Source organism: Phyllostomus discolor, chromosome 3, assembly GCF_004126475.2.
Source record: "Phyllostomus discolor isolate MPI-MPIP mPhyDis1 chromosome 3, mPhyDis1.pri.v3, whole genome shotgun sequence".
NCBI lineage: Eukaryota > Metazoa > Chordata > Mammalia > Chiroptera > Phyllostomidae > Phyllostomus > Phyllostomus discolor.
In genome coordinates this window covers 117,500,841-117,571,026 of record NC_040905.2, presented here as the reverse complement: position 1 = coordinate 117,571,026, position 70,186 = coordinate 117,500,841, and the positions used below count along the sequence as shown (strand labels likewise).

Genomic DNA, 70,186 nt, shown 5'->3' with positions numbered 1-70,186 from the left:
CACCCTGACTAGGAATTGAACCTGCCACTTTTTTGGTGAATGCTCCACCCAACTGAGCCTCCCAGCCTGGGCCTTGTTCTTTTTTATGGCCAAGTAATATTCCAGTAATAATACATTGTATAAATGTATCACAACATTTTTATTGGCTTGTCTGTTGATGAGGACTTGGGTTGCTTCCATAGCTTGACTGTTGTAAATAACACTACAGTGAACGTACATACATAGAGGTGTATGTATTCTTTTGAAGTAATTTTTTGGGTTTCTTCAGATATATCTCCAGAAGTAGAATCACTGGGACATAAGGCAAATTCATTTCTAATTTTTTGAGGTAATGCCATACTGCTTTCCACAGTGGGTGCGCCCATCTTCTGCATTCCCAAAAACTGTGCATGAAGGTTCCCTTTTCTCCATGTCCTCTCCAACACTTTGTTGACTTACTGATGATAGCCATTGTGACATGTGTGAGGTGATATCTCATTGTGGTTTAATTTGTATCTCTCTGATGATTAGTGTAACATTTGAGCATATTTATGTCCTCTTTGGAGAAGTGTCTCTTCAGGTCCTTTGCCCAATTTTTTTATTGGATTGTGTGGGAGTTTTTTGTTTTGTTTTCTGATTTTTTGTCATTTTGGTGTTGAGTTGTATGAGTTCTTTATAAATTTTGGATATTAATCCCTTATTAGATGTATCACTGGCAAATATGTTCCCAGTGGGTTATCTCTTCCCATTCAATGGGTTATCTTTTCATTTTGTTGATGGCTTCCTTTGCTATGAAAAAACTTTAGTCTGGTGTAGTCCCGTTTATTTTTTTTTTCTTTTGTTTCCCTTGACCAAGGAGATATATCAGAAAAAATACTACTAAGAGAAACATGCAAGATTTTATTGCCTATGTTTTCTCCTAGGAGTTTTATGGTTTTGAGTCATACATTTAAGTTTTTAATCCATTTCAAATTTACTTTTGGGTTTGTTTTTTGTTTGTTTGTTTTTGTTTTGTTTTGTTTTCAAATTATAAGAGTTTATTTAGGAAATCACTAAGGTAGAAGTGAAGAGCTGTAGAAGAAATGGGCTCAGCAAACAAGTTACAGAAGCAAATGAGGTGGGGGCAGCGGCTTGGAGCCTAGGAGAGGCAAAGCAAATGCACCTGGGGGAAGAGGTGGGAAAGGTGTGGGCATGCTCCACAGAGAGCCACCTTAAAAATAAGAAAGTAGTCTAGTTTCATTTTTTTGCATGTATCTGTCCCAATTTTCTCAACACCATTTATTCAATGGACTCTTTAGCTCCACTGTATGTTCTTGTCTCCTTTGTCAAATATTAGTTGGCTATAAAGGCATGGGTTTATTTCTGGGCTCTCTATTCTGTTCCATTGATTATATGTCTGGTTTTATGCTAGTGCCATGTTATTACGATTACTGTGGCCTTGTGGTATATTTTGATATCAGATAATGTGATTCCTCCAAATTTGTTTCCATTATATGAATGTATCACAAGTTCTTTTTACTTTATTTTATTTTTTAGATTTTATTTATTTAGTTTTGGGGGGGAGAGAGGGAGAAAAACATCAATGTGCGGTTGCCTCTCACACACCCCCTAACCCAGGCAGTGCCCTGACTAGGAATTGAACTGGTGACCAGGCCGACACTCAGTCCACTGAGCCACACCAGCCAGGTCTTATCACAAGTTCTTGATACATTTTCTCTTGATAGATAGTTGGTCTATTTCCAGTTTGGGGCCATTATAAATGAAGCTACTATGAACATTTATGTAAGTCTTTGTGTAGATATATGTTTTTTCTTGGGTGAATACTTACAAAGTGGAATTGCTGCATCATAGTGTAGGTGTATGTTTAGTTTTATAAGAAACTCAAGTCGTAATACCGTTTTATGCTCCTACCATTAATGAGTGTTCCCTGTTGATGCTGGTGTTGTAGGTCTTTTTAGTTTTAGCCATATTGGTGATTGTGTAATGGAATCTCATGGTGTTAGGTTGTATTTCCCTGATAACCATTGAAATTGATTGCTCTTCTGTTGACATTCCCTTTATATATCTTTCATGAAATGTCAACTTTTGCCCATTGTTTTTTAAAGATTGGATTGTTCATCTTTTTATTATTGAGTTCTAGGAATTCTTTATCCTGGATGCCAGTCCTTTGTCAGATAAAGGTTTTCTAAATAGTTTCTTCTATACTCTGCTTTGCGAATTCATTTTCTATACCATTTATTTTGGTGTGATGTGATTTATCAGTTTTTTTCCACTTACAGTTATTTTCTGGATGCTAGCTAAAGAAACCTATGCCTACTTGCAATTCATAATACATTCTTTTTCTATTTCTTGATAGTCATTATGGTTTTAGCTATGATTTTTGCATATGGTGTGAAGTCAGGATCAGAGACGTCCTGTTCTCATTGTATTCCTTTGGTACATGTGTGGAAAACTACATCACCCTAAAAGTGTGTGTGTATTTCTGGGATCTGTTTTATTCCATTCATTCATGTTTTTGTCTATTTTTATGCCAGTCTAACACTGTCTTAATTGCTGTGCCTTTAGAGAAAGTCTCTAGTTCAGAGATTATGAGTACACCACATGTTTTTTGTAGGAGTGCTTTGGATATTCTGTGATTTTTGCATTTTTACATAAATTTTAAAGTCAGTTTGTCAGTTTCTACAAAAACACCTGGGGTTTTTATCAAATCTGTAAATCAACTTTGGGGAGAACTTCTTACATGTTACCTCTTTTTATTTGTTTTTAAGATTTATTTATTTTTTAGAGAAGGGATGGAAGAGAGAAAGAGAGGAAAAGAAACATCAGTGTGTGGTTGCATCTCAAGCACTCCCTACTGGGGACCTGGCCCACAGTGTAAGCATGTGCCCTGATTGGGAATCAAACTGGCAACCCTTTGGTTCACAGTCCGGCTCTCAATCCACTGAGCCACACCAGCCAGGGCTTACATGTTATCTCTTAATTTAATTTCTTCAGTTTCTTTCTGCAATGTTAGAGGTATTATACATCTTTTAAAAAATTATTCCTGAGTACTTCTGGCCAGGATGGGGAAGTAGGTAGAGATACTTTGCCTCTTCGCACAACCAAAAGAAGGACAACAATTTTAAAAACAAAAAATAACCAGAATTGCCAGAAAAATTGGAACTGTATGGAAGTCTGACAGTCAAGGAGTTAAAGAAGTATTCATCCAGACTGGTAGGAGGGATGGAGGTGGGCAGCCAGGGCAGAGAGAACTCACAGCAAGGCAGCAACAGGAGGACCAGAGTGGGTGAGGTGGAGGCTGATAGACTAGGAGGAACAACTGGGGAACAAGACAGACCATGCATCCCAGAGTTCCAGTGCAGGGCAGTAAAACCTCAAAACCTCTGGCTGAAAAACCTCTGGGGGTTACAGCAGAGGGAGAAACTTTCTCAGCCTCACAGGAGAGTTCATCGGAGAGACCCACAGGGTCCTAGAGCATACATATACCCACCAACCCAGAAATTAGCACCAGAAGGGCCCAATTTGTTTCAGGGTAGCAAGGGAAATGACTGGAAGACAGAGCTGAACACGTGGCATTGTTGCCTCTCAGACTCCTCCCCCACATACAGCGCCACAATGCAGTAATGTGGGTTGCCCTGACCTGGTGACTCCCTAAGGCAAAATATTACCCTTATTACATAACAGGCATGCGGAGACCAAAAAAAAAAAATATGGCCCAAATGAAAGAACAGATCAAAGCTCCAAAAATAGAACTAAGCAATGAAAAGATAACCAACCTATCAGACACAGAGTTCAAAACACTGGTAATCAGGATGCTCACAGAAATGGTTGAATATGGCCACAAATTAGATGAAAAAATGAAGACTATACTAAGTGAAATAAAGGAAAATGTACAGGGAACCAACAGTGACAGGAAGGAAACCAGGTCTCAAATCAACGGTTTGGAACAGAAAGATGAAAAAACACTCGACCAGAACAGAATAAAGAAATAAGAATTCAAAAAAATGAGGAGAGGCATAGGGACCTCCAGGACAACTTTAAATATTCCAACATCTGAATCTTGGGGGTGCCAGAAGGAGAAGAGGAAGAAATGGAAAATTTATCTGAAAACAATAAAGAAGAACTTCCCCAATTGGCAAAGGAAATAGACTTCCAGGAAGTCCAGGAAGCTCAAAGTGTTCCAAAGAAGTTGGACCCAAGGAGGAACACACCAAGGTACATCATAATTACATTACCCAAGATTAAAGATAAGGAGAGAATCTTAAAAGCAGCAAGGGAAAAGGAGACAGGTCCTACAAGGGAGTTCCCATAAGATATGAGCTGATTTCTCGAAAGAAACCTTACAAGCAAGAAGGGGCTGGAAAGATGTATTCCAAGTCATGAAAGGCAAGGACCTACATCCAAGATTACTGTATCTCGCAAAACTATCATTTAGAATGGGAGGGCAGATAAAGTGCTTTCCAGATAAGGTCAAGTTACAGGAGTTCATTATCACCAAACCCTTGTTATATGAAATGTTAAAGGGATTTATGAAGGAAAAGGTGACCAGAAAATATAAACAATAAAATGACAACAAACTCAACAGTTATTAACAGCCGAACCTAAGACAAAAACAAACTAAGCAAAGAACTAGAACAAGAACACAATCACGGAAATGGAGATCATATGGAGGGTTATCAGCAGGGAGGGTGGGGGAATAGAGGAAAAGGTACAGGGAATAAGAAGCCTAAAGGCTTCTGGTAGGTACAAAACAGATGGGGTGGTTAAGAATTGTATAGGAGATGGAGAATCCAAAGAACTTATATGCATGACCCATGGACATGAACAAATGTGGGGGAATGCTAGTGGGAGGGGGTGTGCAGGGCGGAGGGAAATAAAGAGGAGAAAAAATGAGACAACTGTAATAGCATAATCAATAAAATATATTTTTAGAAAAATATTCCCGAATATTATGTGATACTTGATGCTATTTTAAGTGCAATTTTTTTAAAGTTCATTTTTGAATTGTTAGCTACCATTACGTAAACATAAAGGTAATTGTTGTATCCTACCATTTTGCTGAATTCCCCAAGCTCTAGTACAGTCATGTGCTGCTTAACGAGGGGAGTACATCTGAGAAATGCATCGTAGGGTGATTTCATGGCTGTGAGAAGATCCTAGAGTGTGCTTACACACCCTTAGATGGTGTAAGCTGCTACACACCGAGGCTCCTTGGCATGTCATCGTTGTCTGTGTGGTCTGTTCTTGACTAAAATATCTACACACAGAGATAGGGGTTTTTTTAATAGTTTTTCTTCGTGTATTTTTCCCATTATCATTTGTCCCCCTTACACTCTCTTCACCTCTACCCACCCTGCAATCACCACACTGTTGTTTCTGTCCATGAATTCTTTTTCATTTTTGCTTGATCCCTCCAGGCCCTCACATAGCTGCCAGCCTGCTCTCTGAGTCCATCTGTTTGCTTGACAGTTCAGTTTGTTCGTGGGATTCCATATATGAGTGGAATCGTATGGTATTTGTCTTTCTCTGACTGGCTGATTTCACTTGGCATAATGTTCTCCAGATCCATCCATGCTGTAGCAAAGGGTAAAATTTTCTTCTTTTTTACAGCCAAGTAGTAGTGTATTATATAAATGTACCATAGAGACAGTTTTATTACTAAGTAAATTCTTTCTTGCTGTATCAAATGACTCAGGTCTCCAGTGCAGTGGAATAGAAATAGTGAGAGCAGACATCTTGGTTTATTCCCATTCTTAGCAGAGAAGCAGCCAACATTTCACTATTAAGTATAATGTTAGCTGTAGTATTTTAGTAGATACCCTTTCTGAGATTGATCCTGGTTGATCAATTGATCCCAGGCTCTTCTGATCCTAGCTGGCTGAGAATTTTTGTCAGGATAGATACTAAATTTTGACAAAAGTTCTTTCTGCATCTCTTGAAATGATACAGTTAATTTCTCCTTTGTTCTGTTCATATGGTGAATAACCATGATTTATATTTTACATCAGCCTTCCATTCCTGAAATATATTCAATTTGATCATAATACGATCTCTTTTTTCATGTTGCTGGTTTCCGTTTGCTAATTTCCTTAATGATCTTTGTGTCTGTGTTTATGACTTGATACTGCTCTCTATTATTTTTGTTACCAATATTGCATTGCCTACCATCTATATTGCTATAATCTTTCCTCTCTTAATTAGTGGCACCACCATCTTTTCAGTTGCCTAGGCCGGAAACCTTGGGGTCTTCCTTACTTCCTGGTTTTCCCCCACATACTGCCTCTCCTTCCCCAGACATTTCCACTTAAAATCTGGATCTGACCACTTAACCACTTTCAGTACTGCCCTCTGGTCTAAGCCGCTATCATCTTGGTCTCTCTCTGCTTCTGCCCTTGTGTCCTTTCAGGTTATTCTTAGTAGCCAGAGTAGCCACATCAAATTAAGCCAGATTGTATCATTTGTTTCCTCAAACCTTCCCGTGGTTTCCATCTTAAAATCCTTAACATGGCTTACACAGCTATGTGCTTGCCCATCCTCCGGTTTATGATCACATCTTCTACCAGCCCAGCTAGTTTATATTCCTTGTTCCTCAGATACACCTGGCACAATTCTTGCACAGGGCCTTTGCATTTGCTCTTGCTTTTCCTGCAGTGCTGTTCTCCCAGCTACCTACATAATTTGCTCCCTTTTTTTTATTAGGTCTTTATTTAAACATTCCCATCAGAATGAGGCCCTTGTTCCAGCCGATAAGCCAAGTGCTCCGCATATCAATGTATCATTTGTTGAGTATTTGTATTTGTGTTGAGCATGAACAACTGCCCTGTGGATGTCACTTCTGAATGCATTTATGCTTTGCTCCCAGATCCTGTACAACCGCACCATGGTGCAGCTGGGCATTTGTGCCTTCCGCCAAGGCCTAACCAAAGATGCTCACAATGCTCTGCTGGACATCCAGTCAAGTGGCCGGGCCAAGGAGCTTCTGGGCCAGGGTCTGCTGCTACGTAGCCTACAGGAGCGCAACCAGGAGCAGGAGAAGGTGGAGCGGCGCCGGCAGGTGCCTTTCCACCTGCACATCAACCTGGAGCTGCTGGAGTGTGTTTATCTGGTGTCTGCCATGCTCCTGGAGATCCCATACATGGCCGCCCATGAGAGCGATGCTCGCCGACGCATGATCAGCAAGCAGTTCCATCACCAGCTGCGGGTGGGCGAGCGGCAGCCCTTGCTGGGTGAGTGTGCGGCTTTGTGGTAGGACAAACTTCACTTGTGTGTTCCTTGATGACTTCTAACCAAAGGATTCAAAGAAGCTAATGGAAATAATTTTCTACAAGATGATTCCTTTTGATTTCATGAAATCTTCGTGGAGACTCTACAAGCATTTTACTTAATGGTTCCTGCAATCTCTTACAAATTAAGCTTCTGCTTCCTGTTATTCTCCATTTCAGTCTGTACCTGTCAGTATTATCTTTCTACAAATTTATGATGTCATAGTCATATACCTCCAACACCTTGTGAGGTTCTTCATTGACTGCAGAACAAAGTTCAGTCTCCTTAGTCACTAAGTTAAACTCTCGTGACCTGATTCCAATGGTGTTAATACAAATTTACATAGTGCTTTTGTTCTGCCTGGTACTGTTTTAAGTGCTATAAATAATTATTTACTCTTTATTGGTAATAACCATGTGATGTAGGTACTATTATTAACCCCTTTTTCTTGTTTAAGAAAACTGAAGTTAAGTGACTTCCCAACTTTTAACACAATTAATGTGTCTCTCTAATATTTGTCCTCTGTTTGTCCTTCATGAACATGATTTTCAGCCAATCAGCTAGCCCCTTGGCATTCAAGAATCTAACATTGGCCCCTTTGATCGCTTCTGAAAGATCTGATTAATTACTCCAGGGATTGAGTGAGATGTGATTTCACTGGGAAAGGAATTCGAATTGTGCCCTCCCTGTGTGGTTGGTGCATAGAAGGGCTTGGCACGTGAGCCAGGCGTACTGTTCACATCCCCTTATAGATTTGTTCTCTACCTGTGTGTGTGGTTGTTTAAGTGGAGGTGCCCCTTAGGCAAATTTTGTTTGGCTTATGTGGTGTGGTACTTTCTTTTAATTGGAAATTTCCAGCATCTCTTAGTTCTCTCTGGTTCACCACAGTTTCTACAGTTCTGTGTTGCTGCCTGCAGTGGAGCCAAAAGCCGGTTTCTGTTTTGGCCTTGCACTACTACTTAAAATCTGAATACATTTATTTTGATATTAAGGGACTTGTACAATCACATCGCTGTTTAGTGGTGGGGTGGGAGAGTTTCCAGGCTGGGTGTTGGCTCTCCTGTCCTGTGTTCCTCCTTGAACAGTGCTCATGGGGGCCAGAACCCTTGTCCCAAGTTTCCCTAGGCCCCGTCTCATTCCCAACCTTTCAGGTCCCCCTGAATCAATGAGGGAACATGTGGTCGCTGCCTCCAAGGCCATGAAGATGGGCGACTGGAAGACCTGCCACAGTTTTATCATCAATGAGAAAATGAATGGCAAAGTGTGGGACCTTTTCCCTGAGGCTGACAAAGTCCGAACCATGCTGGTTAGGTGAGCACAGAGGGAGGCTGTGGTGAGTAGGGATGAAAAGACTGGTTGGTCCCCTGCCCTGAAGATCTCTTCTTCCTTTTCCCCATAGGAAGATCCAGGAAGAGTCACTGCGGACCTACCTCTTCACTTACAGCAGTGTCTATGACTCCATCAGGTAGGATGAACCCTGAGGAAGCAGAGGGGCCCTGGCTTTGTGGTTGGTCAAGGGTCCTAGTTGCTCCCTGCCCTCTTTCTCCCCAGCATGGAGACTCTATCTGACATGTTTGAGCTGGACCTACCCACCGTGCACTCCATCATTAGCAAGATGATCATTAATGAGGAGCTGATGGTAAGGGCCAGAGGTAGTAAATGGGCAGGTGGAGTCATGGAGAGTTGGGACTGGAGGGGTCTGATCTATGTCATATCCCCTCCTCTGGTTCACTCCCATCAGGCCTCCTTGGACCAGCCAACGCAGACAGTGGTGATGCACCGCACAGAGCCCACTGCCCAACAGAACCTGGCTCTGCAGCTGGCAGAAAAGCTGGGCAGCCTGGTGGAAAACAATGAGCGGGTGTTTGACCACAAGCAGGGTACCTATGGTGGCTACTTCCGAGGTAAGTGGTTCCATCCCTTCTGTTCTCCCCCAGTCCTGGCTCCCTTACTGCCTCTCCCCTGGCATTCACTCCTCTTCCCGTGTCTCCTGTAGACCAGAAAGATGGCTACCGCAAAAAATGAAGGCTACCTGCGTCGGGGGTGCCTACCGTCAGCAGCAGTCTCAGACAGCCTACTGACCGCTTCTATCCACGTGATCTGGACCATTCACAACCTTTAAGTCCTAAACCACACCCCAATCATTAAAATTCTGTTTAGAGTGTTACAGGTCCTTTGTGTCTTCGTGTTGCCATAGAGGTGTGTTGACACATTCGTTTGCTGATTTTATCTTTTAGCTTCTACCACATGGCAAGCATAAGACTAAGGATGCAGAGATAACCTGTACATATCTCTAGCTTGAAAGAGCTTGCTCCTCTTTTGCATTTAACAGAAAATTGTAGTATCACGATGAGTTATAACAGAAGTATGAAGAAAAGATGATGGATACATTGGGCAAGATCTGACTATGGGGCATAAATATCAGAGAAAACATAACAGAAGAGGCAGTAGTGATAGTTGCACCTTGTGGGTGGATAGGTGGTGATTCACCAGGCAGGGGAAAGGGAGGGTTTGCTTAAATTGGTATGACGTGTGGTCATTGGACAGTGTCGTTCTGGAGTTAACCTGTTTGTGACAGAACAGGCGCCACAGTTAGGCGTAGGCACCGGGAGACTTTGCCATTGCTGTGAGAGTTAAGCATGTGATTGTTTGCTCAACTTGCATGCATAGCTTTCAAAGTATTGATCTATAGTAGACTGGAAACTTTAAAAATAATCCACCACATTGAGAAGCATCTGTGTAGGCAAAGGAATAACAGCCAAGTACAGAGTATTGGAGGAGTACAGGAGCAGTGTGGGTTGTGTGGAGTGGATGTGGAGCATGTGCAGGGGACAGAGACTTAAGATGGGCTTGTCCCATGAAGATTTTCCACACTTTGGACCTTGGGAAACAAAACACACAAGTGGATCCGGTTTTAAGAATGGTAATGGAGCAGCATTACAGAACATGGAGTTAGAGGCAGAGAGCCAGTTAGAAAGTAAAAAGCATCTAAAGCCAGGATGGTGAGGAAGGGATCGAAAAGGTACGTTTGTAAAAGGCTGGGTTTTCTGTAACCAGTTGAACATGAAGGTAGTAGGAGTTTCTTGACTCAAGAATGACAGTCTCCTGACTGGGGATATATAGGTAATAGGGCTGTTATCAAGTAATTGGAATATTCTTTGTGTTTAGGAACATAAGAACAGCAGGTATGCAGGGAAGGCCAATACGTTGAGTTTGAGGTGTTTGGGGCATGAACAAGGCAGCTGGAGATTGGGATGCATATTAATTAGGCTATAGGCTAAGCTGCTATAACAAAGGGATTTCAAAGTAATGATTCACACAAAATAAAGCTGACCCTTGAATGACATGGTTTTGAACTATGCAGGTCCACTTATACACAGACACCAAGGGACAACTTAAGTTTCAGGGGAGTCAGAAGGTATATACAGATTTTCGACTGCATGGAGAGTTGGCGCCCCTAACTGTCATGTTCAGGTGTCAACTGTCATTTACTTTTTTTTTTTTTTAAGATTTTATTTTAGAGGTAGGAAGAAAGGGAAAGAAACATCGATATGTGAGAGAAACATGCATCCGTTGCCTCTTGCACACCCCCAAGTGAGGACCTGGCCTGCGACCCAGGCGTGTGCCCTGACCAGGAATCAAACCAATGACCTTTTGGTTTGCAAGCCAGCACTCAGTTTGCTGAGCCACACTGGCCAGGACTACTACTTTTTAACAACTCTTAAAATGTAAAAGCCATTCTTGTCTAACTGATCACAGAAAAACAATCCACAGACCAGATGTGGCCCGGTCCCTGTCCTAGATACAAAGCAATAGATGCTCTCTGGAATTGTATGTGGCTTTGACAGAGGCCTAGATTATACAGGACTTGTTTTGCCTCTGCTGTGGCCTTTTGAAGAAATGCAAGAGATGACCTCTCCCAATGCATACCCTTCAGTTTCTGTGAAAGTTCAAATTCACAGGCTTTTCTCAAAATATTCAAAGTGTTCAGAGGCAATAACTGAAACAGCTTTTGTAAACAAAACAAGAAACCTCAGTTTCACAATAACTCTCAAAAAGAAACAAAGTAGAAGTTTGAGTACAGCTTAGATGAAAGTGTTGTAAACAAACCCATATGCACAAATTCTGGGAAGTATCTTCCCAACCAAATTTAAAAATAATTGAGATGAAAACAGACTATTTTGAAAACCTTGAAAGTAACTTCCTAACATGAGTTTGAGCATATCTATCCAAAACACAGTAATTATTGTGCAAATGAGTGCAGATTCAAGAGTTCTCAAAACCAACCCCCAGCAAAACTAGAGGATGAAAACCAATTTTTTGTGAAACTCCAAAGAGTTTCACCTCAAAAATAAATGTTCAAGCAAATCTTAGTGAAATAAGAATGAAGCATTTGTTGTGAAAATTAAGCTCAGATTCATAAATTCTCAAAACTAACTTCTGCCATGAGGTCGGGCAAATGTAGCTGGCACAGCTGTTTTTGTGAAAGCAAGCTCAAATTCCCATTCTCAAATGTAACCCCCCCGAGCATCAGTTTTACCAAATTTAGATAGAAACCAACAGTATTAACTCATGAAAGTACACATTTATGACTTCTCAAAAGTTGCTTTTTAACCTCTAGTGCTGGCCAAAGTTTAAGCACACTACAGCCTATCACCCATGATTACAACTTAAAATTGGAAAAAAAAAGACAATTTCAGTCAAACCTTGGTTTTCAAACATCTCCCATCTTGAATAGTTCTGTTCTTGACCAAGCTGTTTTATGAAAAAAATGTCTTGATTGCCAAACAAAACTTTGGTTCTCAAACCGACAACCCTTTCATGCTGATACCTGTATGATGTTTCACACATCCCTCAGGTGTGGATTCAATTTTCATATAAATCCCTTCTTGAACAGCCTTCTGGAACAAATTAAGTTTGACAATCAAGGTCCTCGTGTACCTGAGGACTCTGGAGAAGAAAAGCAGTCAGATTAGGGAAGTCAAAACTTAATCCATACAGAAGTGTTTCCTGGTATTTTTTTCCTTTTTCGTGGCTTTTACCTCTGAGGTCAGGCTGCCAAAACCCCAAAAGAGTCCATCTTAGTTCTGACCAGACGACCAGGGAAATAATTTTTCTTTCCCCCACCCCAACTTCTGACCTCTGAAGGTAGGCAAGACTGCAACAGTTTGGCTCTGGCACCTAAAACTTTTCTGGGCAGGGGAACCAAGAAAAGGGGACACTTGGAAAAGGTAATCTCTATTTTATTTTATTTTTCTTTCTCTGTTTTGCGCAGGGCTGGCACTGCCATAGAGCTATAGCTATAGTGCTACAGGCAGCCAAAACTTCTGAAGAGCTCTGTCTTTCTGACCAGAGGTTAAATTGCCTGCTGAAACAAAATATTCATGAAGAATCTTGAGTCTCAACACAATATTCAAAATGTTCAGTATATAATCCAGAATTACCATGTGACCAATTCTCAAGGGAGAAGTTCATTGACAGTTGCCAACCCATATCAAAACTATAGAGCAGCTATTGTAACTACTGCATGAAATAATATAAACACTTTAAATGGAAAGAATGCTTAACATCCTCAACAAAATACAAGTAAACTAAATCCAACAGTGTATTAAAAGGACTATACACCATGACCAAATGGACTTATCACAAAAGTGCAAGAGTTGAAAATCAATAAGACTATACCACATTAATAGAACAAAGGAAAAATCCATATAATCACTCAATTGATATAGAAAAGGCACTTGACAAAAATCCAATGCCCTTTCATTATAAGAACTAGAAAACTAAGAAAGAAACTTCCTTAATGTGATAAAGGACACTTAGGAAAAAGCTGACAGCTAACATATCATTGGTGAAAGACAAAGCTTTTTCCCCCACAGTCAGGACAAGACAAGGATTCCCATTTTCACCATGGCTATGCAACACAGTACTAGAAGTTGGAGCCAAAGTTAGTTAAGAAAAAGAAATATAAACTTAGAACAATAACAAAAAATAATTTAAAAATGGGCAAAGGACTTGAAGACATTTCTCCAAGAAATACAAATGGCCAATAAATACATGAAAAGAAGCCCAACATCACTAGTCATTAGAAAAGGATAAGCCACAATAAGATAACTCTTCACACCCACTAGGATGGTAACTATCACGTAGAAAATGGAGTGCTAGTGAAGTGGGGAAATTATGAACTGATGTACATTACTAACAGGAATGTAAAATGGTGAGCTGCTGTGGAACATAGTTTGGTGGTTCCTTTAAAAGAACAACAATTACCATATGGCCCAGCAATTCACTCCTAGGTGAATACCCAAATAATTGAAAACAGAGATTCAAATTGTACTATACGCCAATAGTCATTGCAGCATTCACAATAGCCAAAAGATGGAAACAACCCCAAGTCTCCATCAACAGAAAAAATGGAATAAACAATGTAATGTACACATGAAATGGAATATTAGCCTTACAAAAGGAATAAAGTTCTAATACATGCTACATCATGGATGAACTTAAAAACACTATGCAAAGTGAATAAGCCAACAACAAAGACAAATACTGCCCTGGCTGGCGTAGCTCAGTGGATTGAGCACAGGCTGCGAACCAAAGTGTCACAGGTACCCAGTCAGGGCACATGCCTGGGTTGCAGGCCATGGCTCCCAGTAACCGCACATTGATGTTTCTCTCTCTCCCTTTCTCCCTCCCTTCCTTCTCTAAAAATAAATAAATAAAACTTTAAAAGAGATACATTGATTTGTTTTAAAAAAATAAAATTAAAATAATCCTTTAAAAAAAAGACAAATACTGTATGATTCCACTTATATGAGGTATCTAGAACAGGCAAATTCATGGAGGTAGAAAGAATAAAGGTTACCAGGGAGTTGTTTAGGGGGAAATGAAAAGTTATTGCTAATGGTTACAGATGTTCTGTTTTGGGTGATGAAAACGTTTTGAAACAAATTGTGATGGTTACACAACATTAAAAGTGTACTTAATGCTACTGACTGTGTTTTTTAAAATTGCCACTATAAATCAATTGAAAATGACCCAAAATCCACCCTGGATGGTGTGGCTCAGTGGATTGAGCTCCAGCCTGTGAACCAAAGGGTTGCCGGTGCAATATCCGGTTGGGGCACATGCCTGGGTTGCAGGCCAGGTCCCTGAGTGGGGATGTGTGAGAGGCAGCCAATTGGTGTATCGCTTGCACATCGATGTTTCTTCTCCCTCTCATTCTCCCTTCCCTCACTCCAAAATAAATCTTTTTTAAACCAGATTTATTATTTTATTGGACTTCACAGTCCAATGCTCAATCCACAGCCACACCAGCCAGGGCTAATCTTATAATAAATAAATAAAGTGACCCAAATCCAGAACATTGACAACACCAAATGCTGACAAGATGTGGAGCAACCGGAAATGTTATTCCTTGCTGGTGGGAATGCAAATGGTACACCCACTTTAGAAGACAGTTTGGCAGTTTCTTGGAAAGCTAAGTATACCTTCCAGTAATTGTGCTTCTTGGTATTTTCCCAAAGGTGTTGAAAATTTATGTCTACACAGAAAGCTACACATGGGTGTTTGTAGCACCTTTATTCACAATTACCAAAACTTGGAAACAACCAAGATCCTTTGGTAGGTGAATGGATAAATAAACTGTGGTACAACCAGACAATGGAAAAGTATTCAGCACTAAAAAAAGGAAGTTTACTATCAATACATGACAAGGCACAGGGAAAACATAAATGCATGATTCCTAAATGAAACCCAATCTGAAATGGCTATATATTGTATGATTTCAAGTATTTGAGATTCTGTAAAAGGTAAAACTATGGATAAATAAAAACATTAGTGGTTGTCAGGGCTTTGGAAGGAGGAAGGGATAAATATGTAGGTGAACAGAATTTTACGCCATTGAAACTACTGTGTATGATACTATAGTGGTAGATACATGTCTTTATACATTTGTTCAAACGCATAAACTGTACAACCCCAATGTCAGCTATGGACCTGTGGTGATGGTGTGTCAATGTAGGCTCAGAAATTGTAACAAATGTACCACTCTGGAGCAGCTTTTTGACTCCTTCTTGAATCTGTCTGGTTTGGCCTCCTCACCTCCACCATGTCTGTAAGGATGACTCAGAGGTCCTTCAAGGTGTCCACCTCTGGCCCTGGGGCCTTCAGCAGCCACTTGTTCTTGAGTAGGCCCAGCATCAGCCCCTCAGCCTTTTCCTGGGTGAGCAGCAGCTCCAGGCTTGGCCTGGGCACCAGCATGAATCTGGCTGGGTGTTTTGGTGGAGCTGGGAGTATGGGGTCCATCAAAGCCATCCAAATGAACCAGAGCCTGCTGAACCCTGTGAAGTGAGACTCTTCATCCAGGGCCCCAGCATCCAGGCCATGCACAACCAGGAGAAGGAGCAGATCAAGAACCTCAACAAGTTTCATTCCTTCATCAATAAGGTGCAGAGCCTGGAGCAGCAGAATAAGATTCTGGAGACCAGTGGAGTCTCCTGCAGCAGCAGAAGAGGACTCGCAGTAACATGGACAATACATTCAAGGCCTATATCAACAGCCTGCAGTGGCAGCTGGAAACACTGGATGAGCCCAGGAGAACTGAGACTGGAGGCAGAGTTTGGCCACATGCAGGGGCTGGTGGAGGACTTGAAGAATAAGCACAAGGATGAGATCAACAAGCACACAGAGATGGAGAATGAATTTGTTCTCATCAAGAAGGATGTGGATGAAGCCTACATGAACAAGGTAGAGCTGGAGTCCCACCTGGAAGGGCTGACAGGTGAGATCAACTTCTACAGGCAGCTGTATGACCAGGAGATTCATGAGCTGCAGGCCCAGATCTCCCACATGTCTGTGGTGCTGTCCATGGACAACAGCCACTCCCTAGACCTGGACAGCATCATTGCCAAGGACAAGACCCAGTACAAGGAGGTCGCCAAATGCATCTGGGCTGAGGCTGAGGCCGAGGCCATCTACAAGATCAAGTATGAGGAGCTGCAGGCATTGGCTGGGAAGCATGTGGATGACCTGCATTACACGAAGATGGAGATTTCTGAGACTAACTGGAACATCAGCAGAATCCAGGCTGAGATCGATGGCCTCAAAGGCCAGAGGGCTTCCCTGGAGACCACCATCAAGGATGCCGAGAAGTGTGGTAAACTGGCCATCAAAGATGCTCAGGCCAAGGTGATTGAGCTGGAAGCTGCTCTGAGAGCTGCCCAGCAGAACATGGCCCAGCAGCTGCATGAGTACCAAGAGCCCATGAACGTCAAGCTGGCCCTGGACATGGAGATCACCACCTACTGCAAGTTGTTGGAGGGCGAGAAAGCCAGCTGGAGTCTGGAATGCAGAATATAAGTATCCATACTAAGACCACCAGCTGCTATTCAGGTGGGCTGAGCCTGGCTTATGAGAACCTCAAATACAGCCACCTCAACCACATCCTGGGCTTCCAGGCCAGCTGGGCTCTGGCAGGAGCTCTGGCTCCTTCAGCCACACCAGCACCGCACCAGCACCAGCACCAGCACCTGCTGTGAAGAAGACTGAGACCCACGATGGGAAGCTGGTGTCTGAGTCATCTGATGTCCTTTTCGAGCTGGCAGGAAAGGAGCTATGTAGGAGAGCAGAAGGCACAGGAGACCCACCTGAGCCCCAGGCCTCAGCTCACCCTTGTGGTGGGGATGTTTACAGGCTGGGGCACCACCTCTTACCCATGTCCCTGACTAAAAGCCAAATCAAGTGGCGGGGGGTGGGGGTTCCTCCCAAGATAAAGCCTCGGCTGGCTCTGCCAACACCGCCTCCCCCAAAAGAAATGTACCTCTCTGGTCAGGAAAGCTGTGGATGTGTGGAAGCAAGAAGTGTAATAGGAAATATTTGTACCTTCTGCCCAATTCTTCTGTGAACCTAAAACTGCTCTTAAAAAATAAGTATTTTTAAATGGTAAACTTTATCTTATGTATATTTTACCACAGTAAAATAAGAATGAAGCCCTGACTGGTGTGGCTCTGTAGATTAAGTGCGGGCCTGTGAACTGAAAATAAAAATGGATCAAAGACAGAAATGTGAAACTTTATTAGAAAAATCATTGAAACAAATCTTTGTGACCATGAGTTAAGCAAAGATTTATTAGATATAATGTGAAAAGCATGCTCCATGAAATAAATCAAAAGGTAAATTGGGCCTCATAAAAATTGAGAACTTCTATCTTCAAAAGTCAGTTAAAAAATGAAAAGAAAAGTAGAGACTGGGAGAAATATGCAAACCACATATCTAATGAGAGACTTACCTTGAATATATAAAGAACTCTCAAAACTCAGAAAGAAAACAACCAATATAAAAATGAGTAAAAGGTTTGGTGAAGCAGACCCTTCACCAAAGGTATATTGATGGCCAATAAGCACATTAGAAGGAAACTCTACATCATTGGGTATTAGGAAAATTAAAAAACCATAAGGTACACGCCTATTAAAATGGCATAACCACTCCAGAAAATAGTTTGGCATTTTCTTAAAAAGTTAACCATACAGTTACCATATGAACAGGGAAGTCTCAAGAGGTTTAAAGCATTGGAAACACCCAAATGTAATACTTTGTATGTCTTGTTTGCTTTTACTGGGCTTGTGACAACCCTGTTGATAGGAAGGACAGAGTGGTGTGGGACATGCTGGGCCAGAACTTGGTTTGTTTCCTCTTCCACCACTGCTGTGCATGTGTGATCTGGGAGCAGATTTCTCTCAACCTCTCTGTGCTTCAGTTTCTGCAGGACCGTGGTTACATCACTGACTATAAGATTTAAGAAGAATGTAAGACCACCTTATTACACCATGCACAAGAACAAATTCAAAATGGATTAAAGACTTAAATGTAAGATTCAAAACCATAAAAATCATAGGAAAAAAACATAGGCAGTAAAATCCTGGACATTTGGGGACTTATGGCCAAGATGAAGGTGTAGGTAGATACACTTTGCCTCCTAACACAACCAAAAGAAGGACAACAACAAATTTAAAAACAAAAAATAACCAGAACTGCCAGAAAATCAAACTGTATGGAAGTTACACAACCAAGAGTTAAAGAAGAAACATTCATCCAGACCAACAGGAGGAGTAGAGACAGGCAGCCAGGGTGGAGAGGACTCATGGTAAGGCAACACCTGGAAGACTAGGGTGGGCAAGGTGGTGGCTGGAGGACTGGGGTGGGTGAGGCAGCAGCTGGCAGAGAGGGCGGTCCCACACTGGCATGAGGATAAACCAGGAGAAACAACTGGGAAGCTAGACAGACTGTGCAACCCAGGGTTCCAGCATGGGGCAATTAAACCTCAAAACCTCTGACTATAAACACCTATGGGGGCTGCAGCAGCAGGAGAAACTCCAAGCCTCACAGGAGAGTTTGTTGGAGACACCCACAGGGTCCTAGAACGTAGACATGCCCACCCACCCAGGAATTTGCTTGTGGGTAGCAGAGGAAGTGACTGAAACTCCACTGAGAGCCAGCAAGCAGCATTGTTCCCTCTCAGACCCCTCCCCAACACACAACACCACAGTGCAGCCACATGGGTTGCCCTGCCCTGGCAAGTACCTGAGGCTCTGCCCCTTGCTACATAACAGGCACAACAAGACAAAAAAAAATCTGGCCCAAATAAAAGAACAGATCAAAGCTCCAGAAAAAATACAACTAAGTGATGAAGAGATAGTCAACTTATCAGATGCCCAGTTCAAAGCATTGATAATCAGTATGCTGACAGAATTGGTTGAATATGGTCACAAAATAGAGAAAAAAGAAAAGGCTATGAAAAGTGAAATAAAGGAAAATGTACAGGGAACCAACAGTGACAGGAAGGAAACCAGGTCTCAAATCAACGGTTTGGAACAGAAAGATGAAAAAACACTCCACCAGAACAGAATAAAGAAATAAGAATTCAAAAAAATGAGAATAGGCCCTGGCTGGTGTGGCTCAGTGGACTGAGTGCCAGCCTGCAAACCAAAGGTCACCAGTTCAATTCCTAGTTAAGGCACATGCCTGGGTTGCAGGCCGGGTCCCTGGTAGGGGGCATGTAAGAAGCAACCACACATTGATGTTTCTCTCCCTCTCTTTCTCCCTCCCTTCCTTTCTGTCTAAAAATAAGGAAATAAAATCTTTAAAACAAAACAAACAAAAAGAAATGAGGAGAGGCTTAGGAACCTCTGGGACAACTTTAAACCTTCCAACATCTGAATCAAAGGGGTACCAGAAGGAGGAAAAGAAGAGCAAGAAATTGAAAACATAACAAAGGAGAACTTCCCCACTCTGGCAAAGGAACAGACTTGCGGGAAGCTCAGAGTCCCAAAGAAGTTGGACCCACGGAAGCACACTCCAAGGCACATCATAATTACATTAGCCAAGATTAAAGATAAGGAGAGAATCTTTAAAGCAGCAAGAGAAAAGGAGACATTTACCTACAAAGGAGTGCCCATACAGACTAGCAGCTGATTTCTCAAAAGAAATCTTGCAGGCAAGAAGGAGCTGGAAAAAAGTATTCCAAGTCATGAAAGGCAAGGACCTACAACCAAGATTACTCTATCCAGCTTTATCATTTAGAATGAAAGGGCAGATAAAGTACTTCCCAGATAAGGTCAAGTTAAAGGAATTCATCATCACCAAGCCCTTATTATATGAAATGTTAAAGGGACTTGTCTAAGAAAAAGAAGAAGATCAAAAATACAAACAGTAAAATGACAACAAACTCACAACTATCAACAACCAAACCTAAAAAACAAAAATAAAAACAAAAATAAACCAAGCAAACAACTAGAACAGGAACAGATTCACAGAAATAGAGATCATGTGGAATGTTATCAGTGGGGAGGAGGCGGGGGGAGGGAGAATGGGGGAAAAGGTACAGGGAATAAGAAGCACAAATGGTAGGTGTAAAATAGACAGGGGGAGGTTAAGAATAATATGAGAAATGGAGAAGCCAAAGAACTTACATGTATGACCCATGGACAGCAACTAAGGTGAGGGAAGAATGATGGTGGGAGGGTTGGTACAGGGCAGAGGGGAATAAAGAGGAGGAAAAAATTGGATAACTGTAATAACATAGTCAATAAAATATATTTTTTTAAAAATCTTAGACATTTCTTGTACCAATATTTTTTCTGATATATTGCCGTGGGCAAGGAAAATGAAAAAAAAAAATAAACAAATGGGACTATCAAACCAAAAAATTTTGCACAGCAAATCAACAAAATGAAAAGACAACCCACTGAATGAGAGAACATATTCACCCATGATACATCTGAGAAGATATCAATGTCCAAAATTATTAAGAATGTATACAACTCACACCAAAAAAAAATTGAATTTTAAAATAGACAAAGAACCCTGAATAGACACTTCTCCAAAGAGGGCATACAGATGGCCAATAGATGTGAAAAGATGCTCTATGTCACTGATAATCAGAGAAATGCAAATTAAAATCACAATGAGCCCTGGCTGGTGTGGCTCAGTGGATTGAGCACCAGCCTGCAAACTGAAAGGTCAGCAGTTGGATTCCCAGTCAGGGCACATGCCTGGGTTGCTGGCTAGATGCCCAGGTGGGGGCACATGAGAGGCAACTGATCAATGTACAATATCTCTCACACATCAGTGTTTCTCTCCCTCTCTTTCTCCCTCCCTTCTCCTCTCTCTAAAAATAAATACCTAATATCTTTTTAAAAAGATCACCTCACACCTGTCAGAATGGCTATCATCAAATCAACAAACAATAAGTATTGGCGAGGATGTGGAGAAAAGGGAACCTTTGTGCACTATTGCTGGGAATGCAGACCGATGCAGCCATTGTGGAAAGCAATCTGGAGTTACCTCAAAAATTTAAAATGGAAAAAAATGAAAAATATTGTAATGGGCCCTGGCTGGATGGTTCAGTTGGTTGTAGCATCATCCTATACACCAAAAGGTTGCTGGTTTGATTCCTGATCAGGGTGCAAGCGAGTGTGACCCAGATCTGGATGCTTATGATTCCCAGTCCTAGTGGATCCCAGTCTAGGTGTGTACCAAGGCAACTGATCCATGCTTCTCTCCCATCAATGTTTCTTTCTCTCCCTTCTGCTCTCTGTCTCTCAAAAAGCAAATGATCAGTGCTATGAAAGAGATGAATATATTTCTGTAACAGAGAATAATAGAAGAAACCAACTTAGAAGGTGTTGCCATGAAAATTTCTTTACAGTGATATTCAAGCAAAAACCTAAAGGATGAAAAGAAAGCAAACATCAAACCAGGAGAAGAGTGATTCAACTAGCAGAAGGAAGAATAAGGGCAAAACATCAGAAGGAATGAAATATTTGTAAACCTTACTGGTTTTCACCCTTTTGTCATACTTTTTGTATCTGAAATACCTGTTCTCATATTCATTTATTTTCATTTGCTCATCTATTTGATTTTAAATATTTTCACTTACCATGTGCCAAGCACTGTTCTAGGTGCTCTAATCATGAACAGAAAAGGGTGAACACTATGCTTTCATGCCATAATAAAAGATTTAAATTGTTAAGGGTCATAAAAGAAGGAAGAAGGGTCATAGAAACATGATACAGGTTATGTCTCAGAATATTTTTAAAATTTTTAAATTTGCATTAACTCTTATCATGAATTTCTGTTATTTGTACTATTTGTGTATTTTGACTCTTTTTACATAAAATTCAGGAATATGTTGTATGTTTTTTAAAATTTGTATGCTAGTTAATGAAATGCTTTCTCTATTTGTAATATTCCTAAGAGATTTCCAGGATTTTTCTTAGTTATTTCAATAAAAAGACTTTGTTGGGCACTAGCTGGTGTGGCTCAGTGGATTGAGTACCAGCCTGCAAATCAAAGGGCTGATGGTTCAATTCCCAGTCAGGGCACATGCCTGGGTTGTGGGCTAGGTCCCCAGTGGAGGAAATACAAGAGGCAACCAAACCTTGGTGTTTCTCTCTCTTTCTCCTTCCCTTCCCCTCACTCTAAAATTAAATAAATAAAATATTTTTCTTAAAAAAAGACTTTGCTGGTATTATCTCAAAATAAAAAGCAAATAAAAATGTCCTCAAGTGAGGATTAAAGATAAAAATAAAAAGAATATATGCACCCCTATGTTCATTGCAGCGTTATTTACAATAGCCAAGATTTGGAAGCAGCCCAAGTGTCCATCAGTAGATGAGTGGATAAAAAAATTGTGCTACATTTATGCAATGGTATATACTATTTGACCATTTAAAAGGAAGAAGAAGAAGGAGAAGAAGGAAATCTTACCCTTTGCAACAGCATGGATGGACCTGAAGAGCTTTATACTAAGTGAAATAAGCCACTCAGAGAAAGACAAGTACCATTCGATTCCACTCATATGTGGAATCTAATGAGCAAAATAAACTAACAAACAAAACAGAAACAGACTCATAGAGAACAGACTGATAGCTGCCAGAGGGAAGTAGGGTTGGAAGGCTGGGTGAAAAAGGTGAAGAGACTAAGGAAAAAAAAACCTCATAGAGACAGACAAGTGTAATGATTACCAGAAGGAAAGGGGGATGGGAAGACATTATGGAGGATAAAGGGGGGATAAAATGGTGATGGAAGGAGACTTGACTTGGGGTGGTGAGCACACAATAAAGTCTAGTTTATGTATTATAGAATTGTATACCTGAAACATATATAATTTTATTAACCAATGTTATTCCATAAATTTAACTTTAAAAAAATTTAACAAGACCTGTGATAGTATGGTTTGTGAAGACTGTTTAAGCATTACATATGTTGCTATGAACATCAGAGAGTTTTAATTAGTTGCTTGAGGCCACACAGTTAATAAATATAGAAGAAATGTATGACGCTAGACCTTGAAGAGAGTTTCGGGGTGTGGTAGTCAGCTTCCCACATTTAACAGGTGAAATTAAAATACAACAAGAGAGATAAAAATAATAAGAAAAAGGGAACAAAAGAGAGAAAAACACAACAAAAATAAATACAGCAAGAGAAAGTGATTTCCCCAAGGTCTTATGCCTCCTAATTTGACTCCCACCAATGCTCACCCCATCACTCCTCTAGCAAAGAAACTCAGCCCCAAGATGTTATTTTTCCTGTTACAAATTATGTGCCTCTCCTGGAAGCTCTGCCATAATTCCTGGAATGGGGTGCATCCCCCCGAAAACAAGCAAGACAAACTGTTCTAGCCCAGGTCTTGAAACATCTCAGCCTAAGAAACAAACTCTAGAGCCACATGGTGTGTTGAGGTCAGGCAGAGAGAGAGAGAAACAAACATCCAGCCACCTGGTGGGTTCGGGCCAGGCTGTGGGGCTACAGGAGGCTGTGGTAGAAACGGGTGGGCAGTCCAGAGGTGTGGCAGACCCACCAATAACTCCTACATGCAACCTGAGTGATATTTCAAAGAAAATTTTTCTCACTATAAAAGTAATTCTTATTGTGGGACACTTGGGAAATACTAGAAAGTGTAAAGACAATAAAATAAGCTTTAATTTAAAAATAAGCACATATCCCACTATCCATAGGAAATAACCACTGTTAACATTCTGATGCTCTTTTTCCGATGTATGTATATTAATTTATTACCAGACTGGAACCATCCTAGAAGTTCATCACTTTGTATGTTGCTCTTTTCCTCCCTGAATATAACTTCCCTTTTTATGATTAATATTTCATTATATGTATATACCAGAAATTTGTTTACCCATTCATTCATTGATGGACTGTTTCCACTGTATATTATCTAATTTTATCCATTATCTCTTTTTACTCTCACTAAAACCCATTTTTAACAAGGGGGAGACCAAGGCTCAAAAAGGCCAGGTGGGTTGCCCAGGGTTCCTGGGGGCAATTAGAAAGGGAGCAAGGGGTAGAGCTGGGGGTGACAGCCAGGGCTGGCCAGCCCCCTGCATTATCATGTCACGGTGAGGCCTGAGTTTCTGATAAACCCCGATGGAATCATGGCCCAGGTGATGAGGGACAGCTGACCAGGGAATGTTTCCTGGAATGTGTGGCATCTGAGTCATAGTCCCTCTGAAGGCGAGACAGAACGCCTCGCTCCAGGTCTACTGAGCCAGGATGGCTAGGGACCCAGGCCAGCAGGTGGGGTGGATCAGCAGGAGGGGCTTGGTACACACATGAGTGTGTTTTGTCAACCTCGGGGGAGCAGCCACTGGACCTTTCCAAAATTTCTGACTTGGCTACTGAGATTTTTTGCTCTGAGTCACGTTCATTTTAAAGGTAACCTTGTTTCCTTGAGACCTGGGGTAACAGCCTTTGGAAGTGACATTTCACTTCTCAGTCAGTGTCTTACTGGGGTTCCTTTGCTCCAGTTGAGGGATCACAACCCAGTGCCTGCAGAGGCCAGAAATGAGTAAGTAATACAACAGAGTAAGATCAGTGAGAAAGAGCAACTGATACTCAACTAAGCAGCAATAGGGAATGGTATTGATAGTGTGACAAACTGGAGAGCTTATGCTTTTTCTCAGGAGGCAGCACACCCCCCCGCCCCCCTTAGAATATAGCCATGTGTTGCTGGAGCAGACTTTTTCAAGAGAAACAGAAATCTGGATTTTTTGTGTGTGAAATCTGCTAATCTCAGTATGTGGGGTTTTTATAAAACACTGTGCTGGTCAGTACTTTGAAGGACAAACAAAACATTTTGTAGCTAGGTTGGGTCCCAGTGCTCTCTGTTTGACAGTTCTGCTCTCATTGAAGTTACTAAAGGTCAATTAAACATTCAAGCACAAGTTACTGAGGATTTCGTGCAGGCCTTTGTGGAAGGCACTGGGGAAAGTTTCAGTGAATGTCATTCATCCAACACTCATTTATTATGCACTTGCTCTGTGCTGGTCCCTGATCTGGGCCACATGGACACATATGAACACGGCCTTAACTCTCAAGAAACCAGGGGAAGGAAATGTCATCTTCATACTCTGGAGAACAGATCTTCAGTCAGAAGGGTTGATAAAAAGATTGTGAGGACAATCCAGATGGTTGTCACAAAGCAACACTTTGCTCCCCTGTTCAGGGCACAGGATGTCCTGAGATGCAAACAGCAGGCCCTAAGTCCCCCAAGTTTGAGTGTAGATAGGCATAGGTTGCTGCCTTTTAGTCCTCCCTCTGACATCTTTGACTCAGGCTCTATCTTTATCCTCTGGGCCAGCTTATTTCCCTGGGATGCTATTCTCTCACAGAACACCGCCCAAGGCCCACTTTTCTCTTCTGATAGAAGCAGCAAAAGGCTATCACAGGAGCTTCTGTGTCTTTAACCAACCCCCTCTCCCTCATAGCCTTTCTCAGCCTTCCCCATCAGCAGGTCTTCACATTCTCAACACTCTCTGGAAACAGAATTCCTTGGGAGGCTTCAAAAAATACTAGTGAGCCCAGAAATAAACCCACACCTTTACAGTGGAAGCAAGCACATACAACAGGCTAAAGATGGTCTATTCAATAAATGGTGTTGGGAAAACTGGACAGGTGTAGAAGATGAAACTAGACCACCTTCTTACACCATACAGGAAGAATAAATTCAAAATGGATCGAAGACTTAAATGTTAGACCCAAAACCATAAAAATCCTAGAAGAAAACAGGCAGCAAACTCTTGGACATTGCTCGTAGCAATAGTTTATCAAACACATCTCCCCAGGCAAGGGAAACAAAAGGAAATATAAACAAATAGGACTACATCAAACTAAAAAGGTTTTGCATGGCAAAGGAAATCATTAACAAAATAAAAAGACAACCCACAGAATGGGAGAACATATTAATCGATACACCTGATAAGGGGCTAATATTCAAAATTTATAAAAACTTATAAAATTCAACACCAAAAAAGCAAACAACCCAATTAAAAATGGGCAAAGGACCTGAATAGACACTTCTCCAAAGAGGACATACAGATGGCCAATAGACATATGAAAAGATGGTCAACATCACTAATTACCAGAGAAATGCTAATTAAAACTACGACAAGATACCATCTCACACCTGTCAGAATGGCTATCATCAGTAAATCCACAAACAATAAGTGCTGGCAAGGATGTGGAGAAATGGAACTCTTTGCATTATTGGTGGGAATGCAGACTGGTGCAGCCACTGTGGAAAGCAGTATGAAGATATCTCAAAAAATTAAAAGTGGATCTGCCTTTTGACCTAGCAATCCCACTTCTGGGAATTTATCTGAAGGAACCCAAAACACTAATTCAAAAGAACATATGCACCCCTGTGCTAACTGCAGCGTTATTTACATAGCCAAACTATGGAAGCAGCCCAAGCATCCATTAGTAAGTGAGTGGGTAAAAAACAGTGGTACATTTATACAATGAAATATCACTTGGCCATAAAAAAAAAAGAAGAAAATCTTACCCTTAGCCACAGCATGGATGGACCTGGAGAGCATTATGCTAAGTGAAATAAGCCAGTCAGAGAAGAACAAGTACCATCTGATTCCACTCATATGTGGAATCTAATGAACAAAAAACTAACAAACAAAATAGACACAGACTCATAGACACAGAGAACAGACTGACAGCTGTAAAAGGGTAGGGTTGCAGGGCTGGGTGCAAGGGGTGAAGGGATTAAGCAAAAAACCCAAAAAACCTTGTAGACACAAACAATAATGTAGTGATTACCAGAGGGAAAGGGAGGTTGGGGGAGACTGAAGAGGGTAAAGAGGGGGAAAATGGTGATGGAAAGAGACTTGACTTGGGGTGATGAACACACAGTACAATCTACAGATGATGTATCATAGAATTGTACAGCTGAAACCTATATAATTTTATTAACCAATGTCACCCTGATAAATTAAAAAAATAATAAAATAAAAATACCAATACAAAATAACTACAATTCCATAAATAACATGATTTTAAGTGAAAAAAAAACTATATTTTTTTAAATTTACTGAGAATAGCTTGCTTTACATTTTTGTAAATCCCTTTAATGTATGACCTAGTAAAAGAAAGGTGGCTTCTTATATCTGCCTCTGCATTCACTGTGGCTTGATACATTGTTTTGGTTGAAGTATACAAAGAAAATTCAACCAAACACAGATACGTAGCTCAGAAAAAGGAGAGTATTTTCCAGATAATTGTGAATATACTTCTTGGATACTACACCACAATTTGACAAAGAGTTGTTTTATTAAAAGTTTAGTCACATCCCTGGCTGATGTGGCTCAATGGATTGAGTGCTGGCCTGTGAACCAAAGGGTCACTTGTCAATTCCCTGTCAGGGCACATGCCTGGGCTGCAGGCCAGGTCCCCAGTAGGAGGCACGCAAGAGGCAACCACACATTGATGTTTCCCTTCCTCTCTCTCTCCCTCCCTTCCCCTCTTTAAAAATAAACAAAATCTTTTTTAAAAAAAGGTTAGTTACAAATGTGGAATGGGAAATTATATCAATAAATATATCATACTATTATATTCAAAGCCATTGGTCTGTGTTTCCCACGAATCTCATTGGGGAAAAAATACCTTTATTGGGAAGTTGTTAGGATCTTGACAGATACAAGTTCTTGAAAAATTCTAACTTTCACTTAATAGGTAGACTTTTATCACTGGTAACAAACCTTGTCAGTTTCTTCTTTGGTGTGACAGGCTTAGTTCATTTTTGAAGAAATGTCTGCCAGATACCCAACTCCCAGTAAGAATAATTTATTCTTCATTCTTATAAGTAAAGATGGTATTTCATTTATTTTAAAGTGATTGGTTCATCTCACAAGTCCATCTCAGAAGTGACTTCCATTGAGATAACCACTATGCAACAGAAGTAGTTTATCTGTACTCTCCATTTTGACATGCAGAATATTAAAAAGATATGGATTATTGAGATTTAATAATATTGATATTTTTTTGTTTTCATCAAGGTCATTCATCAATGGATATTTTTTAAGTGCATACTCGTGAAGATCATGACTATTAATATAGTATGCCAGTTACCAATTTATTGCCTGCCTTTCAGCTGCAAATCAGTGAATTTCTTTTTGCTACTGGAGCTGGGACTGGCAAACATTTTTCCTTTGCCAGCAGAGGGCATTGGAGTGACACTGCAGGAAGAAGGTTCTCTTGGTTCCTCTGAAGTTTTGTTTTTCTCTCCACTGACTGGCAAGAGGACACCTGGTGGCAGTCGACTTTCAGTTTACCAGACCCAGTCTGTGGTTCCTTGCCTGACAACACACCAGCATCCCAGTGGAAGGGTCCCCTGCTTGAGGTTCCCCCCGGCCACCAGTCTAGGCCTGATGCTACGGACCAGCTCTGCAGGGGGACAACCCAGCAAACTTACCATTCACTGGGCTGCGGCCACATCTCTTCAGTGAGGTCTGAAACCCAAACTTAGGGAGGGCACACCCTTTCAAGTTTGTTCCTTTCTTGGTACTCTCCCTCAACATTTGGAATTTTTTAGGGATCTTTTAAAAACACTCAATAGTAATCCCTGCAAATAGTTCATTCATTATGTTTAAATTTCCCTGTTTAAATTACTGTTTTTTCTGCCTCATGATTGGATCCTGACTGATACAGAATTAGTACCAAGACTATTGCTAAGAGATACACCCACAAGGTTGGAATTACAGGATTGGTTTGGTCATACCATTGGGTTTGAGCACTGTGTGCTGAGTTCCTGGACAACGGGAAATGGAACGTTAGTAATTCATGACATGCAGAGGCATCAAAATCAAGCTGCCACCTGTGGCTTATTTTAATGAAGTACGAACTAAATCACCTGCTTTGGGAGTCCAGGTGACTGCCACATTTCACTGATATATCAGTAATGACTGACTGTAAGGACTGTGGTATGTGGCCAGTTACTTCAGTTGGTTAGAGTGCTGTCCAGATATCCTAAGGTTGTGGGTTCAATCCCCAGTCAGGGCACACACTAGAAACAACCACTGAATACATAAATAAATGGAACAACAAATCTCTCTCTCTCACACTTTCTCTCTCCCTCTCTCTCTCTCCTCTGCCTCTGTCAAATCAATTTTTTTAAAAAATGTGCACTGACCCTGGCTGCTGTGGCTCAGCTGACTGAACGCCAACCTACAAACTGAAAGGTTGCCAGTTTGATTCCCGGTCAGGGCACATGGCTGGGTGGCAGGCCAGTTTCCCAAGCGGGGGCATGTTAGAGGCAACCAAGAAATGTTTCTCTCACACATTGATGTTTCTCTCCCTATCTTTCTCCCTCCCTTCCCCTCTCTCTAAAAATAAATAAAAAATTTAAAAATAAAAACAAATAAAAATGTGCATTGGATTGCTTACAGAGAGAAAATGACAAACACTGGACTTTTAACTCTCAGCTCATATGACAATCTCAGAACCAGAAAGCTTTCATGACAGCCCTAAAAGTATCTATTATTTGTCATAGCCACAGTACTGACTTTGCTTAAAATCAAAAGCAAAACTGTGTGGAGGAGTTCTGCTTTGAGCCAAGATAGAGTACCAGGGACTAGATTTACCCACACAAGAAGTAATTTTTTTCCACAGAATACATGATTATCATGTATAAAGTCCAATGGAATCTGCAAAAATGCTATGAGAACTAGTAAGTTTAGCAAGGCTATAGAATATATCAATGTACAAAAATCGATTGTATTTCTATATTCTAGCCACAAGCAATTGAAAATTAAAATTTTAAAATACCATTTACAACAGATCAAAAATATGAAGTACCTAGGTATAAATCTAACAAAAGATGTGAAAGACATGAACACGGAAAACTATAAAATATGTCTGAGAGAAATTAAAGAAGTAATCTCAATAAATCGAGAGCTATAGTTTGCTCATGGATTGGAAGACTGAATATTAAGATAACAGTCTTCCCAAATTAATGATCAATTTTCAATGCAATCCCAGCTAAATCCCAGCAGACCTTTTTATTGTAGAAATTGACAAGGTATTTCTAAAATGTATATGGAAATGCAAAGAACCTAAAATAGTCAAAGTAACTCTGAAAAAAATGAGCAAAGTAGAGGGCTACTACCATAGTAACTTCAAGTATAATTATAAAGCTACTGTAATCAAACTAGTATAGTCTTGTTGTAAAGATAAATTAATCAGTAAAACAACAGGAAGTCCAGAAATAAGCACAAATATGGACAAATTATTTTTGACAAAGGCACTAAAACAATGCTATGGAGAAAGGATAGCCTTTTCAACAAATGGTACTAGAATAATCAGGTATCCACATGCAAAAAAAAGACTTAGATTCATAACTCAGGCCATATATAAAAAGTAACTTGAAAAGGATCAAAGGCCTAATGTAAAACTAAAACTATAAAACTTCTAGAAGAAAACATAGAAGAAAATCTTTGTGACTTCGGATTAAGCAAAGATTTCTTAGCTTCAACACCAAAAAGACAACTCATGAAAGAACAAATGTATAAATTGGACTTCATCAAAATAAAAAAACATGCTTTTCAAAAGGCACTCTTAAGAGGAAGAAAGGATAAGCTACAACTGGGAGAAAATCTTTGCAAAGTATATATCTGATTCAGGATGAAGAACTCTCAAAACTCAACAATGAAAAGCAAACAACACAATTAAAATACGGGCAAAAGTTTTGAACAGACTCTTCACCAAATAAGATATATTGATGGCCAATTAGCACGTGAAAAGATGGTTTAATTGCAAATTAAAACCACATTGAGGTCAGTAGTGGAAATATCAGGGGGGATCAGTTTGTAAAGCATATGGTTGTCTAACCACTATGATGCACGTCTGAAACTAATACAAAATGGCATTAAATGTAAACTGTAATTTAAAAAATTTTAACATTAAAAAACACATTGAGCCCTGGTTGGTGTGGCTTAGTGGACTGAGTGCCGGCCAACAAACCAAGGGGTCACCAGTTCGATTCCCAGTCAGGGTACATGCTTGGGTTTCCAGGCAGGTCCCAGATTGGGGCACATGAGAGGCAACCACACAGTGATATTTCTCTCCCTCTCTTTCTCCCTCCCTTTCTCTGAAAATAAATAAATAAAATCTTTTAAAAAACACACATTGAAATACCACTTTATACCTACCAGAATAACTAAAATGTGATGATGACTGGCCACACCAGGTGTTGGCAAGGACATGGAGCAACTCGAACTCTCGTACACTGTGGATAAAAACAATGTGACAGTTTCTTTAAAAGTCAAACATACACATACCATATGATCCAGCTATTCTGATTTTAGTAATTTATCCAAGATAAAAGGAAATATATGTCCATTCAAAGACATGTACATGGCAATTCACAGAAACTGTTTGTAATAGTCCCCAAACCGGAAACAACCCAAATGTCCATCAACACTTGAATGGATAAACACATTGTGATATACCCATAATATGGAATGCTACTCCACACAAAAAAAGTGATGAACTACTGATACAACACAGATGAATAATTGTGCTGAGTAAAATAAGCCCAACAAGAAAATAGTGCAAACTGCATGATTCCATTTATATAGAACTCTAGAATATTATATGTACTTCTACCTTGACAGAAAAAAAAATCTGTGAAACAAACATTGAACTCTACCCAAAATACACATGTTAAGTCTTTAGGGTGAAGTTAACTTAGTTAACTTTGAAATGCATAAAAAAACATGACTGATTACAACATCAGTAGAGATATGGATAGATGTATAGTTATGGGATAAGACAAGTATATTCAAATATTAATGATAGAATCCTGTTCACCATAAATTTTTTCAACTATTTTGTATTTTTTAAAGTTTTTATAATAAAATTTTTGGAAAAAATGACTAGGACAATGGGTATGAGTGGCTTATTTTGAGATACCCAGAGAAACCAAATGGAGATGTCAAGTAGGCAGTTGGGTATGTAAGCACAAATTTAAGGATACAGGTTATGACTGCAGGCCAGATCTAGTCTGCTGTGTTTTTGTATGCTTATGTGGTAAGAATGGCTTTTACATTTGTAGTTGGTTGAAAAATACCAAAAGAAGAATGACATGTGAAAATTATATGAAATTCAAATGTTAATGTCTATAAAGTTTTTTTTTAAAGATTTTATTTAATCACCTCTAGAGAGAAAAGAAGGGAGGGAGAAAGAGACAGAGAGAGACATCCATGTGCAGGAGAATCATCAACTGGCTGCCTCTCACATGCCCCCAACTGGGGACCTGATCCACAACCCAGGCATGTGCCCCAACCTGGAATTGAACCTGCAATTCTTCAGTTTGCAGGACAATTACAATGCACTGAGCCACACCAGTCAGGGCTATAAAGTTTTATCTGAACACATCCATGCCCATTAGTTTACCTACTTGCCATTGCTGCTGTTGAGCTACAACAGCAGAATTAAGTACTTGGGCCAGGGACTATATGAGCTGGCAATCTCTTCACTTCAAACTGATGCTCGGGGCTCTGCAAATCACAGTGGCACAGTTTAATGTGACACTGTTTCAAGTGCCATACATATTGCCACACCTTGACTTTTTTATTAAAGCACCAGTTCATACCCATCTTGTCAAAATAAGTAGCACTCAAGTGTAGATTATCTTGTTATCAAATTAGATGGCAAAGGATTGTGTTTATTTAAAAACTACTGGTGTGCTAGATGAATACATTGACCTTATCAAATTAAGCATTCATCATACCATTTCCAACTCACAGGAAAGCAACAGCCAGAAAATTTTAAGAATATTTCACCACAGCAGAATTTTTTCACAAAAATAAAAAACGAAAAAGACAAACTGCAACCAAATCCAAGTAGCTTTGACTAACCAGGCAAGGAAACTATTTACTGACGATGAGTTCATTAAATCATATTCAATTACAGTAGACAAAGAAACTTGTCAAGTGAAAAATAAAACTTGTTTAAGACTATTAGCCACTGAGAACTGTTGCTCAAATAGATGAAGAGGTTGGGAACAACACTGATGACAACTTAAAAAGCAGGTGAATGATTTCAATTGTTTTTCTTGGGTCTTGATGGCTTAACAGATGTTACCAGTGCTGTTACTGTTGTTTATTTGGTAAATCAATGGTGAGTTTTAAGTGACTCAAGAATTAGCCTCTATGAACAGTTTGGTGGAATAACTACAGGCAAGAATATTTTTAAAGACATTGAAAAAACACTAATTCAGTACAAACTGAAGTGGAATCTGCTAGGATGTGTTACAACCAATGTTGGTGAAAATATATGTGGAGCACAAAAAGCCTTAGTTGGACAAATTTACAAAGCTTGTGAAAATGTAAGGTGTTTAAAGCTTATAATTATTCATTTATTATTCATCAGCAGGTACTCTGCAAAAATTATTTGAATCTATTATATGATATTAAACCAGTACTGTCAATTGTGAACTTCATTTGTTCTTGTGGGCTTAATCATCAATTCCAGGAATTTTTGTTAGAAAGAGACTTACCCTGCCACATAGCAGTTTGATGTCATAGTAGTGCTAAAGTTTTACTGTTTGTTTGTTTGTTTGTTTTTTTCCCTTTGCTTCAGAAAGCTTCCATCTCCATTTTGTCCAATGCATGGAAGAGGGCTCCAGGGTGGTTAAAATGATGCCAAGTGGTTTCAGGGAGAGGCTCAGGCAAAAGCCAGACACCAGGAGAATGCAGAAGGGCCCCTCAAAGACTTCTGGGCTCCAAAGGCTCCTGGTCGTGCTTGAGGGTGAGCCTTAGAAGAGATACTCACCCAGCCCAGCCTGGAAAATGGCCAGCCTGTGGAGGTTAGTGAGATGATCACCCATCTTCTTGATGAGTTTCACCTCCTGATCCAGGAAGTGGTTCTCCAAGAAGTCACAGAGATGAAAATCTACAATGACAGAACCCAAGGCATGCATGTTCAAAATGGCCTGGTTCAGATTCTTCTACATGACCACAGTGACTTCCATGGCATCCTCTCATCTTGGGAAGGCTTCAGAATATCCTGGAAGAGAACGTGGCCACCGCACTGGTTTTGCATTTTTAAGAGATGCTCAGAGCCCCCAAGTTTCTCCTTGACCAACTCAGGAAAGAAGTGGCCCACGCCCTCTAGAACCACACTGCTGAGGTTGAAATAGAAACCTAGAGGGAAGTAGATGTAGAAGGCCTGCAGGTGCAGGTTGACCAGGCAGTTGATGGCAGCCTCCACCTTGGTGGAATAATTCCAAAGAATTTGGGAGCCTATGGTTGTTTCAAAATAAAGAGTTAAGGTCAAGAAACAGTGTTGGCTGGTCTCAGAGGCTGAGGATAGCTGAGGTGGGTCCCAAGGTGGTGACTGAAATGAAGTTGGAGGGTGGTTGGAGGCTGGATGAAGGGGCGTTCCTAGGTCTGTTCCATCCAAACACTGCTGAAGCAAGAGACAGATCCAAGGACTGCTGAAGGTACTGCCTGCTGTGGTTTTGAACCCAGGGCTTAGTTTGAAATTTTTCTGAAAGGGAATAACCACCCTCAGCAACAACTATCAAACACTGACTGGCTTTGATAAGTAGTTTTTGTTGCAGACTTGAGAATGTTTCTCAAGGAATTCAACCTAAAGTTACAAAGCAAAATATCATATATATATATATATATATATATATATATATATATATAAAACTTATACTGCTGTAATTCTGATAACATTGTTTGAATCACAAGTAACATCAAGCTACTTTATGCACATGAAGTCAAAAGTTCAAACGAGAAACAAGATCTCACATAAATTTGTAGCAGCTATATTTTCCAAGCTCAACAAGAGTTCCAGCAGCATTTTTAGGACTTCAGTATAACTACAAAGGAAGTTTTCATATTTCAAAGTCCATTTAAATGTGCAATTAAAGCAATTCCACCTAACCTTCAATTGGAATTAATCAAATGGCAATGTGGTGACATGCTAAAAAAACAAATATCAAGGAAAGAATCTGCCCTGGCTGATGTGGCTCAGTGGACTGAGTGCTGGCCTGTGAACCAAAGGGTCACCAATTCAATTCCCAGTCAGGGCACATGCCTGGGTTGTGGGCCGGGTCCCCAGTAGGGGGTGCACAAGAGGCAACCACATACTGATGTTTCTCTACCTCTCGTCCTACCTCCCTTCTCCTCTCTCTAAAAACAAATAAGTAAAATTTTAAAAAAGAATCTAATACAATTGAATTCTGTAAATGCCTTGCAAATGATAAATATGCTTAAATAAAATCATAAACTTATGCATTGATAGCATTTGGCAGTAGCTATTGTGAAAGACATTTTAAAAAATTAATTACAAATTCAAACTAACAGATAAAAATTTGTGGTAGAATCTGATGATAGGAAACACTAACTTTGAATCACACTAAGCAAAATATTATACAAAGAGTTATTTTCATTGTAGATTTGTATTTTAAAAATTGTGCTATTATATTTTAATCTCATCAATATTTTTCTCATTATACAAGTACCCATATAATACGTTATTCTCATTTTTGCTTGTTGTCCCAACAACACTGATATTTACTCTTTCCCTTTACAGAAAATGTTTGCCAACTCCTGCTGTAGAAAATGCAAACAATCTATAGTGACAGAAAGCAGATCCACCAATAGCTGCTTGCAGATGAGGGGGCTTGTAGAGGGCAAGTGGGAGAGAAAACAAACGGTCACAAGGAGACTTTTGGGGAGATAGTTATGTTCACTATCGCGAAGGTTTCATGGGTGTACACATGTCAAAAAACAAAATTTTGTACTTCCAAAACATGGAATTTATTGTAGTTTAATTGTACCTCAATTAGGCTGTTTTAAAAAATTAATTCTGTCAGTTGATAAACTACAATGACTGTTGAATTCATAGTTTCACAAGTTTCTTGTGTGTAATTCTGGGCACGGCTTGGGAAAGAATGGGATTCTGAAAGTTGGAATAGGGATGTCTTATTGAACCATGATGAAACAGAAAATCTTAAAACCCAAATATTCTGAGTCTCACATGCCAGAAATATCTTCTAGTATTCCTTCTTGAAAACTCTGATAACCTCATCTGTAACAGACTCCTTGGAAGGGGATGATCATCCTCCTTAAGACCGCCACTGCTGCTGTTGCCATCAGACCCTATTGACAAGGGCAAGTATCAGTTCATTCCAGAAGCTTTAGTGGGGGCTAAAATAACATAGAGCAAAAGAATTTTAAGGTTTTGCTAATATAGATCAGCAGAAGTCTGGGGGAACATGTGTGGAAGGGGATAATAAGGGTATTAGACCAAGTAGAGCAAAATGCAACACTAGGTTGGGTTAAATTCATTGATATGGCTGTACTTGCTAGAGTCTGGATTTAATGTGTATGCTCATGTAGCTGGAGGTGGTTTTCATAGTTTACTTGGTTAAATTGACTGAAAATTGAACTTGACAGTGGCCTACTTTTAACAAAGTTGATATGCCAGAACTTCTTTGCCAAGGTGCAGAGTAGAAAACTCAAAAGGCCTAGAGAAATAGGAATATCAGAGTATATTATGTGAAATCAACATACTCATGCCCTAACTACTTTCCACCAGAAAGCCTGTAAGACACTTCCTTCACTAAGGCCCTGAAAAACACAATGAGGAAAGCACCTGCATTATTGAAAAGCTCTGTAATACTTACGTAAGCCCAGTATTACCATGGAGGGTGCTACCATTGAAAATAGCTCCCTTATTTCAGTGGGGATGAGAACCTGCAGTGGTAGAGGCCAAATGACAGTATGCTACCACCAAAGACAAGATGGGTGCATCTGTTGTAAAGGGCATCAGAGACATATTGGTAATCAGAATGCCTTGGCCCACAGTAATCTTGGCAGTGGCTAATCTGTTATCATGTTCCTAAGAACAAATAGATGTGCAGCCTACTAAAGAATTGCTTGATATTTGTAACAAAAGAGAAAATCTTGCTCTGATAGCCCAAAACCTGACTTGAGTGACCACAGTGGAGAGCCATGGTCTCTCCCAGTTTCTAGACCTAAGTCAGCATAGATTCAGAGTCCCCTGATTGAATGGGGAGGTTGGGTCTCCTTGAGGAAAGATCTATGACCTGTTTACTAGAGTGACTATGCATTAGGGAGAACACCCACACTTTTTGAGGATACTAAATACTGGCTCTGAATTGGCACTAATTTCTGAGGATCCAAATGCCACTGTGCCCCACCAATCAAAGTGGGGGCTTAAGGTGGTCAAGTAATAGATGCAGTCTTAGTTCAACCCCAACTCACTCACAGAGGGATCACTGATCCATGGTCTTACCCTGTAGTTATTTCCAAACTCCTGAGAGTATAATTGGAATAGGTATCTATGGCAACTGGCAGGATTCCTACATTGGGGATGATCCATGGAGTGAGAACATTATGGACTCAGCAGGAAGGACTCAGTGAAAGCCCCTGGAACTTCTACTTCCTATAAAGACAGTTAACTAGAAGCAATATCACATCCCTAGGAGAATTGCAGAGGTTAATGACACACTGGAAGACTTGAATGGGAAGGAGTTTAACCTGTGCAGACATCAGATTGATCTTAGAGAATTACTGTGGACTCTTGTAAATTGATCAGTTGGTGACTCCAATTGTAGCTGTTGTCTCAGGTGCAGTGTCATTACTGCAACAAATCATCATGGTCCCTGGTATGGTGAAATGGCTTACTCAAGACTCAATGATAACCCTGGCTGGTGTGGCTCAGTGGATTGAGTGCTGGCCTGCAAACTGAAACGTTGCCAGTTTGAGCCCTGGTCAGGGCACGTGACTAGGTTGCAGGTCAGACTCCCATTTGGCGGCATATGAGATGCAACCAATCAATGCTTCTCTCACACATTAATGTTTCTCTCCTTCCCTTTCTCTCTCTCTTCCCCCTCTCTAAAAATAAGTAAGTAAGATAGTTTTTCTTTTAAGATTTAATTATAATATCACTTGAGAGACAACACTCTGAACGGATGGGGATTTACAGGATGCAGTATATACTTTAGTCAGTGACCATTATATGGTGGTATCTCCCCTACAGTCCGAATACATGAATCTGAGAATCAAGGGGTGAAAAATGGATCTTGTTCTTCTTACTATTATACTTACTAACCCATTTGTAGAATTTTTGCTTCCTATCTTGGCAACTTTGAATTCTGCTGAATATACAAGTATATGTGTGTGTGCATACATTTATATATATTTAAGTGCATGCTGATATGACAGCTGTCACAATACAATTTAACAAAATTATTGCGAATCAAGTTAAAGACAACTAAGTGCTACTAGAGCCATCTTACAGAAAAAAACAAGCGAGATTTTTGGCTAACCCAGTATTTGAACTATGTGATAATAGATTGCAGATATCATGTTCTTTTGCCTCATAATACATCAGTGTATATTTACTAAGACTATGACTTTGCATATCTACAATCATCACATTCAGGAAATTTATAAAGGATGTAACAATTTATAGTTTATATTACAAATTCACCTGGATTTTCCTGGATCTAGGCCAGGATTAAGTACTTCATTTAGTTTTTGGCCACTTTACCCTTCTTCAGTCTGGTAGGGTTCTTCAACATTTCTTTGTCTTTCATGCCATGGACATTTCTGAATAGTTATTTCTTATGTGTTTCTTTTTATGTGTATATGCATACATGTTTATGTCTATTAACAGTATGGATGCATGGGTCCTTTCTGTGCAACATTTAGAAAGCAAGATCTGGGAACTAGGTACATGTAAATCTGTCTATATTTCTTCATAAATTCTATACTGATTCCCATTCCAATCCCCACAAAGATTTTGCTCACTTCATTCATTCCACATCCGCTTCTCCTGACTTCCTCAGTGAGAACCCTGGCTCCCAACATCTATGTATTTACTCATGTGTGCAATCAACACACCCAAATAGTTTCAGAATGGCCATGCCCTTGCCACCACAGCCAACCTACTAAGAATTCAAGATTTATTTGCAGTTATTGTTTTCTTTAGACAGGTGGTTGAAAGGTACTTGAATTAGTCCTATTTTCTCCCTTCCATGTTACTTTTATTCATCTAAAGTAGAGTTGGATTCATTTATTTACATCTATATTCAGATTTTAGGCACCATCCATCTGTTGATTTTTTTACATATGCTGATCATTAACATATAAAAGGTCAAAATTATATGAAAAGGTATACTCAAGGAAGTTTGCCCTCTCCCCAAAGCTGTGTGACTTCCTTTAAGAATGTAACCTGGCCTGGCTGGTGTGGCTCAGGGGATTAGGTGCTAGCCTGTGAAATGAAAGGTCTCTGGTTCACTTCCTAGTTAGGGCATGTACATGCCTGGGTTGGATCAACATTACTCCTGCACATCAAAGTTTCTCTCCTTCTTTTCCCTCCCTTTTCCTCTCTCTAAAAATAAATTAATATTTTTTTTAAAAGGGGGGGGCTGGATTGGGAGTAAAAAGGAGAAAACTGTACTTGAACAATGATTAAAATAAAAAAAGAAAAGAAAAAAAGGAAAAAAAAAAAGAATGTGCCCTAGCTGTTGTGGCTTGGTGGACTGAACACCGGGCTGTGAACCAGGAAGTCGCTGGTTTCATTCCCAGCCAGGACACAAGCCTTGTCCCCAGTAGGAGGTGCGTGGGAGGCAACCACACATTGATGTTTTTCTCCCTCTCTTTCTCTCTAAAAATAAATAAAATATTTTTTAAAAAAGAATGTAACCCAAAACCAATTATCCTTCATTTTCCCTATCCCTCACAGGTACCCAATTTTATTAGTTTTTGGTTTATCCTTCTTGAGCTTTTACTTGCAAAAATTTGCAGACATACTTGTTTTATTTCCCCTTCTTCCTGCACAAAAGGTAGCATAGTTTATACTATTTTGAACTTTGCCTTCTTAACTTAACAATATATCATGGAAATTATTCATATCAAATCAGTGACAGAAAGTCTAAATTACATATAAGACATCTCACTTATTTACCAATTGAATGACTGTGCGACAGCCACTGAGCTCTACACAGATAGGGAAATGAGTAAAATACAGCTCTTTAATGACCATAACCACCAGTGGAAAGGAGAGCCACATAAACAAAACCATCTCAGTGCTCTGACAGCCCAGAGGGAGTCAGTCATAGATGTTCCAAAGGACTGACACTGAAGCTTGAAGAATGAGAAAGCAGATAAAGAAACAGCACATGTAAAGGCAAGAGTTGAATAAGGGAGAGGCATGTTGCGGAAACAGAAGTTTAAACTTAAACTTTCAGTGTGGGAGTAGGATGTAGGTGGGAGAGATAGGGGTGCCCATAATGAAGCTGGAGAGGTAACAGCACCAGATGGCACAAGAAATGCCAGAAAAAAAGCTGGACTGTGTTTTTAAGGCATCCAGGAGACATGGTCTTTAAAATACCACTTGGAACCACTCATGTCACAAGTATTTAATTGGCTGCCTGCATTGGCCAGGTACTGTAGAAGGAGCAGTAACACTTAGATCCCAAACCTTGGGGAGCAAGAAGACAGAATTCAAGGGGCTTCTAGATAAAGTGGGGGAAATTGCTGGGCAAGCACAAAGGGAACCTAACACACTTGAAACTAGGAGTGCAGCAGGGGTAAAGGAATATTTCCCAAAAAGGCAGACTTTTATCTAGGTATTAGTGTGTTTGGGGGAGAGGGTTTGGGAAGAGCTTCCATGTTAATGCCAGAAGTGAAGAGAGACTGCAATATTAAAAGTTTCTAGCCTTGGCTGGCGTAGCTCAGATTGAGCGTGGGCTGCGAACCAGTGTTGCAAGGTTCGATTCCCAGTCAGGCCACATACCTGGGTTGCAGGCCACGGCCCCCAGCAACCACACATTGATGTTTCTCTCCCTCTCTCCCCCTCCCTTCCCTCTCTAAAAATAAATAAATAAAATCTTAAAAAAGAAAGTTCCCCTGGGACTAAGACCACAGATCTATCACTGCTTCACTCCATTCTCCACATAGCAATGAGTAATCCTTTAAAAATACAAATCTGATCTCTTCATTTTCAGTAAAAAGCTCCCTACTTCTTTGAGGTTAATGTCCATCTGCTTAAAATCTGATCCCAGGTTATTTACCTCTCCAGTTTCATTTTTTTAAACCTCTTCCCTCTTGAATTTTATTCTTTTAGTTTGTCACATCCTATTCCCCTGCCTAGAAATCCATCATTCAATACTTGATTACAAGGCCTCACTCCTACTGCTTTCATCGTGCCCTGTGCTTCACCTTGTGTCATCGCATTGTCTCAGTCTACCACTAGCTTGAACTCCCTGGGAGCAGAAAGTGGTTTCGTTGCAGTAGCATCCAGAGCATGCAGCCTAATGTCCTACATGTCCAGCTAATTTTAAATGAATGAAGGCGATCCTCATTGCAGAGGTAGCATTTTGAACTAGACCCTAGGAACTTTGGCCTTCAGTCTCTTTATTACTCCAGTTTAAGGGTTCATTCTAGGGCTTGGATAAACCAACCATTTACATTTAAAATCATTGAAGTTTAAAGTCATTTAGGATTAGGCATAGGTTTATCTGAAAAGGATCGGCGTACTGGAACTGAACACCTTAAAACCCACCAGTCTTTTACTTGAAGCAGATAAGGTCGAGAGTACCGCTTCAGAAAACCTACCACCCGCCAAAGTACAGCTGCTTGTCTAGTCTCCAGATTTTTTGGCACTTTGACTCCGCCCACGGGGCCCCAAAATGGCGGAAGAACTGCACGCTACGTCGTGACATCTCACTAACTGCGGAGGCATCCCAACGCTACGCCGGCGGCGTGGGCGGGGCGGACGGTTCTTCCTCTCAGCTTCCTCCGCTCCTCCCCCAGCGCTTCACACGCTCATTGTGAAGCGACAGCAGCCGCTGGCAACCTCTAGAGCTATTAGAGAACTAGAGGCCCTAAATTCTTGGCGTGCGTGAGCGCCCGCGCTGCTCCTTCCCCATTCCAAAGGCTGGGGGCGCGAGGTCCACCTTTATTCTCTCTTCCGTCCGAACTAACCGCCCCGGTGCGCGCGGGCACCGTGCCGCCGCTCCCCCGCCCCTCCCCCTTCAAGAGCTCCCGCCCGCGCGCTCCTCCTCCTCCCCTTTCCCCGGCGACGCGCACGCGCGCCAGCCCGGCTCGCGCCCTCTTGCTTTCCTCCGGCCAGCGAGACCCCCCCCTCCCCTTCCGCCTCGCGGCGCTTCCTCGCCCCGCGATCTTCTCTATCCACCCCCAACACCGCAGGCCTCCCCCGCCCCCCACCCGCCAACGGCGGGTCCCCAGCTTCCCAGTCTCCTTCGCTTCCCGCGCTCTCCGGCGGAGGCCTGGCCCCAGCCTCCTCTCTCCCTTCCCCTCAATTCCCCTTCCGGACGCTGCCATCATGTTGAAGCCTCAGCCGCCACAACAGACCTCCCAGCCCCAGCAGCCGTCCCCCACGCAACAGGCCGTGGCCCGCCGACCTCCCGGAGGCACGAGCCCTCCCAACGGTGGTTTCTCGGGCCCTCTGGCCTCAACCTCGGCTCCCTCAGGGCCTCCCGCTGCCTCCTGCCCGGGGCCTGCAGCTGCTATCGGGAGCGGGCTCCGCCGGGGAGCCGAAAGTATCTTGGCGCCACAGCCGCCGCCGCCGCCGCAGCAGCAGCAGCAACAACATCAGGAGAGGCCGGGGGCAGCGGCCATCGGCAGCGCCAGGTGAGGAGGGGTGGGTTTCCGGGCGCTGGAGCGCTCGCTGCGGGGCGGCAGCAGCTTGGTTCCGGCCCGGCAGCCGAGACTTCACAACACCGCGCGAGGCGTGCTCCTAGCCTGGCCACCCTTGAGGGACGCCAGGGGGAGGGAGAACCCCTGCCCCCTTGAAGCTAGGGATGGGCCCACTCAGGTCCTAACCGGTCGGAGGTAAAGGGTTCCCCACCAGCCATCAGGACTTTAATTAAGGACCGTGCTCAGCCCTCACAGCCTAGTCAGGGCTCGCGGCCTGGGCCTTAAGGGCAGGCGGGACGCATCCCGCTAGTGTCGTCGGAACGAGGAGTGGGGGTGGGGGGGCGAGGAGGTGATGGGGGTCCCCTGCTCCATTACCGCGAAGGGTCTCGCGGTTCCCGGCTTCAGCCAATGGGGAGTCGGCTGCGGGAAGGGGTTCGGGCCTTGGCCAATGGAGGGGGGGCGCGCGGCTCACAGTTTAGCCAATGGGGAGGGAGGGACTTGGAGCGGGTTGCCACCTCCTCCTTCCCGGTCGGGCCAGTAGGAGGGGAGCGGGGTGGGCGGGGGAAGAACGAAAGGAGAGACCACTGGGAGGACTGCGGCCCGGGAACCTTTAGAGCGCGCGCGCTCCTTACGTACGTGCGCGTGGATTCTCTGTCTCATGACCTCGGCACTTGGGAGCCCAGGGTAACGTAGGGCAGTGTGGGAGTGAGAGTGTGTGTGGGGGGGGGGGGGTTCGTTGCTAGGTGGGAGACACTCCACTTGGTTTCTAGTGTGTATGGGTTAAAGGAATTGAGCGTGGCGGTACACGCAGGCGCAGTGGCTTCTGATCGCGGGAGGGGGTATTTTGAAGAGTCCCTTGGGGCTTAGTGCGCAGTCGCAGACCGGGTGAGGCCTCCCGGTGGATGCCTTTTGCGGCTGCGCTGTCCCCCAGCCCTGCCAATGGCCCCCTGAGCACCCTCCTAAACCGCTGGTTACATCAGCCAGAGAAGAGCAGGATTATCAGGGGACTGAGGACCCCTCCCAAGGTGGGTAACTAGCTAAATGAGTAAGGTGGTCGACAGGGTGGGTTGCAGAGGGACTATCCCTCCTACCAGGGTTTGAGGCATAAGGCTCTGAAAATGATTGTATTTCCTATTTGGGAGATAAGGTGCCTGAGCCTGGTACTTAGGAAGCTGCGTTCCCTGAGCTTCCTGTTTTACATCTGAGATGGGTGATTAGTTATCGAATACTGCATAACATTGGTCTCGTGGAAGCATGACGCTCTGGCCCCTTGGAGAAAGTGAGGCAATGGTTGTTGATTGAGGTCTGTTTTGCTGGCATTTGGAGGAAATGTGTCTAATGGTTTATAGTGTGTATGCCTTTTTTCTCTCTAAGGTGAGAGTTTGAAAACCTTGTTGATTAATTGTAGCTTAGATCAGCATTTTCACATGGTATGTGGTTCTAAAATACCAAGTCCTTTAAAATTAATTGTGTAGGGGGAATTGAACACATTTAAATAACCAGTTTTTCATTTCCTTTTATAGGGGACAGAGCACAGGAAAGGGACCCCCACAGTCACCGGTGAGTGTCCCCAACGGTACAAAGTCTTAAAAGAGATATGTGGGAATATAGGACAGATTAGGTGCAGAAATAGTCTGGTGGGCTCAGAAGCAGGGGCCCAGCACATACAAGGTGGTCATATGTGGAGTGTGGACATTCAGAAGGAAGGTAAGAAGCTGACTGGCTGTTTATTTCTCCCTCCTGTATTACTGACAGGTATTTGAGGGTGTTTACAACAATTCCAGAATGCTGCATTTTCTTACAGCTGTTGTGGTAAGTGGATACTTTGTTTGAAGGATGTAATGTGTCTGTTTGCTGGAGACACTCTTCTTATTTTTCCCACTTTCCCAGGGCTCCACTTGTGATGTGAAGGTGAAGAATGGCGCTACCTATGAAGGTATCTTCAAGACTCTGAGCTCAAAGGTCAGTGTACACAAACTAGCTTATTTTTGGAGTTGCATGCAAGGAGTAGGAGAATGAAGTAGGCTTATTGAAGATGTGAATTGAGTGGTATTGGACAACATTGTGGCTATTTCAGCGTGTGCTGGAGCTACATTTTGAAGCTTGCAGCTACAAGCAATGAAAGACGTAGGTCTGAAATTTGAGGGCTGGATACTTTAATGTAAAAATGCTTAAAAGTTTAAAATGTGAAAGTTTAATTTGAGGACTTGTGCTGAGTCCTGTGATTGATATCAAGAAGATGTTATATATGCATGGTGTTGGGGAAAGTTTAGAAAGGGTAAGAGAAAAATAATCATATTTTTGCCTTCATGTTTGTTGATACTGACCCTTGGGTGTTGGGAAATGGAACTTTTTTAGTTTGAACTGGCTGTAGACGCTGTGCACCGGAAGGCATCTGAGCCAGTAGGTGGCCCCCGTCGGGAAGACATCGTGGACACCATGGTGTTCAAACCAAGTGATGTCATGCTTGTTCACTTCCGAAATGTTGACTTCAATTATGCAACTAAAGGTATTGTGCCGGGCTATTATGTCAGACCCATTCTGTGAGTGGAGAGCAGAGAGCAGTTACATGATGATTTGATTTATCCCCATTCCACCCCACCCCCATAACCACCCACTTTACCATCTCCCCGCCCCTATACACATACACCTTCCCCCCAAGGAAGATGGCTGGATTTTTCCCTTTTGGGAATGTATCTTGATGTCTAAGATAAAGTGGGACAAATTTGGCTTATGTTGTGATTCTTTTATTTTCTTTGTTTTGAACTCCTTGCTGCTTATGAACATTTAAAGTTTTTTTTTTACTTCTAGAGAGAGTGGGAGGGAGGGAGAAAGAGGGAGAGAAACATCAATGTGTGGTTGCCTCTCACGCGTCCCCCACTGAGGACCTGGCCTGCAACCCAGGCATGTGTCTTGACTGGGAATTGAACTGACCACCCTTTGATTCACAGGCCCATGCTCAATCCACTGAGCTACACCAGCCAGGGGTGCTTCTGAACTATTAAGATGAGGGAGTTTTGTTTGTTTGTTTTAAGAGAGGAGGAGAGAGACGTCAGTTTGTTACTCCACTTAATTGATGCATTCATTGGTTGATTCTCATATGTGCCCAGGCTGGAGATAAAACCTGTAACCTCAGCATATCTGGACAGTGCTCTAACCAACTGAGCTACCTGGCCAGGGCTAAGTTAAGGGTTTTTATGCTGCGCCTGCCCACCCCTTATCCCCAAACCCTGGCATACATAAACTTTTCTTTGCTTCTGACAACTTGTGGGCAAGGAAAGAGATATTTGGGGGAACCACCTGTGAAATATGATATGACTCCTGATCTTCAACTCTGCCCCCACAGACAAGTTCACTGATTCAGCTATTGCCATGAACTCGAAGGTGAATGGGGAGCACAAAGAGAAGGTGCTTCAGCGCTGGGAGGGGGGTGACAGCAACAGCGATGACTACGACCTCGAGTCTGACATGGTACAGTCTCCTTCCCTGAGATCCTGAGAGCTTGGCAGCTCTGCTGCCAGAATGTGGGTTATTGACACTAACGTCATTCTTGGAACCTAGTTGCTTCTGGGAGGGGGGAGGAAAATCATTTACCTTTGCCTGTTTGTGACAGTCAGCTTCCAAATGGAAAGGTACAGAAAATAACGAAACAAAAATACCTGTTCTCCCACCATCTGATTGGCAGCTTCAAGTCATTTTTTTTTTTTTTTCAACTTAATAAAAAGTATAAACAAGAGTGAGTACTGTGTAGGCCCATTTCCCTTCTGAAAAACAGCTACTGCTATAGTTTGAATCATTTAGAATTTTTCATGAGTGAATGCATTATTTTGCTATTTAATTTGCATAAGAATTTACTTTCCCTGCCTGTTTTTGAGTGTTAACCTGTTGCTACATAGATCTAGTTCAATGCTTTTAACTTATTGTATACTATTCTACTTATGTACCCACGTATGTATACCTGCCAAATTGTATTTATCTCTTTCCTTACTGTTTTGTGGTTTTTGGCCCTTATAGTGCCTTACTGAATTTTTAGAATATGTATGCCCATGCATATATACCAGAATTTCTCTGGGATGTAAATCTGGAAATGGATTTGTTACTGAAAATTTGTTATAGTTCTAGTTGATATTCTTGCCAGCTGTGTTCCAGTTTTTCCACTTTTGGTGTGGTCAGATTTTTTTTTTTTTTTTTTAGTTTTTCAGCCTGATGGAGAATGACAGGTCATTGTTGCTTTCCTTGTTGGGTTTTAAAAGTCTCCCTCCTCCCTCCCTAGTCCAACGGATGGGACCCCAATGAAATGTTCAAGTTCAATGAGGAGAACTATGGTGTAAAGACCACCTATGATAGCAGTCTCTCATCTTACACGTGAGTGTCTTGGTACTCTCCATGTGGTGCAGTATGAGGCGTGGGGTCACCAACAGAAGGGCAGGTCTCTAGGTGAAACATAGCTTTTGTTCATGCTTTTCTGGGTGTTCATGTTGCCCTCTCCCCACCCCTGTTTTGTTTTGTGAACTGCTCTTAAAAGTTTTCTTTTGGCCTTGGTTCCAGACCATCTCATGGGTAGAATTAACTGCTTATCTACTTGTCCATACTTTTTCTCTAGAACTTAAAATGTACTTAAATACTTATTTATATGTGCCCCATATTCAAAGATACCTTGCTGCTCTGTCTGGGACCTAGTAGCTGCCCATTAAATATATTGTTGAAGAAGTTAAACACCCACATACTTGAGCTTGTGATAGGACTGGTAGAAATGTCTTTCCTTTCATTGCCTGGCACTGGGGTGGTGATGGTCTCTGGTGGTCCTCTCAGGGTGCCCTTAGAGAAGGACAACTCGGAAGAATTTCGTCAGCGGGAGCTGCGTGCAGCCCAGTTGGCTCGGGAAATTGAATCGAGTCCCCAGTACCGCCTGCGGATCGCCATGGAAAATGATGATGGACGCACTGAAGAGGAGAAGCACAGTGCAGTCCAGCGGCAGGGTTCAGGACGGGAGAGCCCCAGCTTGGTATCTAGGTAATTGCTGGGGGCAGCCTGGTATATTTGGGGCTCATTGTGTGGGCCAAGAGTTTTGTATACTCTTGTTTAAGCCTCACAGCCATATGTGATGTAGGTTGATGAATAGTTATTCCCAGTTGTTATTTTGAAAGATTAAAATCTATAGTGTCATTCTGGCTGGTGTGGCTCAGTTAGTTGAGCATCATCTTGAGAACCAAAGACTCACAGGTTTGATTCCCAGTCAGGACACATGCCTGGGATGCATGTTTGATACCCCTGGGGCACCTACAGAAGGCAGCCGTTCAAGTTTCTCCCATTGCTGTTTCTCCCTCTCTCTGAAATAAAAATAAAATAGTTTTAAAATTAATTAAAAAATAAAATCTAGAGTGGTTAAGTGATTTGCCCATAGTAACAAGGCTAAAGTTTGTGGATTTGGAAAAAAATTTTGTTTCAGAGTTTCGGTATATATTCTTTCCCTTTTTTTCTCTGCATAGTCATATACATGTATGCCTCGTTCTTCTCTTTGTGAAAATAAAATCAAATTATGTGATCTGTATCTTTAAAAAGATGCGCCTTGACCTGCAGTGTGATACTACCTTTCTCATAGGTCAAGAGTGGTAGATTTGTGGAGCATCAGCCTGGTTGGTCTGGTCAGGGTTGACATAGCATAAGGTCATAAGCCTGTAGCCACAGAACATTAAACCAGGACAGTTTTTCAGGTGAGATAGTGCAAAAAGCCAGAGCCGAGCAGTGTGTGTGTGTGTGTGCGCGCGCATATACTTTAGAAGGAAGGGCTTTATCTTTCCACAATGTGTGGGTTTTGTGGCTATTTGATCTCACTTAAATTTTTTTCCCCCAGGGAGGGAAAATATATCCCTCTACCCCAACGAGTTCGGGAAGGTCCCCGGGGAGGAGTTCGATGCAGTAGTTCTCGAGGTGGCCGGCCTTGCCTTAGCTCTTTGCCACCTCGTGGCCCTCACCATCTTGACAATAGCAGCCCTGGCCCGGGTTCTGAGACACGTGGTATTAATGGAGGTAAGTTATGAAGCAGACTTTTATGGAGGACAGGAAAGAGTTGGGAAGGATAATTAAATGGCTTTAGATGGGTTGGAAGGATGATGGATTGGTAGTAATGTAGTAACAGGTACTCTTCATCTTTTTTCCCATCTTTAAAAAAAAAATAGGCCCTTCCCGCATGTCCCCTAAGGCACCTCGGCCTGTGAGAGGTGCTAAGACTCTGTCTTCACCCAGCAGTAGGCCTTCTGGAGAAGCTTCTGTTCCACCACCTCCTGCAGGTAAAATTTCAGCAGTCTTATAGGAAGAAATGGATAGAAATTTGTAGGGGTATATAAATAAAATCAGTTGTTGGAATGCTAGAGTGTGCGAGACAGGTTCAAGATACGAAAGATATTTTGAGAGGTTTGGGCTTACAGTTTTTAGGAAAGATTTTTTCAGTTTCCCTCTTGCAGAAACCCCAGTGTGACAATTTATGGGCATGTGTGACTGGTAGATGTCTTTATTTAAATTAGTTGTAAAAAATATTTACAACAGCAGAAATCAAAGAAAATTTTCAATTTTTTTGAAATACAAGAGGTTCTGCTAGCACTGACGTGTCTTGCTGCGTAGCTCCATTTGGCTGGAACTGAGTCATGACTGCCCCTTTAAGTCCTTTCATGGTGCTCATGAAGCCATTTTATCTCCTTGTTACCTGCCTTGCCCTTGCAGGCATTTAGGTTTCCAATTCTACGTATAAAAAAGTGGATAGTCCTGGCCAATGTGGTTCAGTGGGTTGGGCTCCAGCTTGTGAACCAAAAGGTCACTGGTTCGATTCCCAGTTGGGGCACGTGCCTGGTTGGGGGCGGGTGAGAGGCAGCTGATGGAGATGTTCCTCACACATCAGTGTTTCTCTTTCTCTAAAAATGAATGAATAAAGTCTTTAAGAAAAAGTAGATAAATTTTTCTTGGTGTTTTAATAAGGTTTTTGTCCCCGTGGCTTGTTGACCAGCAGTAACCATTTTACAGCTTTCCCTTTTCTTCCAGTTGGCCGGATGTACCCCCCACGCTCCCCCAAATCGGCTGCCCCTGCCCCAGTCTCAGCTTCTTGTACTGAGCCTCCCATCGGCTCAGCAGTACCAACCTCATCAGCTTCCATTCCTGTGACATCATCAGTTGTGGACCCTGGAGTAGGCTCCATTTCCCCAGCTTCTCCAAAGATTTCACTGGCCCCCACAGATGGTAAGAGCCAGATGGTCAAGGGCTGTGGACAGTGTGAACTGTGGTTCTGGGAAGAAAGACCTTTAGGCATCTCTCTCTCTTCTTGCTCAGTAAAAGAACTTGTGGTCAAGGAACCTGGGAGAACTCTGGAATCCCAGGAGCTGTCCCGAATGTCTGGGAAAGGTGAGGATTGTTTTGTTCTGCCAAAGTATAATGCTCCTTTGATTAGGAGAGCATTTCAGTTAAGAACGTTGTTGAAATTCAAAAACAATGTCTGTTAGACCTTTGATCCTAATTTTTCTGATAGGATTTCCAAGAGCCCTTTTTTCTTTTTTTGTCTTGTGGGCTACTGGTGGTGTGTAGCCACCTTTAAGAAAGGAAATGTATATTTTCTCCTTTATCGCTGTTTCTCATAGTCCCTGGCCTTCAGAATGAACAGAAACGCTTTCAACTGGAAGAACTGAGAAAGTTTGGAGCCCAGTTTAAGGTGAGAGAAGTGTGGGAACGAGCTAAGATGTTAACAGGATGAAGGTGGAATGGGTGTGGGGAGCTCCCAGGGGAGGCACAGGACTAGGTGGGTACAAGAGATGAGAGCAGGCATGAAAGAAAGTGGCAGGACCTTGGGTCTGGACCAGTGTTATATGTGTGTTTCTCTCCTTCCAGCTTCAGCCCAGTAGCTCTCCGGAGACCAGCTTGGATCCTTTTCCTCCCCGGATCTTAAAGGAGGAGGCCAAAGGGAAAGAGAAGGAAGTTGATGGTCTACTGACTTCAGAGCCCATGGGGTCCCCAGTCTCCTCCAAGACAGAGTCCATATTGGATAAGGAGGACAAACCACCCCTGCCTCCAGGAGGAGGCACCGAGGGGCCAGATCAGCCCCCAACACCTTGCCCAAGCCAAACCGGCAGCCCCCCAGTGGGCCTCATCAAGGGCGATGACAAGGATGAGGGCCCTGTTGCCGAGTGAGTGAAGTAGGAGCTGGGTGGGTGTTGGATGTTGAGGAGCAAGCCATGAGGATTTACTTTATTTTTTTCTCATAGACAAGTAAAGAAGTCAACATTGAATCCCAATGCTAAGGAGTTCAATCCCACAAAACCTCTACTGTCTGTGGTGAGATGGGGTAACATCTTCCATAAAGGAGACTTGGGAATGGAGTAACAACACTGGAGGGGGAGCACTTGATGTAGGGCAGTGAGAGGAGACAAAGTGTGGCAGGATGGCAGCAGTTGGGCTGGTTTGGGGAAAACAGACACGTTTCAGGGCTAGGTGGCACAGAGGATCACGATGTGTCAGACAGATGTTTACAGGTTTCTCTCTTAGCATTTGGCTCAGGGAGTTTCTGAGTGTAGTAGTTACAAGCATAGGCTTTGTTTCGGCCCACTGACTTGGCCTACACCCCTGTGTTTATTTACAAGCTGTTTAACCTATTTGCCTCAGTTTTGTCACCTATAATTTGAGTGTGTCCATCTCTTAGGATTTGATGTGAGGCTTAAGCAAGAGAAAGTGTAGGATGTGTTTGTATGTTTGGCACGTGTCACTCCCTCCGCAAATGATGTTGCTATATAGGCAATGGGGGGGGGGGATAGAAAAATTAAGAGATTTTGTAATGTTCTCCCTTGTGTCTTACAGAATAAATCCACCAGTACTCCAACCTCTCCAGGGCCCCGGACTCATTCTACTCCCTCTATCCCGGTGCTGACAGCAGGCCAGAGTGGGCTGTATAGCCCCCAGTACATTTCCTACATACCTCAGATCCACATGGGACCAGCTGTTCAGGTAAGAGAAAAGACTAGATGGCCCAGGGTAGGAGGTTTGGTCGGGATGGCTGAGGGTCCAGGTCAGGCGTGTTCTCGTCATTTGTCAGCAAGTCATTCAGCCTCGTCTGTGTTCTTGTCCCTAGGCACCTCAGATGTATCCATATCCTGTATCCAACTCAGTGCCTGGACAGCAGGGCAAGTACCGGGGAGCAAAAGGTGAGCAGGGTGGGGAGGGGCAGTCAGTGGGGCTGCCCATTGCCTCCTGGCAGATGGAGCTTGAGCTCTGCACTATTTTCCCCCCACTCCCAGGTTCCCTGCCCCCTCAGCGCTCGGACCAACACCAGCCAGCCTCAGCCCCTCCAATGATGCAGGCCGCCGCTGCTGCTGGCCCACCTCTGGTGGCTGCCACACCTTATTCTTCCTACATCCCCTACAATCCACAGCAGTTCCCAGGCCAGCCTGCCATGATGCAGCCCATGGCCCACTACCCCTCGCAGGTAACTGAGGCACAGGAGGGACATTGGGGTACAGAGGCCCTGCTAGAGATCCTATCTTCACCTCCCTGACTCAGAGGAGCTGGATGAGAGGCATGCAGTGTTCTGGGTTGTGGTGTCAGGTTTACGCTTCAGTCCTCTCTCTGGAAGGACCTGTTGCAAGGCACTTAAAAACTTAAGCCTTACTTATCGTTGTCATTGTCGCACCCCACCCACAAATTAAATAAAGTGTTGATAAGATAGCATCGATATAAGTTAGTTGTGAATATACTATATAAGTATATTGTGAATGTTTGACAAGGTAGTTGTGACAAGGCCAGAGCAGTGCTCTGCAGAGGTTATGCCCTCCACGTCCTGTGCTGTGCCAACCATTTCTCTTCTTGCTGTTCCAGCCGGTGTTTGCCCCCATGCTTCAGAGCAATCCGCGCATGCTGACATCGGGCAGCCATCCCCAAGCCATTGTGTCATCCTCTACCCCTCAGTACCCTTCTGCAGAGCAGCCCACGCCCCAAGCCCTTTATGGTGAGTACTACTGGACCCTCCCCTTTCAGGCTGTGCTTCTCAGTCCCCTCTAGTGTGCTCAGCACTGATTTTTCTCTCCTTCCTACTGTAGCCACTGTTCACCAGTCCTATCCACACCATGCCACACAGCTCCATGCCCACCAGCCACAGCCAGCCACCACACCTACTGGGAGCCAGCCACAGTCCCAGCATGCAGCCCCCAGTCCTGTCCAGGTGCCTGCCATGGGGGATCTCAGTGGTTGGGGCAGAAATGTGTGGCTTAAAAAAAGGAATAGAGCTTGGGACGTTTTCTCAGCAGGGAGGATCAGGTCAGTGGGTAGAAGGCCTGGGTATCAGAGGAGTGGGTGGCACTGACCCTTCCCCTCCCCCCTGACAGCACCAGGCAGGGCAGGCCCCACACCTGGGCAGTGGACAGCCACAGCAGAATCTGTACCACCCAGGGGCCTTGACAGGCACGCCACCTTCTCTGCCACCGGGACCTTCTGCCCAGTCCCCTCAGAGCAGCTTCCCCCAACCAGCTGCTGTGTATGCCATCCATGCCCACCAGCAGCTGCCCCACGGCTTCACCAACATGGCCCATGTTACCCAGGTAAGAGCCCAGGGGACCTGCTTCATCTGGGCCTGTTTTGCTATGAGGACCTGAGCCATGATGCTATCCCATTCCTGAGTTCCCAGTGCCACCTTTACGTAGTGTTCCTGACACTAGGATTCTCGGCACCTGTGTCAAGCTTCTGCGGTAATCCCAGCTACTTTCTGTTTTCTGCAGGCCCATGTCCAAACTGGAATCACAGCAGCCCCGCCCCCTCACCCTGGGGCTCCCCACCCGCCCCAGGTGATGCTGCTGCACCCACCCCAGAGCCATGGGGGTCCCCCCCAAGGCGCAGTGCCCCAGAGTGGGGTGCCTGCACTCTCAGCTTCCACACCCTCACCCTACCCCTACATCGGACACCCCCAAGGTGAGCAGCCTGGCCAGGCGCCTGGATTTCCAGGAGGAGCCGATGACAGGATTCGTGAGTTCTCGTTAGCTGGGGGAATTTGGCATGGAAGAGCTGATGGGCTGCAGGTGGGGCAGGATGCACGGGTTCTGGGTGGGGAGTGAGGGGTCTTGGAGGCAGGGCTGTCCCACAGGGCGCCCGCCGACCTGCACCTGTCTGTGAAGTATGTAGGGTGGGCAGAAGCCACAGTCGCCGCCGCCAGGGGCTTGCTCCTGGCTCTGTCCTTTGCTTCCCTCCGTCCTCGCTCAGTTGTGATCCAGCAGCCCCCCTCCCCACTGCCTCCCCAGCTCTCAGTGACCCCGACTGTCTCCTGACTTAGCCGAGGTAAGGTCAGCGCAGCAGACAGGGCCAGGCTGGGGTGTGGGGGGCTGAGCTGGGCACACAAGTAAGGGCTCTGGCTCACTGGGAAACAGTGTTTGATCTGTGCTTCTGACAGCCCCATGAGACACCTTGAGGAGGCCGCTCCTACCCAAACACTCCCCCCACACCCCACACTGGACGGCATTGGATGAAGGGACAGCTGCTTGGGTTCTAATGCTCCTGCTCTCTTCTCTTTCCCCTCCAACCAGTTCAATCTCATCCCTCCCAGCAGCTCCCCTTCCACCCCCCGGGGAACTGAAGATTGTCCTGGCCGCGACCTGAGACCTCCATGAGTGGAGGGAAGAGTGATCTATGTCTCTTCCCCCAGCAGCTCGGACCAGTCCCAGCCCCCCAATCTCCCCTTTCCCCTGGGGGAGCTGGGGGATTCCTGCCAAGCACCTTGAATGGGAGAGGCCTCAAAGTGGGTGGGCCAGGGTCCAGCGGGGGTGGGGGGGTTCCTACTCTGCCCCTGCCCATCCCCACCCCATCTTGCCCTCCCATCCTCTTACCCCTGCTGGAGACAAAAGATCTTTTATTTTCTATTATTTATAATGTCAGACTTGGGCCCCATGTTCTTCCTTCCCCATTAACTTGAGTGATCTGTGTGAGAGACAGATATCCCACAAGGATGGTTGGACAGGACTTTTACTTTTTATTACATAAAAATATTTAAAAAATTAAAAAAAATAAAATTTTAAACTAACTTAACCTGCGTCTAGTTTCCTCTTTAGAGAATAGAGATACTGTATTGGGTTGGCCAAAAAGTATCTTCCGTTTTTTCTGTAAAATAAGACATCTTTCATTTTCTCTAGTAATTTTATCAATTTGGGTACTTTGAGTATGTCAGCTATCGTGGGTATAACATTGTTCTCAGTTAATATCTCAGTTTGTCGGCCTCAGCCAATCTACCCAGCCGTGGACCATCATCTAGCGAGAAATCTCCAGCACAAAACTTTGTAAACCATTTTTGACACATTCATGACACCCTCATACAATGCACAAATCTTTTTACGCGTTTCAGTGGCATTTTACCATTCTTCAAATAGCTTATTTTTTTCTATAATATTAAAATGGCTACACAAAAATTCACCAATTTTGATGTTTTTGAATTCATGCTGATGTGACAGCTGTCACAGTCTAACAAAAGTGTTTCAAATGAAGTTAAAGACAAGCTACAGTCATTGAGACTAGTGTCATCGAGAAAAACCAAATGAAGTTTGGCCAACCTGAAACAGGGATGTAGACTTATAGGTCCCCAAAGCCATCCCCCAAACCTTGTTTGGGGGATGGGGAAGAGCAAATGATAGGATTGAGCACTTTGCATTGCACTGGCAACTTAGCTAGTTTAGCTGTGCTACTGCCTTGGGACAAGGTGGGCATGACTTTCAGACTGGATCCTGACTCTTGACATAGCTGGTTCCCCCCTGGATCATTGAGTCACTCTTACCCTGACTGGATGGCAGCCGAGAGAATGTAAACCACAGAAAACTGGCAAATGTAACTCATTGTGTGGGGAGTTAGAGGTCACACAAGAGGCCCTGAGTCAGGATTTAAACTAAGGGTGAGCAGCCATTTGAAGAGTGAGGAGGAACCATGATGCAGCTGATAGTGAAGGTAGAGAGGAGCCATGTTGGTTATAGGAGCTGGTCCTCTGGACTAATATGACAGCAAGCATGCTGCTTTGATTGTGCAGGCTCTAGAGGACTTCAAAGATTGCCCCTGCAAGGTGCTGACCTGCCCTGCAAATCCTGACTATCTGGACACTCGGGACTGTGCCTTCTCTGAGTTTCACCGTGATCTAGTGTAACACAGCACATGTTTTCCTGGACTGTTAGGTGGAGGCTGAGGACATCATACTCCAGATTCTGAAGAGAGATGCTGCATGAGAAGGGGGACTTGGGTACCTTCCAGCAGGGCTGGAGACCTGTTTGCACAACTGGCTTAAGAATATGAACTATTGGGTTTGCTTCTGGGGGAACAAGGGAAGTGCTGGGTCTCATAGGAAAGGGCTCCAAGCTGAAGTACCCCCAAGCCAACCACCCCCCACCTCCAGATTGGAATGTTGTAAGTAAAGACTTGTTGCTCCCAATACTAACTGCTGGTCCTATACCAAGGCACCACCACAACAGGTCCGTCTGCTTGGTTACAAACCCAAGAGCTGTCAGTCTTAAATGTATGATGTGGTTCCCAAGACAGAGCCAGTGTGACAGGACAGCCTGAGGGTTCTGCCCTTCTGGCTCTGACTGCCACATGGATCACCTAACCTCCCAGGCACTGTTTTCTCACCCCAAAATTGGTCCTAATGAATCGTTTATCCCTTTTAAGCTGAAATACATTAATGTATATGGTCACTGGAAACAGAGACCTATGGGTGGGGCCTGTAAAAATGAAGTGGCAGTGGAAGAAGTTGAGAGGCAGAACCTGAGTTGTCAGGTTTAGGGGAATCAGTTAAACTAGAGTTTGTGGGCAAGACAAGAACCAAGCATGGGATGGAGAAAAGACTTCAGAGGTTTTGGGGTTTTCTTTTTAAGGTAGCAGTGGGAATTCTTCCTCAAACCTTGGTTTTCTTGTATCTGAAATGGAGATTACACCCTTAGCAGGGAAATTTCAGCTTGAACCAAAGCCAGAGAAAATGGACCGGGTGGGAAGAATGAAGTTTAGATATTGGGAAAGAATTCCCAGGGTGTGAGGATCTGAAACCTGGTGGATGAGCATGGGGTTGAGGGACAGAGGGGAGGTATATTAGAGGTAAATGAAAAAGGATTCTAGCAGCTGATTGGCTGCTTAAGATGGGCAGTTCTGAGGTCCCAAATTAAAGAGCTCTTTAGGGATGTCAGTTGGGGTTGGGGGGCAGTGATGGAAGAAGCAATAAAGTCTTCAATTGGGTTGAGGATGTCTGATGTACAGATGAAGAGATGGGTCTCATTCTGCAAGTCATTTAACTGCAGATGTTACTGCATAGTCCTTTTGATGCTTTAAGGAAGAACTGCAGACTGGTGTTGACTTAAATGCTAAGAGGAGAAATCTCAAGAGCTGGAAGGGAACTATACTCCACCCAGACAGGAATCCCTGTGAAAACTCTCAGTAGCTCCTTGGACACTGAAGGTAAAAAACAAGTAGACCTGCCCTAAATTAAGTTCTCCTTCCCTTGAGCCTCTCACAAGTTTCTCTCTTCTCTGGAGTCACCAGGTTCTGAATTTCTCAAAATAGCTTTCACATTGGAGAGCCTCCCCTCTCAGGGATGCTTGTCAGTAGGATGCCTTGAATATATGCATTTGTCAGGACCCAAATTTGAAAGGTGTGCCCATTAATCCCTCCTGAATATCACCTTTTTTTGTTTCAAGTTAGCATCCTGGTCAGTCGATTGAAGTCTTTAAAAATCTACTCAGCATTTTATTCTCTCCATGCCTGATAAAATCTCAAATTGAAAGTGAAACCTTCATTCTGCAATTTCTCCAGCCTGTTTGGAATTAATGACAGTGGTCATTAAGCACAGATTTTGTGTTAATCAAGTACCTCTTAGGTGCAGAGTGCTGGTTCCATAGGTAAGATACAGTCCCCAGTATCAGGGCTTACACAAGGGTAGCTAAACATGACATGCCTAGTAACCACTCCAGGAGATGAGCTGAGCCAGTGCTGGCTCCAAGTGAGAAATCCTTTCACACTATCGCCCAGAATGATATCCAGCAATATCCTTTAAAAAAAAAAAAGATTTTATTTATTTTTAGAAAGGGGAAGGGAGGGAAAAAGAGAGGGAGAGCAGTATCAACGTGTGGTTGCCTCTCATGTGTCCCCCACTAGGGTCCTGGCCCGAAACCCAGGCATGTGCCCTGACTGGGAATTGAACTGGCAACACTTTGGTTTGCAGCCCGTCCTCAATCCAATGAGCTATGCCAGCCAGGGCAGCAATATCCTTCTGTAGCATACAAAGCTCACTAGACTACTTTTCAACACTCGGGTTTCTCCCAAGTTGCTACAGCCGTGCTGATAGCTTTACAAAGAGGAGCATTCCCAGCCTCTACCATTGAGATGAACACCTGAGGCTAGAAAGCTCAGTAAAAATGGCTCCAGGGTACCTTTTGGGCTTCTGTTTCCTTTTTATACTTCCTCATCTTTCCAACTTATACAAAGGACACAAGACCCAGGCTGGCTTACTATTCACAGAACAGTTTATTGACCTACCTCACTTGGCAGGCCATGGGGAAGTGTCAGTCTAGCTGCAACTTTGCTGGGTTGCAGCCTATGCCCTAGGAAGGGAGCCTCAGAAGCAGGACAGAACACTGGCCAGCACAGCCCTGAACATACAAGCCTGAGCAGAGGTCCAGACTCAACTCCACTTTATGTTCTTGTCCTCCTCAGTCATGGCTGGCGTGTCAGTGACGAGGCCGGTGCCAATGGTCCGGTTGCCATCTCGCAGAGTAAAACGCTGGCCTTTTTCTAAGATCATTGGCTGCCGCAAAATTAGGCTAAGCTTCAGGTCCTCCCCAGGCATAGCAAGCTCCTGGAGGGGGCAGAAATGGATCATGCATGGCCTCCAAGGTGCCTTCATTCCAACTGTTGGTTGGCTATCAAGGTGAAAGATTATGGGAAAATGCAGCAGGATGATTACTCTTTCTGGGGACAGCTTCATCCCAGCTGTCAGGCAGATGTAAACAGGATATGCAAAGGCAAAAAAAAAGGACCAATGATCAGTGTTCCCCTAAGGTGCATTCTTGAGGAGAAATGTTGAGGCAATTTTGGGTTATGCAGGTTTCTTACTCATTGACCTCTCTAAGCCCTATGCATAGCGAAACTCTTAAGAAGAAATACCCTTTTCTGGGAAGTCTTTTTGGGTAAATTCTAATAGAGATAGGTTTTTAATCTACTTCAGCCTAGGGAATACTGGATGAGGTGAGGACTCACTCCTCCTAAAACCACTGGTCCATGCCCTTCATCATTAGTTCTACATCAGCAAGCCTCTCTTCACCCCACAAAAAGTCACCCGCATTGTCACATACACCTTTAGAACTGGAAGTGAGGCAGACCTGATATGCACAGTGCTCCTTCACATCCCTATACCCACCTTCCCTGGAGGTAAGATGATACGACAGGCCATGTCCCAAGTCAGGGAGAACATGACAGGCATAAAGTGGGATACAAAGGGCTTGTGGCGGCCACCTTCCTCTTTGCTGAGGATGTAAACCTGGAAGACAGAGCAAGTGGCTAGAAGCACCACCTCTAGGGGGCAGTTTGTCTCAGTGAGCCCTGCCCACCATCACCCGGAGCCCTCACCTGTGCCTCCACCTTCTGGTGGGGCTGGATGGAACCTGGTTTGGCCATAACCAGGCCACGTCTCAGGTCTTCCCGCTTCAAGCCTCTAACCAGGGCCCCAAGATTATCACCTGCCTCTGCCCTCTCCAGGCTCTTGTGGAACATTTCAATGCCTAGGAGGAAGAAGAGACAAGGGAGGATGGTTTGGGGCAGAGGAAAGACACAAGGGACCTGCAAAGGGAATGGTCATCCTGGGGCGAGTCCCTGGGTCTCAAGGCTTTCTTCCTATACCTGTCACCACAGTGCGAATGTTCTTGTTATGTCCCAGGAACTCACACTCATCTCCCTTCTTCAAAATGCCACGTTCTAGTGTACCTGTCACCACAGTGCCCCGGCCTGTGAAGGAACAAGACAGGACACCAGGGACTGTGGGTGAGGCTCTTGATGGGACGGGGGAGGGGGGGCAATGAAAATGAGTACAGTCCTCACCAGGGATAGAGTAAACTGACTCTACAGGTAGCAGGAAAGGCTTCTCCAGATCCCGGGTGGGCACTGGGATGTGAGTGTCCACAGCATCCAGCAGCTTCTGCACAGACTTCAGGCCTAGCTCAGGGTCACGTTGCTGGGGTGGCAGGGATGGGGAAATGACAGGACTCTGAAATTCTCTTTCTGCTTAACAAGAACCACTCCCCAGACTCAAAGCACAGCTCTGGATGCCTATCCAGCCCCATCCTCTACCACAGCAGCCCCTGCCTGACCCTGCCTTCACCTCAAGGGCACAAAGGGCAGAGCCTACGATGACTGGGGTGTCCTCCCCTTTGTAGCCAAACTCAGTGAGCAGTTCCCGGATTTCCAGCTCGACTAGCTCCACCATCTCAGAGTCCTGGACGGCATCTGCCTTGTTCACATACACCACAACATGCTCTACTCCAATCTGTAGATGGGAAAGAGGGAGATGGTGTCCTAACTGGCTCAACACCCCACTCTTCCTCTTTCCACTCCTACCCAGGCTCTGCATACCTGTTTGGCCAGTAATAAGTGCTCTCGGGTCTGGGGCATCGGGCCATCATTGGCTGCCACCACCAGGATGCAGCCGTCAAGGGGGGCAGTGCCTGTAATCATATTCTGGGTAGGAGAGGAAAGAATACACTCAGCCTATTTCAGTGACCTCCTCAGATCCACCTCCATTTAGACATGCACAACAGTTAGGAACTGAATCTCACTTTTCTCTGCCATTTCCTCACCACCCACTTTAAGGGGCCATGCCCACAAATCCATAATCTCAAACCTCATGTCTTGAGTATCAACCTCCTCTCCACAAACCTAACATTTCTCCTGACAGGAGGCAGCTCCTGGCCCTGTCCCCAGAGACACTCTCACCTTAACATAATCTGCGTGACCTGGGCAGTCTGTGTGGGCGTAGTGGCGGGCAGCAGTGCTATACTCCACATGAGCTGCATTGATGGTGATGCCTCGGGCTCGCTCCTCAGGGGCATTGTCAATCTCCTCATACTTCTTAAACTTGGCCCCACCTCCCTCAGCTAAAACTAAAGGGAGAGGGAGAGAAAAGAACACAGCTCTCAGCTCAAGTCCCCTAGGTAGAGGCAGGACTCGGGCCACACCCCTAAGTCCCTCCCACTGAAACAAAGGACAGCCTGGGAGGATGACCCCTCCCTCAAACCCTCCAACAGATAGAACCGGTCAGAAAGAAATGCTAGAGCCTCAAGGGTATGCTCAGCCACCTTCGAGGGTAAAGCCCCTGCTTACAGGGTAGTTCCTATAGCCAGAGGGAGGTCTTTCAGAGTCCTCCAATTTATGCATCACAAAGTTCATCATATTCAGGGAAAACCTGTTTCCTGCTTCTTTCAACCCACCTTCATTGGAGTTCTGGCTCCTGGAACTAAACTAAACAGCAGCCACTTTGCTGGCCCCACCTCCATGGCTCCAGGTCCCACCTGCAGAGCTAGCGTTGCTGGATGCCCAACTGCAACCCCGCTTACTTTTCGTGATGGCCGCGGTCAGTGTGGTCTTGCCGTGGTCCACATGGCCGATGGTACCCACATTCACATGGGGCTTGTCGCGCACATAGGTCTTCTTGGCCTCCACGGCCAGGCCACGGCACAAGAGGGTCAGTGCCGGGGCCTTCAGCGGCTGTAACAAGCCCTGCAGTAGTGGGGTAGAGCCGGCGCCGAGACCTGCGGGGCAGACGCTTGGAGTCAAGGCGCGGGTCCAAGCCCGGCCACTCCAGGAGACTCCCACGTGTCCCTGTACCGCTATCAGGCTCCCCACCCCCTCACCGCTGAAGAGGGGCGTCGCGCGCAGCAGGGTGGTGGCTGCCATTATGGTCGTATTCACTCCCCGCGAACCGGGTACCGGCGACCAGACGCCCGCGCGTGCAGCAAGAGGGCAATTGCGACTGGCAGCCACTTCCGGCGGAAGTGAGGACGGGAGGGCAAGTCCGGGAGCCTCTAGCCACCAATTTCTATGGCTATCTTCGCCAACTTCCGGGCACGGGACGGAAGACGTCAAGAAAGGTAAATGCTATTCTCGGAAGCGGGTAAGGACGGAGGTTTCCACACCCCCCCTCGGGCCTCATGGGAGGAAGAGGGTCAAGCAGTTCTCCCCGGCGGAGCCGGGGGAAATGTGGAGTGTCCCATAATGCACCAGTGGCCGGAAGACTCACGGACTCGGTTAGTCGTTCGCAGAGCGGCCGGTTAGCCGAGGAATTAGGTAGGGTTTAGGCCGGGTCCGGAGGGAGGGTCCCGACCTCCATGAGGCAGAGGCGGCCTCCCTCCGCACGGACTGCTCTGGAACGTCCAAGTCCCAAGCCCCTGGGAGTCCGACCCAGACCTACTGCACGTGTCTGACGAGAGATCTGGTGGCCTTTATGCCACAGCGGGAAGTAGGACGAGGTCTTGCAGCCAGGCTGAGGAAGAAGATCCTGGGTGCTTTTCGGCGTAGAGTTCAAATATGACACATCGTCTCCGCGGAGCCTTTGTTTTCTTATCTGTAAAAAGGGATTACAGTAGTAATATCTACTGCATTGAAAGATCCTGACATCCTGCTCTGAGAGTAAATGAGCTGGGCAGGAGGTAGGAGGGGGCCCCGGGGACCTCCAGGTCGCAAAGTCCTTAACCATCAAATACCCGCCCTTTTTGTTCACAGCCTTGCTGGGACAGACAAAGCTTTGCTGTCCACCCACGTCGCACCTCAGCAGTAAAAGGAATAGTTCCCTTGTTCTTTGCCCCACCCACCCAATTTTAGTGATGACAACAAAAGGGAGGGACCAGCCTCAGGCACCTTGAGGAGCCCCCTGTCTTTCTTCTCAGCGCAGAAGGCAGGGCTGGGCACCCAGTAAGTGCTCAGTAGATGTCTGTTGAGTGAATGAAGAGTGCAAGGATAGTATATAACCTTTAACTTTCATATCCATCATTTCATCACCTTGGGATAATAGCAGCTGCTTATTTAATCCTGGTTAATGTTTCCAAAATTCATTAGATCCTAGGATTCAATTGACTTGACTGCATGTGGGGTTTTTTTAGAGATGGGAATGGAGGGAGAAAGAAAGGGAGAGAAACATCCACATGTGAGAGATACATCAAGCAGTTGCCTCTCACACTCCCCCAAGTGAGGACCTGGCCCACAACCCAGGCATGTGCCCTGACTGGGAATGCAGCCGATGACTTTTCCATTGGCAGGCTGGCACTCACTCTGCTACGCCTCGCCAGCCAGGGAGACCACGTTTGTTTAAAATAGATTCCCCCTTAGAAATTATGATTCAATAGGGTCTGGGCACAGACAGAGAAAGCATATTTATTTATTATACACGCACATACACACCTTAAGCTCAGAGGAGAGGGAGACATAATAAACTAGAGCTTATGGATCAGGCATTGGGCAAATGCTTTATATTGTTTCACTGATATGAACTGGTATTTCCTTCATTTTACAGGTGAGAAAACAGCATTGGGGATTACGGAAACCAATACTATTAAACTTCAAAAAAGTGTACTTGACTGCACTGCACTATAATATAAGTCATTTTATTGCTCAGGTAAAATGAGAAACTGGCTAAGATTTCTGGCCTCCTGGTCCCTCCAACCTGTCAGCTCTGCTTAGGAAGGGGCTGGTACAGTATAAAAGGGTGGGGTGGTGGGTTTGTTTTTTTTTTGTCCCTCAGTCATTCCACTCCTGGAAATTTATCCTATGACATTATTGGCCACTAGTTTTGGGGGGTGGTAAACTTTCTTTTTTTCTTAAGATTTTATTCATTTATTTTTAGAGAGAAGGGAAGGGAGGGAGAAAAATATCAATGTGTGGTTGCCTCTCACGAGCCCCAAGTAAGGACCTGGTCTGCAATCCAGGCATGTTCCCTGACTGGGAATCAAACCGGTCAACACTTTGGTTCGCAGACTGGTGCTCAATCCACTGAGCATCATGAGACAGGGCTAACTTTTCTTCTTAAGGAAATTTAAACTTTCAGTTTCGGTGGTGGTGTATTTTAATGTGTACTAGCTTGAAAAAAAAGACGTATAAGTAAATACTGTAAAATATGAAACAGTTTAAAAGCAGTGTTTGGTAGATAATATGGGTCATATGAATATATGATAAATTTAGGGGGAAATGGTACATGAATAACTGAAACTTGAGAAACAGTGCTCAGAAAAGTCCAAAGGGAGAAAAGTTTTTATAGAGCTGTTGACGTAGCATCCTCTGTAATAGTCAGGAGTCTTGATTTACAGATGACAGAATTTACATTGATTGACTTAAACAGAATAAAGATTTGTTTTAGGGTATTAGGCAGCTTACAGAATTGTGGGATGAGCTGGAGAAATAGCTCCTAAGCCGTAGAACTGATTTGACCTGATAAGAAAACTGCTACTACTGCCATTGCCACCAAATACTAAATACCAAGACTTAAACTTGTCTGCAACAGCTACTGCTGGTGGCACTGACGCCACTGCTGCATCCATAAAGAGACCTTCTCTTCCCCTTACTCCAAAGCTTGGCATATTCAAAGTCTTACATGTATGTGTCTGATTGGAGAAACCTAGATCATCATATGTCAGTGTTTTTTGTATTGGAGGAAGGCTCAGAGATGTGTTCTGGCTTTGATGTTTGGGGGCAGAACTGACGGCAGGGAATTTCCCCAGGTGCTGAGCCATGTCTGTGACCACATGGTTGACAACACAGTGACAGAGTGGAAGGAACACAAATATCCAGTACATGGATATGGTGGCATAAATTTTGGCAGAGCCACTAAATGAAATATTAGTGGAATGGATTCAGATCTGCAGAAAGAAGGGGACTCAACCACCTGTAAAAATGCTTGTGAGCAGTGTTACATGAAGAGGAAGGCTCACTACTACTATAGAAAAATGGCATGTATGCCATTTCGAGGACAAGGGAAGTGGAAAGCAATCGTGACTTTAGGAAGCTATAAATTTGCTTGGGGAAGAGAGAGATGTTTCTCTCAAACATTTTATGTAATTATAGTAAAAAAAAAAAGTCCTTTTTGCAGAAGCTTGAACTCATTCAAAAAGATGCTTTTGAAATCACATGGCCTTCCAGGGCTCCCAGCAGTCCCTTCATCCTGCTGTGTGGCAGACACTCTGAACTCCTGCTTAACAGCCATTGTCCATCTTCCTGCGGGCAGGGAGGGCTCTGGTTTTCCTCAGGGTGGCCCTTTTCCCATTCCAGGAATAAATCCTCACATGTTTAGTCCACTTCTGGTGGTCCTGTTCCTTTTGCCAAGAGGTTTGTTTCCAGCCAGGTGTGACTCCTTTGAGGCTGGTGATTAGTAAGAGATCTGGCGGGGGTGGGGGGATGGCTTCCAAGAAAAGGTCCCTCATTCTTAAGAAGGAAACACCAAAGAAATGAACCCCCTTTTGACTCTGAATGTTCCTGGGTCTGGATGGGAAGCTTAGAACTACCATGCTCATCTTGCTTCCAGGCAATAATGCAGCCAAAATCCAGAAGAGAAAAAAGTGAAGAGGATCTTAGAAGGCTGGACTCCTTGTGGTGTGTAATGACAGTGTCCTTTTTGTTTAAGCCAGATTGTGTCAGAGTTGTCTTTATTTGCAGCCAAATACATCATAACAGATACCCTCTCTTCCAGTGCTTGGTACCCTGAGACATAGTTCTTGGTTTCACTTGTTTGAGACTGAGTGACTTGAGTAGGGCCAGGACTGGGCTTCCTTTATCTTTATATCCTCTGTGCCCGACCACTGTAGGGCTCTTTGAATGTTTGCCTTAAATTAATGAGACTTCCAGACTGGTGGGTGCCTCTGTGTGGTGCCCTGATTTCACATATCTAGAACAGGATTCTCAGCTCTGCCACACTCTTCTTACACACCTAGTAAACGACATCACCATTTACCCTTCCCCTGACTCTACACCTAACCCAACTGGTTCTGTCTCCAAAATATATCCTGAGTGTGACCCCTTCTCTCTATCTCTACTGTGGACACTGTGGTTCAATCTGGAATCATCTCTTATCTAGGTTACCTCACAGGTTCTCCAGTGGGCCTCCCAGCTTCCACTTTTATTCTCAATAGCTGTCAAATCCATCCTCCACACAGTAGCCACATCAGTCTTTAAAATTTGGCTAAGAAATTAATGCCTTCTTAATGACTTCTTGTGAAATTTAGTATAAAAGCCAAACTCTTAATTGAAGTGGGTGGATTGTATAGCAGGTAAATTATATCTCAATAAAGCTGTTATTAAAAAATCCAAACTCCCATGGCCCACAAGACTTGCATGATCTGGCCCCTGCCTGCCTCCTTGACCCCATCTAGTATGATTTCCCCTCACTCCCTCCCAGGCATACTGGCCATCCTTCTATTCTGCAGACGTCCACAATTGTTTCTACCTCAGTGTCTTTGATGTTTTTCCTTGTAGCTTTCCCTGTGTTGCATTCTTACTCCTTACTCAGGTCCCACCTCAAATGTCACCTCTTCTATCTAAAGTAGCCCAGGTCACCCTTTTGTCAATTACCCCCTTTGATTTTCTTCATAGCACCTAAATATTCAAAATTACAAAGTTTGCTTGGTTGCTTTTTTCTGTGTCACCAGCTCATGACAATAAGAACTTATCTCTTATTCTAAGAACAGTGCCTGACAGGTGAAGAAATATTTGTTGAAGGAATTATGTGTCAAGTCATTTCAGTTGAGCATTTGTGTTGGGCTTGTAAACTTCCCTGATGTTTTCAATGGAAAGCAAGCTTTGTATTCACATTTAAAAAATAAAGGTGAGTCACTAACTTTGGAGGCCTCTATTATCTATAAAATGGGGATGGAGTGACAAGGTTACACTGTATGATTTATAAGATTTCTTGTAGCTCTAACTTCTAAAATGAGGGTGGGGCCCTGACTGGCATGGCTCAGTTGGTTGAGCATCATCCAGCAAAGAGAAGAGTTGCTGGTTCAGTTCCTGGGTTTCAGGTCCAGTCCCTGGTTGGGGTGCATGCAAGAGGCAGCTGGTCAGTGTTTCTCTCACACGACAATGTTTCTGTCTCTCCCTTCTCTCTCTAAAAGTAAATAAATAAAATCTTTTAAAAAACAAAGTGCAGATGGGGTTTGGAGTAATTGAAATGAGGACTGGGTTGGCAACTTAGTGGCAACTTAAAGATTAGGACCCAGAGTTTTGTCCTCAGTGTCACTGAACAGACTTTTAGGGAGCTCAGGGGCATCCTTTACTCTTTTCCCTACCAGCCAGCTTGGCAGTGTTTCCTCAAATATCTCTCTGAACATTCTTCTAGGTACTAACACCCCTGCATTATCCTGGCCAGGTCAGCTTCAACCCTCTCGCAGAGCACTGCACCAGTCTCCTCTCCTTTCATCCCGCACAACCCCCAGCCCCATACTGGACCTGGATGCCCTTCCAGACACATTACTTTGGTCATACTGGTGTCACACAGATGTGACAAGACATTTCAGTTGAAAACACTTGGTGAAAAGCTACTAAGTAAAAGGCACAGGTTCAGCCCTGCCCAACTTTCTAGAGGAAGTCAGACACACATTGAAGCCCGAAACCAGAGGGAAGAAATGAGGGAAGTGGTGTGTGTAGGTTCAGAGGCAGAGCCTAAGTAAAGCCGGAGTACTTTAGGCTGTCACACTGTCCTGACAGAGCTGAGTATGATTTGGAGGGGTGGAAGGTACAGGCCAAAGCACCAAGGCTAAGCTGGACATCACAGGAGAGAAGACAGTACAAGAAATCCTCTTCTGGGGTGTGGGAGGGTCAGTCTGACCTCCAAAAGAATCCTATAGCAATGGGATTCTCCCTCTTCAGTCACCCTGGTTTTCCTTTGAAGAGACACCTTCTGCCATGCTCAGCTCTTCCCAGTCTCAGATGGGTTCATGATCCAGTGTTTACCAAGTAGCATAATCTATCCCCCCAGTTAAAAGTATTGGTGCAGGGTTAGTATTCTGTTTCAACCCCAACTGGTGTACTGAAGTTCAATTCTGGCACTAACTACCCAAGGTTAGCACAAATCCCACAGGTTAAGGGCTCAATTATTCACAAGACTGCCCATGTCAAATGCCAGCTGCACTTCTGACCAACTGGCTACATATCTCGGAGTTTCCCATGACCCTACCCCCACCCCCCATACACACACAGTTTGGTAATTTGCTAGAAAAACGCATAGGCTGCAGGAAACTGCTATACTTTATGATTACAGTTTTACAATAAATGATACAAGTCAGGGACAACCAAAGGAAGAGACACAGGGTGAGGTCTGGGAGGGTCCAAATGCAGAGCATCCTTTCCCTCTCCCCACAGAATAGGCATATTGGCCTCCTGGAACATCAGTGTATTCGCCAACCAGGAAGCCCCATTGAACTTCACTGCTCAGAGTATTTATTGGGGTTTCATTATTAGTCATGATTGATTAAATCATAACCCTGTGAATTCAATCTGCAGGCCCCCATCCCCTCCCTGGAGGCTAAGCTGGCTCAAAATCCTGACCCTCTTATCACAAGATTGGTCTTTCTGGTGACCAGCCCCCATCCAGATTACCTAGGGGCTGGCCATGAGTCACCTCAGTAAAAACTCAGGTGTGGTCTAAGGGGCCCATGAATAACACATGTCTATCGCTCTGGAAATACCAAACATTTTTAATTCTCTGTGCTGGGAACATGGGACAAGTATCAGACAAATTCATTACACAACAGACGGTCATTGGGTGACCCAAGCTGAACTGATGAGACTCAACCTTATTGCATTGGTTGGAGCTACTGGGAAAGCTATGGTCTTTTTATTCTAGGGTTGTTACTAATCTGGTAGAATGTAAGCTTGCAGCTGCAGGTAGCCATCTTGCTACCTGTGAGGGTACAACCTGCCTGAGAGTGAAGATAGTCCAGAGGAAGCAGAGCTAAGAGAAGGAGACCAAGTTCAAATCGGCATTGTCTGAGCAGGCTCTAGTTATGCCTGAAGTCATTCTACCTTTGATTTTTCAATTCTGTGAACCAACTCTCCCTCTCCTTGTTCAACCCCCCACCTTAAATTGGGGTTTCTATTACTAGTAACTGAACATCCTGTGTACTCCATGTGGTGTTACTGAGGAAGAAGTGTTTCTTACTTTCTTGTTAATGGCTTGGCTTAACCCAGTCTCTGGATCCCATCCTTCCCACCTTCCCCAAAACTCATTCCTTCAGTTACCATCCTCTCTACTGGTGGATTTCTCCTTAGATTTCTGACGTAAGTAGTTCTCCCTCAGGATATAAACAAGCAAATCTTTCTTCTCTCTCCAACTACAATGCTCCATATCTTTTTCCTTCCCTTTTTGGCCAAACTGTGTAGGACAGCTCTCCATATTCCCCCTCTCACTTAGTCACCTTTCATTGTTCCTAGGTCTTCTATCATTTGGCTTCTGCTTCCTTCACTTCCCTACAATGACTCTCACCAAGGCTGCTCAGCAATGGTAGTCGTCAGTGTCTTGTACAGGAGACAACAGCAGTACCAGGAATCCTTATCTGTCACTTGTTTTTGCCCACCCCACACACGTACACTGCTGGTCTTTGGTGTGTAGTTTCTACCAGAACTTTCAGGATTTGTTGTTTCTGTTTTTTAGGACAGCCCTCAGGCTACTGGAGGCTTTGCCTTGGAATTGACATCTCCAGGGGTAACCCTTGGTCAGCTGCTGAGCGATGTTGGCATATGTAAGGCCCAGTTCCCTTGTTGTCTGACAAAGCTGAAACATAACTTGCACCCAGAGCTCCGCTGTGAGATCAAGCTGCCTGAGATTACAAGTTTGCCTGGCTTCCTCTGCTTTCCTCTCCTGCTGCTCCCACTCCCTTACTGGTTTCTTCTGGTAACACTTTTTAAATAAATCATTTGCACACAAATCCTCATCTGTTTCTGCTTCTGGGAAACCTGACCCAAGACATCATCTCAAGACTTTTTATACCTCTTCTTTGCCTGCCTGTTAAGTGTTGCTTGTTCCCGAGAATTAGGCCCTGGATCTGTTCTCTTTACATATATTACCCAGACAATATAATTCATATCCATGGTTTCAACCACTGCTTGTGTCTGATCACCACCTAACTGCTTTGTGCAGCTCAACCATAGATCACCTCTGCTACAAAGTTCCACCTAGTTGGCCACGGGTACTTCCAGTACTGTCTAATACAGTAGTCAGTGGCCCTGTATCAAGGGCTTAATAGCCACATGAGGCTAGTGGCTGCCACACTGAACAGTGCTGATACAGAACATATTGTTGGAAAGCTTAGGCACATTTCCAAACTTAACCTCATCACCAGCCCCTTGCCTTCCTTATATTCCTCACCTGTGTCTCCGTCCTGGACCACAGTGGGTCCAACTGCAGCAAAAGGATGTGTGAAGGTATC

At 43.8% G+C, this 70,186-nt stretch overlaps 3 protein-coding genes, 1 long non-coding RNA gene and 2 pseudogenes across 30 annotated transcripts in view; 4 read left to right on the top strand and 2 right to left on the bottom strand.

The window, feature by feature from the left end:
- The window catches only part of LOC114509813 (eukaryotic translation initiation factor 3 subunit C), an 18,212-nt gene extending 8,801 nt beyond the window's left edge, over positions 1-9,411 (top strand). For 2 of the 3 annotated variants that reach the window (XM_036021217.1, XM_036021218.1), the window contains exons 16-21: positions 6,842-7,205; positions 8,394-8,553; positions 8,642-8,707; positions 8,794-8,881; positions 8,984-9,146; positions 9,239-9,377. In XM_036021217.1, coding sequence (XP_035877110.1) covers positions 6,842-7,205; positions 8,394-8,553; positions 8,642-8,707; positions 8,794-8,881; positions 8,984-9,146; positions 9,239-9,267 — 870 coding nt within the window. In that variant the 3' untranslated portion in view covers positions 9,268-9,377. Of the gene's footprint in view, positions 1-6,841; positions 7,206-8,393; positions 8,554-8,641; positions 8,708-8,793; positions 8,882-8,983; positions 9,147-9,238 lie in introns of all 3 variants that reach the window. The other variant, XM_028528352.2, reaches the window with a different exon arrangement.
- Positions 9,412-15,102: 5,691 nt separating this feature from the next.
- LOC114507263 lies at positions 15,103-17,146 on the top strand (annotated as a pseudogene).
- A 16,046-nt stretch (positions 17,147-33,192) lies between these two features.
- On the bottom strand, positions 33,193-34,811 carry LOC118499375 (annotated as a pseudogene).
- Positions 34,812-42,163: 7,352 nt separating this feature from the next.
- Positions 42,164-54,797, top strand: ATXN2L (ataxin 2 like). Of its 23 annotated transcripts, none has more exons than XM_036021210.1 (24): positions 42,165-42,749; positions 44,279-44,315; positions 44,511-44,567; positions 44,646-44,717; positions 45,114-45,264; positions 46,102-46,226; positions 47,029-47,120; positions 47,568-47,768; positions 48,610-48,785; positions 48,935-49,045; positions 49,773-49,985; positions 50,076-50,147; positions 50,381-50,451; positions 50,628-50,923; positions 51,002-51,071; positions 51,591-51,737; positions 51,862-51,934; positions 52,028-52,215; positions 52,605-52,734; positions 52,826-52,947; positions 53,111-53,323; positions 53,501-53,690; positions 54,017-54,053; positions 54,322-54,797. In XM_036021210.1, the coding sequence occupies exons 1-23, from the start codon at positions 42,442-42,444 to the stop codon at positions 54,046-54,048; spliced, it is 3,147 nt and encodes a 1,048-aa protein (XP_035877103.1). In that variant the 5' UTR covers positions 42,165-42,441; the 3' UTR covers positions 54,049-54,053; positions 54,322-54,797. The 23 variants fall into 23 exon arrangements, with proteins under 23 accessions (XP_035877098.1, XP_035877103.1, XP_035877102.1 ...); XM_036021209.1 differs by having other exon boundaries at positions 54,299-54,797; XM_028511957.2 differs by having other exon boundaries at positions 42,383-42,749; positions 49,791-49,985; positions 53,894-54,053; positions 54,299-54,768.
- Positions 54,798-58,240: 3,443 nt separating this feature from the next.
- Positions 58,241-61,792, bottom strand: TUFM (Tu translation elongation factor, mitochondrial). 2 transcript variants are annotated; one of them, XM_036021216.1, is made up of 10 exons: positions 61,637-61,792; positions 61,340-61,534; positions 60,720-60,886; positions 60,360-60,464; positions 60,109-60,273; positions 59,829-59,961; positions 59,715-59,735; positions 59,361-59,512; positions 59,152-59,271; positions 58,241-58,590 (listed from the first exon to the last, which is right to left on the bottom strand). In XM_036021216.1, the coding sequence occupies exons 1-10, from the start codon at positions 61,677-61,679 to the stop codon at positions 58,417-58,419; spliced, it is 1,275 nt and encodes a 424-aa protein (XP_035877109.1). In that variant the 5' UTR covers positions 61,680-61,792; the 3' UTR covers positions 58,241-58,416. The 2 variants fall into 2 exon arrangements, with proteins under 2 accessions (XP_035877109.1, XP_028367835.1); XM_028512034.2 differs by having other exon boundaries at positions 59,631-59,735; positions 61,637-61,791.
- Positions 61,793-61,902: 110 nt separating this feature from the next.
- Positions 61,903-69,685, top strand: LOC118499611. Of its 2 annotated transcripts, none has more exons than XR_004902111.1 (2): positions 61,903-62,693; positions 69,412-69,685. It is a non-coding gene; the product is annotated as an uncharacterized LOC118499611 (long non-coding RNA). The 2 variants fall into 2 exon arrangements; XR_004902112.1 differs by lacking the exon at positions 61,903-62,693 and adding an exon at positions 65,079-65,360.
- Positions 69,686-70,186: the final 501 nt, after the last annotated feature.

Coding starts and splice junctions, on each gene's coding strand:
- ATXN2L (XM_036021201.1), top strand. CDS start 42,442: ATGTTGAAGCCTCAGCCGCCACAACAGACCTCCCAGCCCCAGCAGCCG. Junction 49,986..50,075: donor TTCACTGGCCCCCACAGATG/GTAAGAGCCAGA, acceptor CTTCTTGCTCAG/TAAAAGAACTTGTGGTCAAG. Junction 51,738..51,861: donor ACATGGGACCAGCTGTTCAG/GTAAGAGAAAAG, acceptor TCTTGTCCCTAG/GCACCTCAGATGTATCCATA.
- TUFM (XM_028512034.2), bottom strand. CDS start 61,679: ATGGCAGCCACCACCCTGCTGCGCGCGACGCCCCTCTTCAGCG. Junction 60,887..61,339: donor GACCGCGGCCATCACGAAAA/GTAAGCGGGGTT, acceptor CTCTCCCTTTAG/TTTTAGCTGAGGGAGGTGGG. Junction 59,272..59,360: donor ACCAGAAGGTGGAGGCACAG/GTGAGGGCTCCG, acceptor TCTGTCTTCCAG/GTTTACATCCTCAGCAAAGA.